Here is a 72,089-nt window from a genome sequence, read left to right on the forward strand (position 1 = left end):
TATCACAACAAGGTAAGGTAATTAATGTATTGTTATGTTTATTTATGCACTAACAGTTATGTGTTTATGGGAGTGTCATGTAGGGAGTTTCATGCGAAGAGAAGTTGCCATGAAATCTTACACAAGGCTCATGTTGAGATTCCTTGGGAACCATGGGGATTGAGTCACGTATCTATTGTTAGTCTTGTGCTTTTGGTCCTTGGTGATTTGTTGAGCCTGATTTTGGTTTTGTTCACGACTGGTGCAAGGCCTTGCCACTTTGTTTGTGGTGTCGTATTGTTATTGGTTTCCATGGTTTTATGTTTCTTGCTTCTTTGTATTGTCTTTTAGGTTTTGAGAGTCTTGGGAATTGGTTGGGAAAGAGAAAAGTTAATGGAGCTCATGGAGATATGTGTGGTACCCAATGGGTAACGTAAGACACGAATGAAGCTCAGTGCATGAGTAACTGCAATGGAAGGTAAGACAGCTCAGTGCATGAGTAACTGCAATGGAAGGTAAGACTATGAAAATTGGTTGGACTCGTTGGGTCCATTGTGTTAAATGGATGGTAGAAGTACATACATGAGAAAGGTAAAGTAAATGGATCTGAGGTGTCAGATGCCCTTGCTAAGTTGGGAACTGTGGTTCTCAATGTTGTGAAAGTTGTGCATAAATAAGGAAGTTCTCTTAACCTAGGCCTTATGGTATCTGGTAATTATGTTGTGATCGTAACTATGTTGATGTTTACATATGTATACATTCCTTATTTTTACTTTGTGAAGGGGCAGCAACTTCCATATGAATACTTTTCAATGTATATGTTTTTCAATATATTCCAAAACATACTCAAAATCCTTAGTCTACTCTATTTTTATTCCGTTTTGTTGGGGGTAAAATTTAAACTTTTAGCTTTGTTTGGTTGTGCAAGCCAAATGTGTGAATTAACCTCAGCCAATCTTGTCTCGAAGAAACCCGTGTCTCTTCTTTCACACAACACGATAAGGAAATAATTGTGAAGCCATGGAAAAAAAGTTGACTCCTCCGAGAAACACATGCACCATGAAAAAAATGATCAAGCGTGACCCATTGGCTCGGTTGTACATGTATTTCGACATGCACACCATGGTTTATCTCAAATGACCTGAGCAAACAACATTTTGGTTCTACAATCAAATTGCTCACGCAGATGACACTTGCGTGCACAAGACACAAGGCATTGGAGGGTGAGAAAAGAGTGGAGACAATGACAATAAATAAGATGAAAATGAATAATATAGGTGTCTTTATATCAACCTCAGGTGGATGTCCTGATGTACTAAGGTTGATTTTTTTAGGTCGACACCTACAATTGACTCTGAAGTGAATATGCTCTGTCTGAATCATTGATCCACGGTTATTGTGATTGGAGACCAAAGTGGTTGCTATGATGGGAGAGCCAACCAATGAATCCAATGGTTGAAATTTCAATTAAAAGAAAAAACGATTTTGAACGTGGGTGTTGTTGTTGGTAACATGGCATCATCATTCAATGAGTGGAAGGGGGAGAGCCACCGCTTCTTCTTCCACCAGTTATACACATCTGTTACAATTCATGCCTTATAGTTATACACGTGTTACAATTCATGCCTCTCGGTAACAATTATAGGGATAATAAAGCTTACACAGTTGATGCTTTATTTTTATTCGTGAATGCTTCCAATGCCTATGTGGTTGGTACGACGAATGTGGGTAGTGGAGACTGATGAAGAACAAAGTTACATCAGAGGGATCCTTATGGCCGTGCAATAAAACAATGAATAGAGCATTTCACGAGAATCGATGAGGTGCATTTTTTGTCTCGATGATTTTGAAAATGGGGAGCTTGTTGCATTTGTGTTGCCTTGTTTGCGTTATTTTAACACACAATGCATTGTTCACATGATTCTATGTCATTCCAATTTCCCTATCTGTACGAAGATCATATGGAGAGCGGTAGATGATAACTCAGGAGGAAGATAGGATGTAACTTGCAAGAACCCAAGTTTGAAAATTAGACTAATAATCAAATTACACTAATAATCGATTCTTGGCAGTTACCTCAACATTTACTTTCTAAATTTTAAGACATTTTGAATAGAAATCAAATGAATACTATGTGTTTGCGAAGGTGCAGAGGTCGATGTCAAAACTTTGGTGAAATAATCGGCTCCATGATTTTGGAGGAAAATAATTGAGAACCATTTCTTTGTCATTGCCTCTGATGCCATCTCATTTGATCCATCCTGGTTTCTCACAAGCCTAGCAGAATTAGTGTTCTGCATAACCCTGGCAATTACACTCCTATATTATGCACAGGCATCCCGGTTGGTCGAAATCCACAATCTTCCACAAATAGTTTATCAAGTTTGTAAAGCACTCGGCGATGGCCTCAAATCTGAAGGTTTTCAACCAAAAATATTCATTGAGTTGTAAGTAGATTAAAATATATGGTTTGAGAAAGAAAATTGAATAAATGAGTAATGATATTCAAATTAATGTGCAGAAAGGAGAAAAAGTCATGTAGTCCTTTTCATTATTAAATATCGAAGCAATTTTTAAATATAAATTGAATTATGGTGAAGAATTCTGTTGAAAAAAAATAAATCATTTGTATTATGCATAATTAAAGGGAAATCTATACAGAAAATTTACTCACCTGTGATTTGCTGCAATTACTGCAAGCCATAAGAACTTAGCTCCAATAACCCCTTCAGTTACACTGTAAAAAACGTGGGCGAGGATTACCAGGGGAGATTAGTATGCACCAATAGAACGCCAGCCAATATTCTCACCATAGTTGTATAGGGTCCAATACCTCCTCTACGAACAATAAGAGATTTACAATGAGATTATGCATGAATAGAAGAAAAAAAAAATTGACAGTAGGGCTCACTTCAAAGAAGGAGAGTGCATCAAAGAGGGAAAGTACATATGAGGTTCGTGAGGCTGCGTTGGGAAGGGAGGTTACAACAAGTGAAACGGAAAATCTCCTTACCGCCCGTCAATCCCTAACAAGAAAGGACGTCAATATTAGACACCTCATAAAACCTTAACTAGCAATTGTTCCTAAAGATGCAAAGTACAGTTAAGGAATAAAAGAGTTGGGAAGATCATCTAAACAACTTACTAGTGAACTAATGAATGTATATGACTGATTGGAATAACGAAATCCCTAAACTGTATCATACTTATGTGTTTTTTTTAGAAACAATAGGTAAATGGTATCAAATCTAGGTATCAAATCTATGTTAACCTGACGCTGTGAGATTGAGATATTTGTGTTTCTCTTTTCTTCTTCTTGCTCAAAATCTTATCCAGATCAAGTTGAACTTCCTACTGAACTTAAATGAGGTCTAATGGTTGATTGGTAAGAGTTATGAGTTTTCTTGTAATCATAGTAAAGCATGTTTATGTCTAAAATGAATTATGTCTTTGACCGTACCTTTGTTGAATATGTAATTTCAACGCAGCCGTACCAACGCCCAAACCGCGCAGCAAAACCACAAACCACCTTGAGGGATATCGGACCGCTTTTGCGTGAAGGCAGTTTCCGTATATTTGAGCCCGATACAATATAGTGCAGACGCGTGGCTCTCCCCATACGTAAGCAAGTCTGACTTCTCGGGTGCTATCGTTCAGTCAAGTAAGGCCTCCCGATATCTCCGTCCACCATCCGATCTGCTCCATCGATCTCCGTCATCGATTGTTCCAAGATGCACACGAGCCTGCATTAAAATCATGCGTGGATTAAAATTCAAGTTTTGGGTTGACCGCCGTTAAAATAATTTAACGAATTAAATGTTCCCGTAGAAGTTTTGGTAAGAAATTTAAATTTTAATGTTTTTATATATATCGGAGGTATGGGCATATGTACACTATGTAAGTTTTTTTTTAATGCGTATTGACCATTGTGTGAGAATGTATTAATTTTGCACAACAGTGCATAAGAAAAATATAGGGGGAGCGCAAAAGAAAATTGTATGTTTTTTGTTGACTGGTGGTGAAGCTCGCAACAGAGGAAAAACCAAGAGCATATGCACAGCAGTGCGGGGAGTATGAGTTTTTGGGAATTGCATATGTAATTTTTTTTTACAGCAGTATGTGTAAAACAGTTTTACATCAGTAAGTGAAAAATGGTTTTTACAGCAGTTTATGTAAGCTCTTTTACAACAGTAAATCCATGTAAATTTATTTTACAGCAGCGAATGAAGATTTTACACAGTAGTGTAAAAATCATTTTGTAAAAGAGGCAGAGTATTTTTGGGTGAATCCCTCTCAGCAAAGAGGATGAAGTTTGTATCAGACATTTTGTTTTAATGAATAGAAATGTTTTTATGGTGATGTAATACTCTGTTCTTCAGTCAATTTTTTTTAAGCTTCCCTGTGCACAAAAGATCCTGGAGTAAAGGAAACAGAGCATTGCCTCTGTGGAGTTTATTTTGTTTGTTTTTGGGATTTTGCCAGAAAAATCCCCAACAGTGGTATCAGAGCAGGCTTAGGCTCTTTGAAGGTGTTCAAGAAGCTGAAGGGAGGAGTCTTTTGTTGCAGCAGTAGATCTTCTCCAACAGAGTGAAGGCTCAATCAAGAAAATACTCAAGTATTTCACAAAGTTTTTTTTATGTGTTGCTGAAGAAGCAGTCTGTTGTTTTAAAATACACAGTCAAGAAATTGAAGCATAGCTAAGGATGCAAGGAATGGCCAGCACAAGCACTGGTATGGGTATGTTTAACACCCAGCTCCCACAGTTTAATGGGAAAAACTATGACTATTGGGCAATAACCATGACAGCCATGTTTGCCTCTCAAGATTTATGGGAAATAGTTGAAGATGGTTTTGAAGAACCAGCAGATGAAAATGAGTTTAATAGATTAACTCTAGCAGAGAAGGATCTGCTGAAGAGCAATAGGAAGAAGGATTCAAAAGCTCGTGTGTTGTTGTATCTAGCAGTAGACCAGAGTGTGTTTCCAAGGTTAGCAGCAGCTAAGACATCCAATGAAGCATGGCAAACCCTCAAGACAACCTATCAAGGCATGGAGAGAGTGAAGACAGCAAAACTACAGTTGCTGAGGAAAGATTTTGGGAATCTGTGCATGAAGGAGTCAGACAAGATTGACTCATTCTTCACACATGTAATTCGTCTGGTCACACAGATAAGGACTCATGGAGAAAATCTTGAAGAAAGGGGGATTGTGGAGAAAATATTGAGGGTCTTACCCTCAAAGTTTGATGCGATTGTCACCACCTTTGAAGAGACAAAGGATCTCTCAAACTTTTCAGTTGATGAGCTTCATGCATCACTGATAACACATGAGCAGAGGTTGAGTAGAAATGAAAACTCATCTCTAGAGCAAGCCTTCAAGACCCAGATGTCCTTTGGAAGAGGAAGAGGTCAAGGCAGAGGAAACAAGAGAGGAAGAGGCAGAAGCCAGAACAGAGGTGGAAGGAACAACCCAGCAAATGCACAAGGAAGAGGCAACAATCCAAATCAGAACCAAGGTCAAGTCAGCAGCCAACAAAGAGGACAACATCATGCTCAAGGACAAAGGTATGAAAAATCCAATGTCCAATGCTATTATTGTAAAAAATATGGGCATTATGCCAGTGAATGTAGGAAGAAGCAGCATGATATGAACAATAGATCAAATGCAAATGTCACTAGAGAAAACAGCAGTCAAGATAATGTGTTGCTAGCTTGTAACATGGCTGAAACAAACAGTGAAGACATATGATTTTTAGACTCAGGTTGCAGCAACCATATGACAGGAAACATAGCCCTCTTTTCTACTCTAGATCAGAATATGAAGTTAGAAGTCACACTAGGAACTGACAGTAAAATCTCTGTTATGGGAAAAGGAGAGGTAAAAATATTTACAAAGCAAGGAGAAAGGAAAACCATAGCAGATGTCTACTATGTCCCTGGAATGAGATGTAATCTCTTGAGTATTGGACAGCTTGTCCATAAGGGGTACAATGTTTTCTTTAAAAATGATGTATGCACCATCATGGATATAGCACTCAACAAAAGATGCATTGCTGAAGTAAAAATGACAAGGAACAGGATGTTCCCTCTTAGGATCAGGGCAGATTTGAAAAACAAAGGAGAAATTGCAGCAGTTACCCAAGAGGCTTTCCAAAGCGTGCCAAAGGATGAAAATTGGTTGTGGCACTTGAGATTTGGACATCTCAATTTTGGAGGTCTAAAATTGTTAAGCAGAAAAGGAATGGTGAAAGGATTACCATTGATAGAGAAACCGGATAGCCTATGTGAAGGTTGCATTTTGGGGAAACAACATAGAGAAAATTTTCCATCAGGTAAAAGCATAAGGGCAAAGGCACCCTTAGAGATCATCCACTCATATTTATGTGGACTGATGCAAGCTCCATCATTAGCAGGCAGCCAATATTTCCTAACATTCAATGATGACTTTACAAGAAAAACTTGGGTATATTTCCTTAAAAACAAAAGTGAAGTGTTTGAGAAATTCCAAAATTTCAAGGCATTTGTGGAAAACCAAAGCGGGCTGCATATTAAATTTTTGAGAACTGACAGAGGAGGTGAGTATATCTCCAAGGAATTCCTAAGATTTTGTAGAGAAAATGGAATTCATAAACAGTTTACAGCTAGGTACACCCCACAGCAAAATGGAGTTGCTGAAAGGAAGAACAGGACAATCATGGACATGGCGAGGAGCATGTTGAAGGCAAAGCATTTGCCAAATGATTATTGGGCTGAAGCTGTAAATTGTGCAGTTTATATTTTGAACAGGTGTCCTACAAAAGCAGTGTTGAACAAAGTGCCGAAAGAAGCATGGAGTGGGAGAAAGAATGGAGTCACCCACATGAGAGTTTTTGGATGTGTGGCCTATGCACACATTCCAGATTAGTTAAGGAGGAAGCTGGACAGCAAAGGGGAGAAATGTATCTTCATTGGATACAGTGAGGAATCTAAAGCCTACAGGTTGTATATCCCATCTACCAAGAAGTTTTTCATCAGCAGAGATGTTCAATTCATTGAAGAGGAAGCTTGGGATGGAAGCATAGAGAAAACGGTGAATGTTAAAAACTGTTTGTCTCATGATGAAGATGATGAGGAGGTGGCTGAAATGGATCCCCAAACAGCAGCACCAACACAAGGACAACAAGGGACACCATTGAGGATAAATGAGAGTGCTTCTCCAAGCACACCACAAGGAGGAAATTCAAGTGCATCTTCAAGCACTTGCACACCAAATGAAAGAGGTAAGAAGTTTAGAAATCTAAGTGACATTTATGATGAAGGAATAAATTCCTTATTTGCCTTGTATTGTCATGTTGATGAACCTATTCATTTCGAGGATGCAATTAAAGATAGGAAATGGATAGAAGCTATGGATGAAGAGATGAATGCCATAGAGAGAAACAAAACATGGGATTTGGTTGAGCTACCAAAAGGTAAAGAAGTCATTGGAGTAAAATGGGTTTACAAGACCAAGAGCAATGCTGAAGGTAAGATAGAAAGACACAAGGCAAGGCTGGCTGTCAAAGGGTACAAGCAGCAATATGGGAGAGATTACAAGGAGACTTTCGCACTGGTTGCAAGAATGGAAACCGTGAGAGCAGTGCTGTCCATAGCAGCTCAAAACAAATGGAAAGTCTACCAAATGAACGTGAAGTCAGCATTCCTAAACGGAGTGTTAAAGGAGGAGGTTTACATTGAACAGCCTCTAGGCTATGAGAAGAAAGGTGAAGAGCACAAAGTGTGCAAATTGAAGAAAGCTCTTTATGGGCTGAAGCAAGCGCCAAGAGCATGGTACAGCAGGATAGATTCCTATCTATTGGATAATGAATTTGACAAGTGTGAAGGAGAACCCACCGTCTACATCAAAGAAAAAGATGGTAAATTTTTAATTGTCGTCTTATATGTTGATGATGTTATTTTCACAGGTAATGATGATCAGCTCATTGAGAATTTTAAATGAGTCATGAAAGAGGAATTTGAAATGACTGACATGGGTTTCTTGAGATACTTCTTAGGCATAGAAGTAGATCAAAATGAAAAAGGAATTTTTATCTCACAAGCTAGATATGTAAATCAAATGTTGGGCAGATTTAACATGCAAGATTGCAAAGCAGAACTCACTCCCACAGTAATGGGATTAAAACTCAGCAGAGAGGACAACAGCAAGGATTTTGATCCTAGTTTGTACAAGAGTATTGTTGGTAGTCTTATGTATTTAACAACAACTAGGCGTGACATTATGTATGTTGTTAGTTTAATTTCCAGATTCATGGAGAAGCCAAAGGAGGCACATTAGCAGGCAACAAAAAGAATTTTAAGGTATGTCAAAGGTACCAAAATGTTTGGAATTTTATATAATGTCTCAGAACATTCAGATTTGGTTGGATACACTGATAGTGATTGGGCTGGAAGTGTATATGATCGGAAAATAACTTACAGTTATGTTTTTCATATGGGTTCAGGAGCCATTTCATGGGCTTCTAAGAAGCAGTCCATTGTAGCATTGTCTACAGCAGAGGCTAAATATGTGGCAGCTACAGCAACAGCATGTCAAGAAGTGTGGATGAGAAGAATGTTGAGAAGCTTAGGCCAAGAGCAGGCAAAAGCGACAGTGATTTTTTGTGACAATAGCTCAGCTATTGCATTGTTAAAGAATTCAATGTTTCATAAGAGAACGAAACACATTGATACAAGGTTTCACCACATCAGAGAATTGGTGAACAATGGAGAAATTGTCTTAGAACATTGCAGGACTCAGGAACAGGTAGCAGACATCTTGACAAAGCCATTAGATCAGAAAAGCTTTGAATTTTTGAGGAAGTGTCTGGGTATGACCGAATGCCCAACAGTTGAAATTAAAGGGGAGTGTTGAATATGTAATTTCAACGCAGCCGTACCAACGCCCAAACCGCGCAGCAAAACCACAAACCACCTTGAGGGATATCGGACCGCTTTTGCGTGAAGGCAGTATCCGTATATTTGAGCCCGATACAATATAGTGCAGACGCGTGGCTCTCCCCATACGTAAGCAAGTATGACTTCTCGGGTGTTATCGTTCAGTCAAGTAAGGCCTCCCGATATCTCTGTCCACCGTTCGATCTGCTCCATCGATCTCTGCCGTCAATTGTTCCAAGATGCACACGAGCCTGCATTAAAATCATGCGTGGAGTAAAATTCAAGTTTTGGGTTGACCGCCGTTAAAATAATTTAACGAATTAAATGTGCCCGTAGAAGTTTTGGTAAGAAATTTAAATTTTAATGTTTTTATATATATCGGAGGTATGGGCATATGTACACTATGTAAGTTTTTTTTTAATGCGTATTGACCATTTTGTGAGAATGTATTAATTTTGCACAGCAGTGCATAAGAAAAATATAGGGGGAGCGCAAAAGAAAATTGTATGTTTTTTGTTGACTGGTGGTGAAGCTCGCAGCAGAGGAAAAACCAAGAGCATATGCACAGCAGTGCGGGGAGTATGAGTTTTTTTTGGGAATTGCATATGCAATGTTTTTTTTACAGCAGTATGCGTAAAATAGTTTTACATCAGTAAGTGAAAAATGGTTTTTACAGCAGTTTATGTAAGCTCTTTTACAGCAGTAAATCCATGTAAATTTATTTTACAGCAGTGAATGAAGATTTTACACAGCAGTGTAAAAATCATTTTGTAAAAGAGGCAGAGTATTTTTGGGTGAATCCCTCTCAGCAAAGAGGATGACATTTTGTTTTAATGAATATAAATGTTTTTATGGTGATGTAATACTCTGTTCTTTAGTCAATTTTTTTTAAGCTTCCCTGTGCACAAAAGATCCTGTGGAGTAAAGGAAACAGAGCATTGCCTCTGTGGAGTTTTTTTGGTTTGTTTTTGGGATTTTGCCAGAAAAATCCCCAACAACCTTTAACTCAGTTTGCTGTTGTTCTTTGTTTTCTAAAAGGTTATGCTTCTAGTCTTATAGTTGTGGAAGCTGGGAATTGAAGCAAATTTCTTGTATAATTGGTCTTTTCAAAGCTCATAAAATGTTTGAAAGAAACACGAGAATGGAGATCAATAAATGGGTTGTAGATGAAACAAAAGGGAGAATATAGGAACCACTTCTAGTTGATTCTGTAAACAAACATACGAGATTGGTATTAACAAATGCCTTGTTCTTCAAGGGTACATGGAAAAAAGAATTTGATTCCTCAGCAACATAGGAAGGTACTTTTAATTTGCTTAATGGTGAAACTGGGAAAGCGTCCATGATGACTACAAAAAAGAAACAATTTATTAAGAGAGTTGGCAATTACAAAATTATATGTCTTCCCTATGTCCAAGGAAAGAAAAAGGTGTCATTTTGCATGTATTTCCTCTTGTGCAATAAGAAAAGCGACCTGCCTGATCTATAGAAAACTATTAATCTTAATTTTTGTGAGAATCATCTATCCCGAGGACATGAAGTTGAAGTCGGATTTTTTCAGCTACCTCCTTCAAGATTTCCTTTTCTTTTGGGGCACAAAAATTTCTGAAAACGTTGGGTTTTCCTTTTCTTTTGAGGCACAAAAATTTCTGAAAAAGTAGGGTTTTCCTTTCTTTTAAGGCACAAAAATTTATGAAAAAATTGGGTTTGGTGCTGCCTTTTTCTAATGTGGTAGACTTCACGGAAATGGTGTATTTCCAGGTCACTGCACATTTCAAATGTTTTTCACAAGTCGTTTCCAGAGGTTAATGAAAAGGGAACTGAAGCTGCGGCTGTTACTGTCAATGCTTCTTGTGTCAGACCTTGTACACGTTGCCCCCACTTCCATGGCCGAGAATATGAATTCGCTCCAAGTCTGCGATATCCGACACGTATCTGGACACAGATGCACTCTTCGGAAGCAAAGGAAATTGATAAAGCTGAGAGAATCTGAATTCGCTCCAAGTCTGCGAGATCCGACACGTGTCTGGACATAGATGCACTCTTCGGAGGCAGAGGAAATCGATAAAGCTGAGTCTGTTGGCGTGCAGGGATGGGGATATTCAGCTGCGGATTTCTGGGACCAACATTTGGTTTATTTCTTATGGTTGGATCGAACAAATTAGACTCTGAAAATCACAAGGCAAAAGGGCCCAAAGCAAAATTATCCCAGCTGGAGTTCGAGGAGAAAGGTTGAAATGGCAGAAGATGAAGTCGTGACTGTTGAAACAGCAGCAGAAGAGACGGGTGAAGTATTGGCAGGGTCAACAGATTTCCCGCCAGTGGCTTTCCACGTGTCAAATTTTGACAAGATGAAAGAAGACGAAAATCAAGCATAAGGATTCGCTGGAACGACGAAAATGGGGCACTATGATTGGGTGGCTGAATAGTGTTTGCCAAGCCCAACTCGGTAGAATAACACCTTCGGTATAATTAATGTTGACAGCTGCAAGGTACACGCTACGAAATCCAACGCTTAACAATTGGCACAGATCTAAATTCATATTTTTCAATATAAAACGATATGAACTCTTGAATTAGTTTGTACTTTCAATTTGATTGAAAAATATATTTATAAACATTGTTTTGTATGTTTTTGTAATTAGATATAGTCAGTCTTTTTTTATGGTAGGTATTTCAAAATTTCTGTAAATGTTTATAATATCTTAAAAAAACGTTCCGGATAACAGTTTAAAATAGATATTGGAACCCTTTTCAGTTGTATAGATGCAAAAAATTGTAAATGTGGGCCGCATAAAACTTTCAAATGAAAAGTAAAACACCATAGTATATTATATAAAGTTATTTGTTTATTTAAAAAAATAACTAACTATTTTCAAAATATTGGTATTTTTATAATATGATTGTGGATAGAACGTATTCATTCTCGCTGAAATGAATGAATAAAAGTTGAATATCGGCCTAAACGACACAATTTTTGTGAAAGTGCTCGGCGTGGTGGAGTGTTAATTTTTATGTTCGTTTTGCATTATTTGAGGGATTGAAAAGGTTTCTGGGGTCATGCCCTCCATGCTATTGTGTATGTAACTGGCTGCATTGAAATTATTTGCAAGCAAAAGTCGTTAGGATATGGACTGCCGATGTTCTTACATTAAGTCGGTTTGCATGAAATTGTTGGCATGGCAGAATTACAGGAGACATTTTAATCTTTTAGAGAAAAAGTATTTTAGTTTTCGAAAAACTTTCTACGTTACTTGAATTGTGGAATTATTGTTTTCGATAGCCTTATGAATTAAGGTATCTAACTAGATGAAGTTAAGTGCACAACTAACTTTCTTATATTATTTCATATTAAATTTTATTTGAAGGCTAGTAAGATTGAAGGCTAGTAAGAAGAAAAAATCGAATATAAAAAATCATTTTTTTAAATAAAATATAATTATTATATATATCTATATCATAAATTTAAAATTTATAAATATATAAATTTAAAAATATATATAATAAAAAATAAATTAAAAATTATAATTTGAATTAGAAATATAAATTAAAATATCTAAATAAATAAGTTTATTTTTATATTACCTTTTAATTTGATTATATTATGTTAAGATTTAAATGAAGCATTAAATGAATTTTAATATGAAAATCAAGCATAGTCAATGAGAGGTAATAACCATCATCACATTATGACAAAGATTGTCTCATAGTTTAACATCATATTGTGACAACCATGCTCATCCATGGTCCAACGTCACATTGTGACAAAATTCTCCGAATATGAAAATCGACTGTGGTCAACGATGGTCTAACATCACATCGTGACAAAGATTGTCTTAATATGAAAATCAACCATTGTCTACCATGGTCAATAATAGTCAACTACGACCAATAAACATAGTCATACTGTGACGATGATTGTCTCTTTGTCCAGCGTCACATTATGACAACTATGGTCATCCTTGGTTAACAATGGTCAACCATGGTCAAATGCTGCATCATGACAAAGATTGTCTCAATATGAAAATCAACCATGGTCCAAGGTTACATTGTGACAAAGATTATCTCAATATGAAAATCAATCATGGTCGACCATGGACCATGGTCCATTGTCACATTTTGAGAAAGATTGTGTCAATATGAAAATCAACCATGGTCAACAATAGTTAGCCATGTTTATTTTAGGGTTTCTAATATTTATCTTAGGGTTTATATATCTTGAGTTTTATAATCCTATGGGTTTTTAGTATTAATCCCTTATGTTTAATAGTCCCTTGGATTTATAATATCAATCCATTGGGTTTATTAATCTAAGGGTTCATATTCCTAGGGTATAATATTATTCATAGGGTTTATAATATTAATCCTAGGTTTTCATGTAAATCCCTTCAGTTTATAATTAGGGTCAACCATGGTCCAATGTCACATTGTGACAAAGATTGTTTGAAGATGAAAATCAACCATTTTCAACCATCATCTACCATGGTCATTCATGGTCAACCACGATCCAACATCACATTGTGACAAAGATTGTCTCAATATGAAAATCAACCATGTCCAATCATTGTAGACCATGGTCAACCATGTTCAATCATGGTAAACCATGGTCAACCATGTTCAAATGTTGCATTTCTCAAAGATTTTCTCAATATGAAAATTAATCATGGTCAGCCATGGTCAATCCTTGTCAATCATGGTCAACCATGGTCAACCATAGTTAATCATGGTCAATCTTTGTCAATCATGGTCAACCATGGTGAACCATGGTCAATCCTTGTCAATCATGGTCAACCATGGTCAATCATGGTCAACTATGGTCCAACATCACATTGTGACAAAGATTGTCTCAATATGAAATCAACCATGGTCAACCATCGTCAATCATGGTCAATATCAAAATCAACCATAGTCGAACATCTCAATGTGACAAAGGTTGTCTCAATATGAAAATGAGCCATGGTCAGCCATGGTCCAATGTGCATTGTGACAAAGATTGTCTCAATATGAAAATCAATCATGGTCAACTATGGCCAATAATGGCCAACGATCGTTAATAACCATGTTCACATTGTGTTAAAGATTGTTTCATGGTCCAACATTTTATTGTGACAACCCTGGTCCAACATTGCATTGTAACAAAAATTCTCTCAATATGAGTATCAATCATGGTCAACCATGGTCCAACGTCACATTGTGACAAATATTTTATGATTATGAAAATTAACCATGTCCAACCATGTTCAATACTCATGGTCACATTATGATGATGATTGTATCTCTCTCCAATGTCACATTATGACAACCATTATTAACCATGGTCAACAATGGTTAACCATTATCCAACGTAGCATTGTGACAAAGATTTGATCAATATGAAAATCAACAATGGTCAACCATCATCCAACATCACATTGTGACAAATATCTCAATATGAAAATCAATCATGGTCAATCATGGTTCATCACTGCATTTTGACCAAGATTGTGTCAATAGGAAAATCAACCATGGCCAACAATAGTCAATGATGTTTATTTTAGGGTCTGTAATATGTATCTTAGGGTTTATATACCTGAGGTTTATAACGTTAGACCATTGGTTTTAATATTATTAAATTGGGTTTATAATCCATTGGCTTTTTAGTATTAATCTCTTGTGTTTATTAGTCCCTTGGGATTATAATATCAATCCCTTGTGTTTATTAATCTAAAGGTTCATATTCCTAGGGTATAATATATTCATAGAGTTTATAATATTAATCCTAGGGTTTAATATAAATCTATTGAGTTTATAATCATGGTAAACCATGGTCCAACATCACATTATGACAAAGATTGTTTCAATATGAAATTCAATCATGTTCAACAATCCTCAACCATCATCAACCATGGTCAAATGTCACATTATGACACAGATTATCTCAATATGAAAATCAATCATGGTCATCCATGGTCAATCATGGTCAACCAAGGTCAATCATGGTTAATCGGTTTTAGTCATGGTCAACCATAGTCATTCATGGTGAATATACCATGGTCAATCATGATGAATATTAAAATCAGCCATGGTCAATCATGGTCAACCATAGTCCAACGTCACATTGTGACAAAGATTGTCTCAATATGAAAATCAATCATGGTTAGCCATGGTTAATCATTGATGACCATTGCCAACCATGCTCAACCATGGTCCATTGTCACAATGTTACATTACATTGTAATTTATTCAATGTCACATTGTTACATCACAAAACTTGGGTTTAATACAAAGTTTATAATATTAGGACTTTTTAATATTCAATTTATCATATGAAAGTTTAAGTTGGGTTTATAATTTGTAGTATTAGGGTTTATAATATTAATCTTAGGGTTTGATATTAATCCCTAAGGTCTATGTTCCCATGATTTAATATAAATCTTAGCCCTTTGTTTCTGATATTGGTCCCTTGGGTTTAATAATTACTTAGATTTATAATGTTGATCCTAAGGTTCATAATATTAATCTTAGGGTTCAATGTTTCTTTTAATGTTTATAATATTTACCTTAGAGTTTATATCCCTTGGGTTTATAATATTAATATGTTGTGTTTAATATTATTCCCATGAGTTTATAATCTCTTTAGTTTGTTATTTCCTTTCCTTTATTATATCAATCCCTAGAGTTTATTAGTCCCTTGGGTTTATAATATCAATCCCTTGGGTTTATTACTCTAAGGGTTCATATTCATACGGTATAATATTATTAATGTGATTTATAATATTAATCATAGGGTTTAATATAAATCTCTTGGGTTTATAATTATGGCCATCCATGGTTGAACATCATATTATACAAAAGATTGTCTCAAGTTTAAAATCAACCATGTTCAAACATTTTCAACCATGATCATTTATGGTTAAGTATGGTCCAACGTCACATTGTGACAATGATTGTCTTAATATGAAAATCAACCATGGTCAACCATGTTCAATCATATAATGGCATGGCCAAGCATGGTCAAATGTCGTGTTGTGAGATATTGTCTCAATATGAAAATCAATCATGGTCAATATCAAAATAAACCATGGTCCAATGTCACATTGCGACAAAGATTATAGCAATATGAAAATCAACCATGGTCAACCATGCTCCAACATCACATTGTGACAAATATTGTCTATATATGAATATCAATCTTCGTCAACTATGGCCAGTCATGGTAAATGATCATTAATAACCATGGTTGCATCATGACAAAGATTGTCTCATTATAAAAATCAACTATGGTCAAGCATGGTCCAACATTTCATCGTGACAAATATTGTCTCAATATGAAAATCAATCATGGTCAACCATGGACCATGGTCCATTGTTGCATTTTAACAAAGACTGTGTTGATATGAAAATCAAGCATGGTCAACAATAGTTAACCATGTTTATTTTAGGGCTTGTAATATTTATCTTAGGGTTTATATACCTTTTGTTTATAATATAAAACCCTTGGATTTAATATTATTCCCATGGGTTAATAATCCGTTGGGTTTTTAGTATTAATCCCTTGCATTTAATAGTCCCCTAGGTTTATAATATCAAATTATTGGGTTTATTAATGAAGGGTTCATATTCGTAGCATATAATATTATTCATACAAATTATAATATTAATCATAGGGTTTCATATAAATCCCTTTAGCTTAAAGTTATGTTCAACCATGATCCAATGTCACATCGTGACACAGATTGTCTAAAGATGAAAATAAACCATGTTCAACCATCATCAATCGTGGTCAACCATGTCCAATCATGTAAACCATCATCAACCATGGTCAAATGTTGCATTTGACAAATATTTTCTCAATATGAAAATCAATTGCAGTCAACCATGGTCAATCATGGTCAATATGAAAATCAACCATGGTCAATCATGGTCAACCATCAATCATGGTCAATATGAAAATCAACCATAGTCCAACATCTAATTATGTCAAAGATTGTCTCAATATGAAAATCAACCATGGTCAACCACAACTAACCATGGTCCAATGTCACATTGTGACAAAGATTGTCTCAATATGAAAATCAATCATGGTCAACTATGGTCAATAATGGGCAATGATTGTTAATAACGATGGTCACATTGTGTCAAATATTGTTTCATTTCCCAATGTCACATTGTGACAACCATGGTCAACCATGGTCCAATGTCAGATTGTGACAAATATTCTCCCAATATGAGTATTGATCATGGTCAACCATGGTGCAACGTTACATTGTGACAAAGACTATTTGAATATGAAAATAAACCATGGTCAATACTCATGGTCACATTGTGATGATGATTGTCTCTTTGTCCAACGTCACATTATGACAACCATTGTCATCCATGTTCAACAATGGTCAACCATGGTCCAACATCATATTGTGACAATTATCTTAATCTGAAAATCAATCATGGTCATTCACCATCCATTGTTGCATTGTGACAAAGATTGTGTCAATATGAAAATTAACCATGGTCAACAATAATCAACCATGTTTACTTTACGGGTTGTAATATGTATTTTAAAGCTTATATACCTTGGGTTTATAACGTTAAACCCTTAGGTTTAATATTATGCTCTTGGGTTTTTTGTATTAATTTGGTGTGTTTATTAGTCCTTTGGGTTTATAATATCAATCCCTTGGGTTTATTAATCTAAGGGTTCATATTCTTAGGGTATAATATATTCATAGGGTTTATAGTATTAAACCTAGGGTTTAATATAAATCCCTTGGGTTTATAATCTTATAGTTCAATGCTTATTTTAGGGATTATAATATTTACCATAGGTTTTATTTCCCTTGGGTTTATAATATTAGTTCTTTGTGGTTAATATTATTCCCATCAGTTTATAATCCATTGGGTTTATTAGTCTTTTTCATTAATGATATCAATCCCTTGGATTTATTAATATGCGGGTTCATATTCCTACAGTATAATATTATTCATAAGGTTTATAATATTAATCGGAGGGTTTAATTTAAATCTTTCAGGTTTATAATCCATTGGTTTATAATATTTATCCCTGTTCTTAACCATAACTATAATTATTATTAGTAATTATAAATTATCATTATTAATTATAAATTATAAAATTTAATAACTAATATAATCTTGATTTTTAGTATCAATCTATTTGGTTTGTTAAGAGTGATTACAATTTACTTTTACTATTAATATTAATATTAATATTAATATTATTTATTTATAAATATAAATATTTTATTATTTTTTATTATTATTCATAATTATTTTATTTAAATTATTTATTAATTGACTATTTAATAATAATAATAATAATAATAATAAGTAATTTATAAATAATAATAAAACTATTCATATTAATATTACTAAATAAATAATAATAAATGTATTGGATATAGGCCTATCAACTTATCTCAACTATATATATCAATGCGATTATGCTATGCTAGTATACTATTTGCAAATGGGAGAAAATGAGTAAAAAAAAACTACAAAAATATCCAATTCAACCTATTATCAAAACATCTCCTATAAAAATATTTTATTAATTTATAATAACTCTATAACTACTAATTCTTCTATTTTAATTTATAAATATAAATATTATACATTTTACCATTTTCATATTCAAGCAATTATAACATACATCCCACTTTCTCCAATATCTTATTTTTCATCAATAAACTATTTGAAACCCTAAATAACCTCGACATTCTTTATTCACGAGTCGTAACATGTTGCAGAACGTTTCCAAGACATTGGCTTACAAAAAAAACCCTCCACACATCTACAGAGATGAAAATTTGAAATTCATGAATCCAACTTGTTCAATGGAAAGACCAACCACTCTTATATTTTAATATGTCCGGTATGGTTAATTTTTTTCTCTATTAGAAAATTCATTCACAGTGATGTCCCTCCTCATTTCCCACGAAGTCATTTTAGTGAAACAATAATGCAATCATATGACGACTGCCAACAATAATTTAATCAAACGCTGACTTTTAGAACCATATTTGGTGATTTCCTTAAATCAAAAAAAATTCGTTGACCCTCCTAAGTTCTCTGGACGAACTTCCATTAGTTTATATGTTTTTTATATCAACCCCTTCACATTCCACTTTAACTGTCAACAATGTTATGAGTCCAAAGACATCGATTCCATAACAACCACAATTAATCTCAAACATCCTTAAATTATGAAAGCATTGAATTTCTACATAACAAGACAGACTGTATTGAAATCTTTCACTCAGCACTCGAAATAAATAGGATCAAAGTTTTGATAATCAGCATAGTTATATAAATAATTGTAAATGTCCATATGCATCAATCTATGGGTTTTAAGAACAAAAAAATTGATAGGGTATCATGTATTATAATAAATTTAAAATCATATTAAATAAATATAAATATTTATATATTATATTTAAAAATCTAAAAAAATTTAGTGAAAATTCCATTCATTGATTTATAAAAGTTTTATTATTTTTTTAACAGATCCAAATTTATAATTAGTTTAAAAGGGAAAAGAAGAACATGGAATAGAAAGAAATTTATACTAAATAAAAAGATTAATTTATTAACAATATTATCTCTGTGATTATATTTATGGGACTACTCTGATGGTGTTTATGGGATTCATTTAAGGTTTGCTAATTTATTTTTATGGGATTCATTTAAGGTTTGTTAATGTTTTATCTCTCTTATTCGTCTTTAGTGTCCAAAAAATGTAAAACATTGGAGCTAAAATTTTTAAATAAAATTAGTTTAGTTTAGTTAAATTTTATTCCAGTTATTTAATATTAATATCTCTTATAAAATTTGATTTAATTGATTGATAATATTAAGACAATCATTGTCATATTCAGCTTTATGTCATATGTCATATTCAGTTTTAAGGGTTGGCTCAGTTGATCAAAATCAGTACCTTGCTATTGAGAGGATCAAGATTTGGTAAACCACAGCCTAAAAAAGATAAAAATAATTCTATACTCCACAGTTTTCACTTTCTTCTCATTCAAAATCTAACAATTACTAGCCCAGCGACTGTGGGTTTGTTTACTGTAGATCGAGTTCATGAATCCAATCTACCTTTGATCCATCGAAGAAATCCTCCATTCCATCATCATCATCAGCGTCGGTTAAACTGTTATCGCCCTGCACATTTCCTTTATCACAACACAACTTCAATTTCATTCGTCTCTACCGCCAGTGTAGTTATATGACGGAGACGAGAGCAGATTACAGATTACACTGTACAGTCCTTTTTATGGTTGCAATACATATTTTTTTAGGGGAGCAGATCTTGACCACGTCTTCAGATTTTCCGTACTGTTGTATTGAGATTGGGTTATGGACAGCATCTTCTTGCTCACATGACTGTTGTAGTAGTTCTTGATTTCATTGTCGGTTCGCCCAGGCAGTCGCCCTGCGATCAGCGACCACCTGCATGCACGCAAAAAAATAACCTTCACAGAACATATTACTATGACATGGCCATTGATGAACTGTTATGTTAACCTAAGCCCATTTTAGATTTTAGAAATATTTTATTAACTCGATTGCAGATTACGAAAATATTTTAAAATCCGATAGACAGGATTAAAATTAATTGTTGTTTAACCTAGCTCTTGTCGGTTAAATTTCTAAATATTTTTGAAATCCACCTTCATCATAAGAATGGCCATGGTTGAATTCTGCCCAAGTGAATAAATGTTGAAGTCATTTCCACATACCGATTGCCAAGAAGACGATGAAGGCGAATAATGAGCTCCTCCTCGTCCGCGGAAATATTTCCTCGTTTAATGTCAGGACGAAGATACTTCACCCAACGTAGTCTGCAACCCTTTCCACGCCGGATGAGACCCGCAAAACAAATTATGTCCGCTTATTTATCTAACCTCTCACTACAAATTTAGTGTTTGAATTATGATTAAATATGGCCGATCATAAAATGGTGTATATAAGCATTATTAAAAAGTCGGAAATTCGTTGTTTCACATAGTTTTATAGGTTAAAACTATTAAAAATCGTTTCTTTCGGACGGTTAATATAAATATTTTAGAGTTTCATAGGTTAAGTTTTTAATTGTTTCTTTTATTAACATTGGTATATTAATCATTTCTTTTCTTTGGGTCAGGCATCTTCTACCTATGTTAGTTGATATGTGTTAATTATAATAAACAAATAAAAACGAATATTAAATATATATTTAGTTAATTTTAATCAAAGTATTATCAAAATTTAATAATTTCTTTTTATTATTTTTTTAATATTAGAAAACATATAAATATTTTATTTTTATTGTTAATTATAGATAAAATATTTAAATATTTATGTGAAATTAGATAACTTTATATTAAATACAAAATAAAATATTTATATATAAAAGAATTTGATATTTTCATTTTTAAATGACAAAAAATATATAAAATGTTAATCATAAATAATCTGAAAAAAAAATAATTTAAAAATGTGTACTTTATTTAAATTTTAATAAAAAGTTAATATATGACATTTAAAAAATATTTAAAATAATAAATAAAATATTTCAATATGATGTAAGCAATATAATGTATATGTAAAAATATATTAATAGTAAGAAGAAAATTTTAGTGTGAATAATATGATTTAAAATAAAATATTTTAATGATTATGTTAAATAAAATATTTCAATATCACTTATTCATTTAATATATATGGTTAAAAAAATATGATGTATATAGTATATAAAGAAATTGAAAATAAATAATTTTTTATGGTTAAAATGTTTCAAGTATTCTCATTATTTTATATTCTAGGTTTTTTAGTTAAATTTGTCTAAAATTTGACAAAGATTGGTTGGAATTGAAACTTTAAGTTATGTAGTTTACACAATCCAAGTGCCTAAAAAATTTTTAAAGGTGTTAAATCCACACACACATATATATTAACTAGTGATCTCTCAAGCATCAAATCTCTCAATATGGAAACTTTTTTTCAAGTTTTGCACTTGAAAATAAATTTGCAAATAAAGAGAATTGATTCGTGACGGAACTTGCTAGATCTATAATTAAAATGATTTATAGTGATTATATTTATAATTTTATAGATTAAATCCATGATTAAAATAAATTTATATGGGTTATAATTTTAATTTTATAATTAAAAATCTAAGATATTAATATATTTTGGTCTTTTCTTATCTTTATAACAAAAAAAATTCAATAATTTTTTTTTGGGTATTAAACCCATAATTATATTTTCACATTTGCTTTAATTAATTATAAATTTATTACACCACTTATTTGATTATAAATTTATTGCCACTTATCAAATTATAAAAATGAAGTGTCCAACTATCCCTATTTATATTTCTTATACTATTCAAGAGTTTGTGATTTGCTCCAACACCAGCAGATACCTATCCATGTTCAACAGCGAATTAACAGCTGTGCTAGTAGAGTTTTGAGTGTATTAAACGTCCTTTAAAACTTCCTCCTAAATATTTTTCTTCGCCGAATTTTAGGAAAAATAAAGTTTTTAAAACCACACCAAGTAAATGGCTTTCTTAAACACCCAGATACCTACAGAAAATTGGGTCGAATCCATTAAATCTACTTCGAATAAAGGATGCACGGCTCCAAATTATTGAGCTTCCACGGAGTTTCAAGTAGCAATCATAATGAATGTCCACGGTGAACAGTGTTTGGCCTGGCGTTTATGGAACATGCAACCACTAATGACAAGGGAACAATAGTTGCACAGTAGATACAAAAAGACACCGGGGTTCGCCATGATTGCGTTTTCGAATGATCAAGAAGTGGAAAAAAATGTATCATTGGTGTGAGAGAAAAAAAAAATGCAGGAAACATATCCATAATCTGGACGGCAAACTATCATGCTGAATACCGATAATTATAATATATGCTGAATATTACGCCATTCAATCAAAGGTGCGAGATCAAACAACAACGTATGCCTCGCAGCAAATTCGAGATATCACTGTTTCAAATGAAGAACATGGTACTCGACGCAATTGTTCGGTCAAGAACGTTCTCATGATCATTGAACAACTAACGTTCAAGAGACCGTTACGCACTTTGCTTTAAAGGTGTAAAAAGAAGTTAATAGAATTATTAAAATGTGGTAATTTTAATCACACGTATATATTTAAAAAAAAATATTTTTAAATTTTTAAATTTTAATATTTCAATATTGTTTGTTATTAAAAAAATACAATACCAACTAGTTAAAAAAAAAAAAATTTCAAACTGTGAGAATGCAACAGAATTTGTCAAAAACTACAATATCAATCCATTGATTGATTAATTTTATTGTGAAATTATATGAGAAGATAAAAATAGTACAGTCGCATTTACCCAATTGGATTAATGGAGAACTACAATTATGGATAAGCCAAACTACCTCATGGAAATGGAAAGCTAAAATAATGGATTAATGGAAAGTTAAACTACCCATTGTTAGATGTTTCATTTTAAAATATATTTGAATTAAATGATTTTATTTTATATAATTTAAAAATTAAATTATTATTCATTAATCTTAAAATTGGAGACTTTCATTCGACTCAGATCCTGGATTACGAGAACACACCCTTTTGTCGGCATTGCCATCTCACAGAGCACCAGAGCTCTTGTCCCTAGAGGCCTGCGCAAAAGAAGAAAGCCAATCCTAAGCCGAAATCAAAAAGCTGGAAACCTCATGATCCTCCCCCCATGGATGATTTTGATTCCAGCGCATGAAGAGGAAGGGGATGTGGAAGGAATGGCCGCAATGCAGACACGGGATCCGCCCTCGACTGGTCCTGAGGACTCTTCTGCTCCTCCCAAAGCACAGAAAAGAACTCATGAGTCCTCTCCCTTGGATTCAGACAAGGAGGCCTCTCCTTTAGCCTAGCTCAGTTTGCAAATCATACCAGCTCAGCGCAACAATCTTGGTTGGGTCAGAGTTGGTAAAAAGAAAGGAAAAAAATGCCGAATAGCTGATTCTACCCGTGTTGGGTAGAATCCTCTGTTCCGCTCTTGTTACTTTGTTCTTCTTGTCACTTCTTGTTCAGCGTTGCTCTCTTCTTGTTTTCTCTTTGGGGCCGAGGTGGATAGACTATCCTTTCCGGCTGCCTGTTTTCTTGCTTCTCTGAGTTGTAACTTCTTATTGTACCATATGTCCTCTTAATAGAATTAGTCTTTACTGAAGAAAAAAAAATAAAAATAAAATATTATTAAATTTAATTAATTGTAAAATAGTCTATAATAATATTATAATCACTATAAATTTTTAAAAAATATTTTTCAACTGATAAAATTATATATATATATATAAAATATATAATAATTAACCAAAATTTATATGAGCTAAACAATTATTAACGTCCATTGAAAATAGAGCTCAAACTTAGTTTTATTTCCTCGAAAACCTAGGTCAACCTTAAACATTCAACCACTTATTTTTTAAGTTACAATTTTAAAGTCTTTATTTTTATTTTTCTTAAAACTAACTTAATTTTTCTTAGAAATATGAGATTTCTCTAACCATCGATAAGTAGTAAATCAAGACAAAATACTAAATTTTTAGTTGTTCTACTTGATCCAAGGGTAATCACAATTTCCAATGAATTAAAAACAATGAGTAACCATAAAACAATGAGTAACCATTGATAAGTAGTAAACCAGACAAAATACTAGACTTTTAGCTGGTCTGCTTGATCCCAGGGAAATCACAATTTCCAATAAGTCAAGAACAATTAATAACAAACAATTTAATTCCAGCAACTTATTAATAATTTGGTTTTATTTTCTCACTGTTAAGTAAAAAGAAGGCGAATTGGAGAAATCACCACCGAGTTCCGGAAGTATAACTATATACTGATCACCACCACCGAGTTCCCCAAGCATAACCATCATTTTAACCTCAAGCGGTTATTTGCAACAATTTACTCAATATTTCATGTGCATGTTTCTTTTCAATACAATTCATACTTGCATTGTGATTATAAAAAGGAAATTATAGCATTTCCAAATTTGTTTTTCTCATGTAATATTAAAAAAAAAACAAAACACTTAAATGCATTCCCAAAAACAAGACACCAAGTAAAATCGATAAATATAAATATGAATTTAAACGAAACCAAAAAAAGAGAAAAACGATATCAACATCTCCTATAAATATAACGTTATCTGCAAAGTTACTTGCTGTAATTTAAATTTTACGTGTAGAATATTGTTAGAACACGGGAAATGATCAGACTTACAAGAATGTAAGGTCTCCAAAGAACATGAATTATATGGACACTGGAATTTACGCACCCAAAATATATTATCAAGACATTTTACATTATATTCATGGAGTCAATACAGTTAACTACACCAAATGAAAGTTTTGTGGACCTTAATAACATAAGGATGCATTATAAAAGTTCAAATTTACGAAGAATTTGAAAGAAATTGTGATCTAATTCAAAGATGGAAGCCTTTCTTTTGGTTAAAAAAAAAAATCATTGACAAACTAAAAAAATAAATTTATTGTATTGCAAAGAACTAGGAATGCAAAGAACTAGGAATAAAACAGTAACGAGAGAGACACCAAAATGTTGTCGTTTGGGAACATTTCAAAAAATTGATATATATTGAATTATTTCTCAAAATTATTGTTATTGTAGTAGTAGTTATTACAATTGATGACATGGTTTATGTTAAGTGTGAAGCCAAATTCACAGAAGATTCTAGATCAGATCTTTCTAGATCTCCAGGATTCTAGATCTTTCTACACTACCAGTAGTTTCTAGAATCACATGCAAGATTCTAGATCCTCCTACGCCAGTGGTTTTTAGATCATTCTAGATCTCTATCTGAATCACACACAAGATTCTAGATCCTTCTTCTACCTCTATAATTTCTCTGGCCAAGGAAAACAAGCCAAGGCCCAAGCCTGTTATGTAATGCAAAGTGATTTCTGTTCTCTAATGATTGTTTTATCTATTCCATTGTTTCTAATTAAGTAATCTTGTTGTTTCTCCATTTGTCTCTCTCTGTGAATTATTCTCTGCTATTGCCGTCTAAGTCTCTGAGTATAAATCCACTGTGTGTTATGTATGTTCTAGTCTAACAACTGGTATTGTGTGTGTTATGTATGTTCTGGTCTAAAAACTGGTATCAGAGCTAGGTTCAAATATCCACCGTGCAAGCCGCTTAGTGCCATCGCCTTGCTCTGGCAGCGTTCGTTAAAACTATGGTTGTTACCCCTAGCGCTGTTGAAGGATCTGTCCAGGAAATAGCTGAGGAACACTGGAACTGCTGCAAGAAAAACAAGGTCGTGGACCTATGTTGAAATGTGTTGCTGGAGTTTGAAAAGTTGAGATATGTGGAGACTGGAGTTGAAACGTGATGTTCGTAAGTTTTTTTTACATCAAGCTGGCACGTATACGTCAAGTTTTTTTTCTCAAACCAGTATATGTATGTGTGAAATGTGAAAAGGTTAAAACATTATATATGTTTTTATATTTATTATGAAACATATATAATTATATGTTGGAATTTTGAAAAGTACATTTTAAAAAGGAGCAAGAATTTTGAAAAGGGTATTTTAAAAGGAGGAAAATTATTATTAGTAAATTTTAAAGAGTAATAATTAAAGTTTTATTTTTAAGTGGAGTTTTTGTGTTTTGGGGCATGAATTAGATTGAAAATGGAGAAAACACTTACAGATATGGAGAACTTGAGCGGGGCTAATTTTGCCCTATGGAAATCACAGATGGAGGATATACTGATTTTAAAGGATCAATATTTGATGATTGAGGGCACAACAAAGAAACCCTCATCGATGACAAATGAAGAATGGAATAAGCTAGATAGAAAGGCGATTGCAACAATCTGCCAATATTTAGCAAAGAATGTTTATTTCAATGTGTCCGGAGAAAAGACAACTGAAGGATTATGGAAGAAGCTCCATGATCTATATGAGAAGAACACAGCATCAAACAAAGTGTTCTTGATGAAAAAACTTTATAATCTCAAAATGAAGGAGGGTGCTTCAGTTTCTGAGCACTTGAATATATTTAATATTATTACTAATCAACTTACCTCTATTAAAATCATTTTAGATTATGAAATTAGAGCAATTTTTCTAATGTGTTCTATGCCAGACAGCTGGGAAAATTTAATTGTAGCTATGAGAACTTCAAAAACTACAGGGACCCTAAAGTTTGATGATGTCAACAGCAGTTTAATGAATGAGGAGCTGCGGCGCACGTCAATTGTGGAAAACCAGGGAGGAGAGGCTCTAGCTCTAGGTGATCGTGGTAGGAGAATGGATCGAGGTCGACAAGGGCGATCAAGATCGAGAGGCCGATCAAAATCAAGGAGAGGAAGAATCATCTACTTCCATTGTGGCAAACCTGGGCACATGAAGAAAGAATGTTGATTTTGGAAGAAAGGACAAAAGGGTCAGAGACCGTCTAGTACAAATCACAAGTCATCTAGCACAAATGAAGGTGAGACTACTATTGTAACCACAGATGGTGATGTATTGTTTACTGTTTTAGTAGAGGATGCATGTGTATATACATCTAGTAGTAGCTTTGATTGTATCCTTGACTCTAGGGCATCTCACCATGTAACCCCATGCAAAGATAGTTTTGTTTCATATAATCTTGGTGATTATGGTAGAGTGCATTTAGGGAATAATCATTTTTTGCAGTATTTTTAGCGTGAGAGATGTCTAGATCAAGATGAAAGATGGACAAGGTATATTGTTGAAACATGTTAGGCATGTACCAGAAATGTGCATGAGTTTAATCTCTATGGGATGACTAGATGATGAAGGCTATTCGACAAGCTTTGGAAAAGGAGGCTAGAAAATTAGCAAAGGTGCATTGGTCATGGCCAAAGGACCCAAGATAGGAACATTATACACATTGAAGACACTGATAGGAAAATCAGATTTGGTTGCTGTCACAAAAGAAGGAAATTCAGCAGATCTGTGGCATAAGCGTTTGGGTCACATGAGCGAGAAGGGTTTAAAAATCCTTGTTGATAAAAATTTATTTTCATGTTTGAAATCCTACAGTCTTGATCTTTGTGAGCATTGTATATATGGTAGACAAAGAAGGGTTTCATTCCTTAGAGGTGGCCATGATAGAAAGAAAGATGTGTTAGAATTGGTACACTGAGATGTGTTTGGGCCTGTTAACATCAAATCTTTAGGGGGAGCATAATATTCTATAACATTTATAGATGATGCATCTAGGAAAGTTTGGGCATATCCTATGAAAAATAAAAGTGAAGTGTTTGGAACATTTCAAAAATTCCATGTTGCTGTTGAAAGAGAGACTAACAAATTGCTGAAGGTTTTAAAAACATATAATGGTGGAGAATACTACTCAAATGCATTTAAGGAATATTATAACAGGTTTGGCATAAAGCATGAGAAGACTGTGCCTAGTACTCCTCAATAGAATGGTGTCGCAGAAAGGATGAATTGTACTATTATGGAAAAGGTGCGAAGTATGTTGTCCAATTCCGGTTTGGAGAAGAATTTTTGGGCTGAAGCAGTCAGGATTGTTTGCTACCTCATAAACAGATCTCCAACTACAGCCTTGGATTGCAGTATCCCTGAAGAAGTTTGGACTGGTAATAATTTGAATTATTTTCACTTGAAAATCTTTGGATGTGAAGCATTCGTACATATTCCCAAAGAAAATAGAACTAAGCTAGATGATAAATCTATGAAATGCATTTTTTGGGGATATGTGGATGAATATTTTGGTTATCGTCTATGGGATCCAGTCAAAAATAAAATTATTAGAAGCAGGGGTGTTATATTTAATGAGTCAGAAATGTTCAAGAGGATTATAGGTGAGTTGGAGGTCAAGAAGGTTATTGACAGGTTTGAAGAGCAGCAGGAAAACATACCACCAATACAAGAAAATGAACAACAAATTCAGGAGCATTAAGAACAACAAGTGGAAAATAATGAACAACGAGGAGGAATCTTGCAGGAACCTTTATAGGAGATTCAACCTGATAATGCACCACCATAGTTGGTTCACAGATCTTCTAGGCCTCATAAGCCTTCACAAAGGTATCTTCCTTCAAACTATATTTTGTTGACTGATGAAGGTGAACCTAATTGTTTTCAAGAAGCTTGTAAAGTCAAGCACAGTAAAGAATGGAAGAAAGCAATGGAAGAAGAAATGAACTCTTTGTAGGAAAATAAAACTTGGGAGTTGGTAAACCTCCTAAAAGGTAGAAAGGCTCTACAAAACAAATGGGTGTATAGGGTTAAGCAAGAAGGTGACGAAAAGAAGAAGAGGCATAAAGCAAAGCTGGTGGTGAAAGTTTTTGCCCAAAAAGAAGGTATTGACTTCACTGAAATTTTCTCACCTGTTGTTAAAATGTCATCCATTAGAGTCATTCTTGGTCTAGTTGCTGCTTTAGACCTGGAATGTGAATAGCTAGATGTAAAAACTGCTTTCCTTCATGGTGAATTGGAGGAATAAATTTATATGGAGTAGCCAGAAGCCTTCATAGAAAAAGGCAAAGAAGGCCTTGTTTGTAGGTTGAAGAAGAGTCTCTATGGGTTGAAACAAGCACCTCAAAAATGGTACAAGAAATTTGATTTATTCATGTTGGAACATGGTTTTCAGAGGTTGGAAGTTGACCATTGTGTCTATATCAAGAGGTATGATCAAGGAAAGTATATCATATTATTGTTATATGTGGATGACATGCTGATTGTTGGGCATGATAAGAATAAGATCAATAGGTTGAAGAAAGATTTGGGTAACAAATTTGCAATGAAGGATTTGGGACTAGCACAACAGATATTGGGCATGCGCATTATGCGTGACAGGAAAAACTAAAAGTTGTGGCTGTCATAAGAAAAATATATCAAGAAGGTGCTTGACAAGTTTAATATGAAGGATGCCAAGCCAGTTGGTACACCCCTTGCAGCCCACTTCAAGCTGAGTACTGAATTATGTCCTTTTAATGAAAAAGAGAAAGAAGAGATGAGAAGAATTCCTAATGCTTCAGCAGTTGGCAGCTCAATGTATGCCATGGTATGAACATGACCAGACATTGCATATTGAGTAGGAGTAGTGAGCAGGTTCCTTACCAATCCAGGGAAACAACATTGACAAGCAATAAAATGGATTTTAAGGTATCTGAAGGGTACTAGTAATTATTGTTTATGTTTTGGTCATGATGAGACTGTGCTTGAAGGATTTATAGATGCGGATATGTCTGGAGATATGGATACCAGAAAGTCCACTACAAGTTATTTGTATACTTTTGCAGGTGCAACAGTATTTTGGGTGTCAAGGCTACAAAGAATAGTAGCCCTCTCTACAACAGAAGCAGAGTACATAACTGCAACAAAAGCTTGTAAAGAGATGTTGTGGATACAACGATTCCTAGGAGAGATAGGAATAAAGCAGGACAAATATGTGTTATATTGTGATAGTCAGAGTGCCATTCGCTTGGTGAAAAACCCAGAATTTCATTCAAAAACCAAGCACATTGACTTAAGGTACCATTGGATCCGGCATGTGTTGGAGGAAGAACAGTTATCCTTGGAAAAGATCCATACAAATAGGAACCCTGCCAATATGCTCACTAAGATTATACCACGAAATAAACATGAGTTATGTAGAGGCATGATAGAACTCGGTGTGACTTGATGACTCTTATTTGGCTTCAAGTGGGAGAATCTTAAGTGTGAAGCCAAATTCACAGAAGATTCTATATCAGATCTCTCTAGATCTCCAGGATTCTAGATCTTTCTACACTGCCAGTAGTTTCTAGAATTACATGCAAGATTCTAGATCCTCCTACATTGCCAGTGGTTTCTAGATCATTCCAGATCTCTATCTAAATCACACACAGGATTCTAGATCCTTCTTCTACCTCTATAAATTTATAATTTCTATGGCTAAGGAAAGCAAGCCAAGACCCAAGCCTATTATGTAATGCAAAGTGATTTCTATTCTCCAGTGATTGTTTTATCTATTCTGTTGTTTCTAATTAAGTAATCTTGTTGTTTCTCCATTTGTCTATCTCTGTGAATTATTCTCCTGCTATTTCCATCTAAGTCTCTGAGTATAAATTTGTTGCGTAAAATTCCAACCTTAGCTTTAACTTCCACACGTTTCCAAATTAGATTAAATTAGTTGTATTTAACTTCCTTAAACTTTCACCTAATAATACTATTACTAATACTTTCACCTTTCTTTAGAGGGTAATGCTCCAATGGAAAAAAAAATTAATAGCTATTATGCAGGGATTCCATTCTAGAGAGTACACAACTTTAGGTTTAACAGTGAAAATATGGCAGTTGGTTACTATAGAGGATGGACTTTTCCAGTAAGAATTTACCAGTTAAATTTTTCCGGTAGGAATTTACTAGTGTATAAATTGTTGTATTCGTGAATAAAAAAAAAAGGTTGTTGTGTTGAACTTATGCTCCATTTGCCGATTAACAACCTATTATGAGAGCTTGGTCAAGCATAACTACCCAAACACCTATTATGAGAACTTGGTCAAGCATAACTACGCAAACAGATTCAATATTCACTAGAAAAATGCTACTAATGCTACTACTGATTGTATAAAATTTTGAAAATAAATGTAAAAGAACATGAAAATATTGTTACAAGAACATCCATACACTCTCATAATTGACAAGGTCGACAAAATTGACACTTGCATCAATTTTTGAAGATGATGACATCGACAAATTATGTCGAAAAGCCTTGAAAAGCACGCTTCACAATTTCTTTGTCTCCAATATTTTCCACAATTAATGCCCGTTTTCCTGCTGCAATTAAATCCCAAACTCAGCGAGATGTGCAAGAACAAGAGTAAGGACATATTTATAACCGTGTCTAAGTTTCCATGGCAGTGAAGAAGCTTTTACCTCAACCAGCGAATTATATCATCTATGCATAAAAACGTTCATGTGAAGAGCTTCCTAACGAAAAGGAGAATTCTCTCCTACAAATGTCGAAGTCTTACACCAAAGCTTCTTCAATCCCTTAGAAAGGTCATGTCTCCTGCCAGCACAGAAGACCACAAACTCTGAAACCGATAGTAAAACCCCTATGACGATGTTGGTCGCATTGGACACATCTCATTTTAAGCTGTAAAATTTAATATAATTCCACGATTTATATCGTCTAGTCTTCAGAACATAGATACATACAACCATGTAATTGGTAGCCAGATAACTTTCTTTAATTGAAGCCCTTAATTCTTTATCGGGATAAATATCAATTCAATAGATACAAATAAGACCTTTCCCTTTGATTATTTTACATAGAGAACTATGTACAAATTGAAGGATTTCCAAAATTACTTCCTGAAAATGTTTCAAGACGTCTGGGCATTAATTACAAAATTCGAGCCATGATTCATGGTTTCACATTGTTGTGAATTTTTACATAGTAAGTAATAAACAAATGGTTGTTACCAACATTGTTGAGAAGCCTTTGAATGGATTTTTGTCTCCTCCAAACTTTATGCCCACGATTATGTCAACAACAACCTCTGAAAAGATAGGATAATATTATTATTGATGAACCAAACAGTAAACAACCCATGAAAAAAGGAATACAATCTTTCCATAATATGCTACGAAGACTTTTATGAACTAGACAATGTAATGCGAATAAAGGGGTATTTTTTCAAGTGCAGAGAGTTATTTTGATTCGAGAAAGGGTTTGGAATATAGAACTCTAGAAAAAAGGTTCGCATGTCCTTGTTGCACACGGAAAGGCATATGAACTTGGAGTGACTATAAAATATCTCATTACAAGTTGTTTAGTGGATGTGGTTACAACTCTTTTCGCCTACATTTTCGAAAATTCCTTTTAATAAGTATATGAACTTCTTTGTTGAATAAAGGAAATCAAGAAGACAATTGAAGCATGCATGCTCCAGTTTTGTTCTCACGTTGTCAGCGGATGCAACGAAGAAGTCAGGATTTTGATTCAACTCTGAAAATGTAAGTGGAATAGGACACAAAAGCACTCAAGCACAGATAGCTACCATGGTTGCAGCCAACCCAAGAAAAAAGAAAGCATAATATCTGGAGCTTTGTTTCTTTGGTGTAAAAATAAGGGACTAATGCAAGTCCCACAGTTCAAAACTTTTTTTGAACTAAAAATCAATGAGAAATCATCAAGTACGTTTCGCTCCTAGATTTGAAGAACACGAAACCTCTCAAAGCAAGCAAAGTGCACATGTCGACAGTACCATAACCTCCCTCTCCTATCTTGAGTGACTCATTGAATAAATCTGTGGCAGGTTGAATTTCTTTGATTGAGATTTTTCTATATCCTTGATGGGTGGATTCAAGTGCTTTATGTGCTTTCTTTCTACAACAAATATGCCCAGAACATGTTCTTTTGCTCAAGCTTCAAGCTTTCTACTTCGATCTTTATGTTGTATTGGCCCTGTAAAAAATGAATATGATTGCAAGATAATCAAAACAAAGTTTCAAAATGAATTTTGGATGTGAACTTCTATTAATTTTTAATGAAATTATTCATGAATAACATAAGCAGAAGAAATATATCGTTTACTAGTTTAAAATTTGGCATTCAGAATAATGAGTAAATGTTAAGAATGTGAGGAGACCATATGTGGCGAATATTTGGAGTCAACATTAAAGTGAAAAGTCGGATAGTACCAGATTTTAAATATCCGTATATTCAGTATCTCTATAAATATAATATAATGTGTGAGACCTTATTGTCGTATAATTTCGAGAGTTTTCATCAATTCTCAGTTTCAAAACCTCACATAGAGAATTTGAGGATGCAAGTCTTTTGGAAACTTAAATTATCCAGGAACATTCAAATTGTCCCAAATTCATGCCGTTGGCAGAAACCCCAAATTCATGGAATTCGCATAGTCCCTCACAGGGAGAGGTCATGGAGTTCGCATAGTCCCTCATAGGAAGAGGCTGAGAGGTTGAAGATGGAAATTTTTTGGAAAATAAAATTAGGGAAAGACATTCAATTTCATGGAGCTTTACATTCGTGCTTAGAATATTTCTCTATCTAACATTAAAACTAATACTTAAATGAAAAACATTAAAACTAATCCCTAAATGAAAAATATTAAAACTAACCCCTAAACGAAAAGAAAAATAATGAATCTAAACACAAAATCATTCTCTAATCATCAATGTAATTAAACTTAAAAATGTGAAATCACAGAATGGTGTAGATGTAACTTTTGAATTTTATTACATATTCCTAGTTATGTAATTATGAATCTCCAAACCTTCTTGCCGAATCCGAACACACTCACTATAGTTACCACATTAGGCATCGAATCTTCAGCCTCGTCTGTGTAAAAACCTTCACAGCCTCATCCCAACATCCATTATGGCTATAATTTGCAATCATAGACTTCAAAAAGGCGACACCTTATAGAGACAATTTGTCAAACAGATGGTGTGCATCTTTTACACCCACAATTACATAAATATCTAGGAGAGCATTAACCACAAAAGCATGAGACTCAAACCCTATTACCATGTATTTTCACGTACCTCCCTACTATGCTAAGGAGCATATAGACCAACGCAAGCCTTAAGACTATTTCCACGTACCTCCCTACTATGCTAAGGAGCTACTGTCATATAATTTCCACATTTTTTTCATCAAGGTCAGATGTAACATCGCCCTAGGAACATCCTAATTTATTTTTTAATTATTTGACATCACATATACTTGTCATAATTTGATTGTTTTCTTCTTTTTTTTAAGTTAAAAGTTATTAATCCCCCTTAAGCCCAGACCAATTTTTCAACCCTTCCTTTACGATCGTTCATATTACCAACCGTTCATACAAATCTAAATTTCCCTTGTCCCGCGTGGAAGGAAATAACTTTATGTAGGCTATATTGCTGATGGCAATCCATACTACTGTGTATTGCGGTGTTCATATTGGAGTATTCAAAGTCACAGTAAAATATATATTGCAATGTCACAATTTTTCTAAAATCTTGTCAGCATTGAGATAATTTACACAAAATTTTGAGAAATTGAGTTGTCACGCATCAGGATTTCGCCCAAATCGAGATGTGTCCCATCCACAGGTATGACATGTCATTCAACCCATCACATATCTAGATCAGGATCGCAATCGACCGTGGGAAATGGTTTGGGTTAGTTGAGGTAACTAACCTTCATCGGTGACACCCAGTGTAAGTGCATTCTACTCCTCTCTTACCCTAGCGGAGCTCTGCAACTCTCCTACACAAATTAGATGATTTCCTACTGTTAACTGGACTGATTTATGATGGATGGTTTTTGCTTTTCCCTTAATTTATTATTGTGGGAAGGAAGGGCTCCTATTCATTCATTTGTTGCCTTTTATGGATATTCTGCGCCTATAAAGCTAGATAGCCACCTACCTCCTGTATTGATTGATGTATACTCATTTTCATTCAAGTCTACACGTAAGAGCTCTTTCCTTTTCCCTTGTGGGTTATTGGCTTTGTCAGCATAGTTATCGGATTTTAGAGAAGCGTTCTACCTATAAAACAATGTTCTCTTCTACTCAAGCACCAACAGTTTGATGACATAGGTAACTTGTTCAACCGTTCTTATTTGTCTTAGGTTAATTTATTAAGTATAACGGTACACTGATTGTTTATTTTAAAGTTTATGACTTTTTTTCAGCTATCAGACTCTTTGTCACTTGCCATCTGTGTTTTTGGGCATTTGAGAGGTCGCAAGCCTAGTTTGGTTATCGGTCTTGCCAAGGTGAGGATATATTTTTGTTCAGTCATTTTTATTTGTTTTCCTTATGATTTCTCTCATATATTACTTCTAATCTCTATTCTCATGGACATGAATATGTGGTGAAGCACTTTCAGTTCTCTCAGGTTAGATGTGATTCTTCACTTCTCTATCGATTATCTGAATGTATTTCAGAATTATTTACCTAATGCTCTTATGTGTTTTACTTGCCTCTACCCATTTGCAAGTGACACTTACCGTTGCGGTTTTTCCATAATTAATTCAAGGGTCAATGGTCGTTCCATTATGACATTATCTCCTTTATGTGTTTTACTTGCCTCTACCCATTTGCAAGTGACACTTAGCGTTGCGGTTTTTCCATAATTAATTCAAGGGTCAATGGTCGTTCCATTATGACATTATCTCCTTTATTTTCCTGCAAGTGTTGCAAGGATTTCACTTCGCTGGGGTTAGTCTACTAGGATTTAAAATGGGTAACTATTTTTGAGATAAATTTTAATATTGATTTGTAATTATTACTAAAAATATTTTAGAACATTTCGTATACGTGACATTTATACCATCCATCTAATACTTATTCATAATGAAATTAAAATTTTAGAAACATTATCTCAAAATAAAAACTCTATTTAAATAATTATAAAAGATTGTAACTATTTAAAGACATAATTATTTTAGATGACTTTATGAAAACTTATTAAGAACAATCAAAATATATATATAGAAACTATGTTTTATTACAAAGATGTATAACTACTTAAAATCACAATTCATGTGAATCATTATATAAAAATTTACCTCTCGGACAATAAAAGATATATATAATTACAAAGAGATAATTATGAAGACATGAATAACCAACACTTGTATGTCACGTGTAATAATTTCTTTTCTTGAAGCGAAGAATTTTGCATTAGTCAATGGAAGATTACATAGACAAAAAAAAATCTTCTAGTGATCTATTCGTAAGGAAACTAGATCATTAATATGAGTTCAGAATCTTGAGGAAACCAGACCATTAATATGAGTTCGGAATCTTGATGCTTTCGAGACTTTGTTTAACTGTAACATATTGTAAATAGAAACTTATAAAAATAGGCTAGTTATGCGATATCTTCATATACATTGAAATGAGAAGACAAAAAAAATTACTAGTGCTCCAAGTGAAAAACCAACAAGTCATAACAATTATTGGGAAGAATATTCAAGAATTTGAGGATGGTCACTACCCTCATCCAAGGAAAAGGATATGTTGGTTGATCTCCTAGCTAGAATGGTCAGCTTGCGATTTGTACTGTCAATTGTTTCCTCCGTCTTTATCAATGATAGAATTCTCTTGTTGAGTCCTCATGTACCTCCCTATGTGTCATTGAATATTCAAATGTTTTTTAACCTCGTGCTAGCTTCGTGCCATGATCGATGAAGTGATGGGAGTGTATGCAATGCACCAAGTATAGTGGGAGTCACAACCCCTTTTCGTGAAAGTTGATATCACATAAAGGCGAGGGGCAGGAGGGGGCAACACTTGCTCTTGCGCACCCTCCTTGGGGGATAAGGTCCTTTGTAGCTAGGCATTGATAGTGAGTTCAAATGGACTATGGAATGTCCTCACTCCAATCCAAGTGAAGGGAGCGAGTTGTCATGTTGAGACGAAAATTTGCTAGTTTGTCAGCTAATTTATTGCCTTTCCTGCAAACATGGGAGATGACAAGAGATGTGAATTTTGCCAAGAGTTTTGTAGTATTACATAATCAATCTTCCAACCTCGATATCTTAGAGAATTTAGAAGGATTTGATCCGCATTTTATTTTGCAAAAGATATTGATAATGGTCTTGGAATCTCCTTCAATATTGAGCTTGTGAATTTTTTTGCAGATAGTGATTGAGAGACCCTTCTATAGAGCTTCGTTTTAGCATTAATATTAGTGTTTAGGCCTATGGAACCTACATAAATATGTATAATCTTCCCGTTAGGGTTATGAAAGACTCTACCATAACTGCCTTGGCATGGATTTCCTTTCGAGGCCTTGTGAAAGTTAATTTTGATGAATTCCTCTGGTGGGGTGGGGGGGCAGACAAAAGGAAAGGATGGAAGGGAAGAAATTAGGGATAAATGGAGTCTTCCATAAGGAATAGGTGGAGAGACCCATTTTTGTTAGAATGAATTTTTTAGGTTGATTGTATTCCCAATCATTCGAGAACTAAGGAAGAGAAGAAATGATTTCCATTATTTTATTTAGGATAGGTTTCCAAATAAAGTCCATGGAGGCCCTGATATTCTTAAATGTTTATTTCTTATACTCCTTCCAAATCTCCCATATCATGAATATTGGGTTGAGTTTCCATGCTCTGTTGAAAATGGGATTAGTAAAAGGAGAGTCACACTATAATTGTAAAGTGGACATGAAATAATTTTGTATTTTGTCAATCTATTGAAAGAGAATAACAATGTCGTCCTAGATAGAAGCAAATAAGTTGAAGTTGTTGAGAACATTCTTGGCATTTTTTTAACTAGAGAAACAAACAAGAAATATTGAGGGGTCTTGAAAACCATAACTTTGAAGATTGTCCCATGTTAAAGTTATATTCCATAATAGAAGCTACAAAAAAGAGTGATTTTGGGCCAGTGCTTGAGACTCCATATTTTATGTCATTTTACTTGATTATCCTCATTGTCATTTCTTGTGAGAAGAATACAAGATTCAATGATTTTAAAATTTCCTAAAGGACGATAACCCCAACAAAGAATATTGTCTCCCTTTTGAACCACAATATTTTATTTGCTAATTCTTACTTGATAATTATGCTTTCGTTTTGGAGGGAGTCTTAATCTATTCCATGCATGAATTCCAATTGTAACATCGGGAATTGCAGCGGGATGACTCCCAGTAATTTGAAACTAATATTTGGTCCTTGGGGATGAGCACGAGAAATGGGAGTCCCTGATTAGGTGGGGTTTCTCATTTTGAGCTAATTTTGGTCACTGATTCCATGAGTCATCCCAAAACAATATATTGTTCCCATTTTCATTTTTCCAAAAACTATGCTCCTAGAAAAGATTTTTTTGCTCAAAGCAACATTTTAGATATGATACCCACTGATGTTTCTTGTCATTCTAATGAGATGAGATTCACGGATATTGGAGGCATAATTATGTTTCCATATTTCTGTCCATAAAGCCTCCCAACTTTTTATCCATCTCCACTAGGTTTGAACACTTATGGTTCTCTTGAATATATCTAGATCATGGAGACCAAGGCCTCCATTTTTTGGATGATATATTTTGTCCCATGCAACTAGAGCCCATTTTCAGTCTCTTTTAGCACTCCCCTAGAGGAAGTTGTGATGAATATTTATGATCTTGTTTAGGATGGATTTGGGGGCTTCCATTGCTAAGAGAAGATATATGGTGATAGATTAAAGGATAGATTTGAGAAAAGTCAGAGACTAGCTAGATTAAGTGATCTGAAATTCCAACGAGAAAGTTTGGCTCCAAATTTAAGAAGAATATTTTACCATACTTTTTTTTTGAAAGGTTTTCCAGTTAAAGGGGCTCCCAGGTATTTAGATGGAATATAGCTCCTTTGGAAACTAAGAAAATGATATATGTGAATTTGGATAGCTGGCGAGGTATTTAAAAAGATGATTTGAGTATTTTCCATGTAAATGGAGATTATTGAAGCATCATAGGAGACTTGAAGGATGATTTTAAGGGTAGTGGAATATTTGATAGTGGGGATTCCCAAGAGAAGAGTATCATCCACAAACTGTTAGTGCAAGGAAGAGAGGTCATGGGAACCAAGAGGAAGACCTTTTAGCTGACCAAGTCATAGGGATGAGTTGATATATTTACCCATCCCTTACACTTTGAGGAGAAATATGTAAGGGGAAATGGGATCTCCCTTCCTAATACACCTTGGGGGGACAAAAGTGGGAGTGGGAGACCCATTAAATAGGATGGAGAAGATTTTATTGGAAATGAGGGCAAGAACCTAGTGAATCTATCTTTCTATAAGCCCAAAAGTAGTGAGCATGTGAAAAGTAAATTGCAACTCAATTTGTCAAATGCTTTTGACATATCAATTTTGATGAGCATACCCAGAGACTTATTAGATTTAAACGAGTGAATGTGTTTGAGGAATAGTGTTATGATGTCCATAATTTGTCTTCCTTCTACGCTACTAGTTTTCTCATGAGAGATAAGTGAGGGGAGAATTGGTTTTAGTCAGTTTGCGATAAATTTGGAGCTGATTTTATAAATAAAATTAGATAAAGAAATAGGCTTCAATTTTGAAGCAGAATCATCATAGGAATATTTTAGGAATAAGTGATATAAAGGTAGCATCAAAGGATGTTAAGATAGAGGATCAGTGTGGAGAGTCTTCTACTACTTACAAAACATCATACTTATAATTTTCTAGCAAGCCTGGAAGAAGTAGGTGCTAAAGTCATCGAGATATGGGTACTTGCATTTATACATTTTCATAATAGTTATTTGCACTTTGTGCATGGTGATTTCATTCAAAAGGAGATCATTATGTTCCTTTATTACAAGTTTGGGAATGTACTTTGTTATTTTCTTGATAGAAATCCTTATGTTCGGAATTGTTTTCATGAGTGTGGCTTGGAAATGATTCATGATTTTTTAGGTTATTGCATCATGGCTTGCCACTTTTTGGTGATTGGGTGTTTTGATGCTTGAAATTATATTACTTTTCCTATGGTTGATCATGGATTTGTGGAATAATTTAGTGTTTTTTTCCCTCCTTAATCCATTGTACTTAGGATTTTTGTCTCCAAAATATTTCTTTTGCTTCAATCTTTCCTCTAGCTAGGTGTGAGTGATTTCTTCTTGATGTTCCAATTCTTCAGATCTTCCATTTGATATTATTTCTTGTTCGATGGTGGTCATCTCTTGTTCTATATTTATTTTTACTTTGTGGATGTTACTAAAATCTTCAATATTTTAGTTCTTGATTTTCATTTTGAGATATTTTACTAGCTACTGAAATTGATACATAAGGGTCCTAGTAAAATAATCTAATTCTTTCTACCATTTTTCTACATTAGAGATAAAATCAAGATGTTGTAGCCAAAAATCTATGAATTTGAAGGGATTGTTCCTATGACTACCAATCAAGACCATAGAGAGTTCTATGGGCCAGTGATTTGAATCATGGCAAGGGGGATTAGAATCCTCAAAATTGATGTCTAAAATATAGAGAGACTTTCTATGAGGTATCTATAAAGTCTTGAAGCTTTTTGAGATGTGCCTCCTTGCTTATTGTTCTAGGTGTATTCAAATTTATAAGTTTGGAGTTATTGATAAATTCCACAAAGAGGGGGATTTCTTCATCGAGTCCCCGAATCCCACCTCTCGTTTCATTTACATATGCTATCATGTTAAAATCCCCACCTATATGTCATAATCTTTCCCCCATAAACATTGAGTACATTTGGAGGTTCTGAAGGAAGACGTTTTTTCAAATGAAAATATTATGCCCATAAACACTGATTATTAAACTCAAACTAGTTAAACCATTAGGCTTAAAGTTATCTCTCATGATTCTGGGCAGAGAAAAGGAATCTTGAGGAGTAACTAACGTATATTTCCATGTGATAGAAATACCTCCTAATTCTCCTTGTGCATCCTAGGCTAGATAATCATAGTTTCTCCAAACTTTCTTTAAAATCTTATTAAGAGATTCAAAAGAGCATTATGTTTCCTAAATCATCAAAATTTTAAGGCGTTTTTGGCAGATTTTGTTTTTTAGGAGTCTTTCCTTGGATTTTCCATTAAGACCCTTAACATTCCAAAATATGACTTTCATTGATGATATTATGAGGAGCGTTTAAAGATGGCATCCATTGGTGACACTCTGCCAGTATTCACCAAGTAATACCCTAGGTTATGCAGTAATTTACTATTGCTTTTTTGATATTTTCTCCTTGGTTATTTCACAATACTCAATTGATTTGTGGGAGAACTTCTTTTGATTCCATGATAGGAAAAAGAAGAGATGTGGTTAGGGGTATTACTTTTTTTTTGTTCTTGATGGAGACTTAGATATTGATTTCAAATGTATGCATGTGATAGAAATACCTCCTAATTCTCCTTGTGCATCCTAGGCTAGATAATCATAGTTTCTCCAAACTTTCTTTAAAATCTTATTAAGAGATTCAAAAGAGCATTATGTTTCCTAAATCATCAAAATGTTAAGGTGTTTTTGGCAGATTTTGTTTTTTAGGAGTCTTTCCTTGGATTTTCCATTAAGACCCTTACCATTCCAAAATATGACTTTCATTGATGATATTATGAGGAGCGTTTAAAGATGGCATCCATTGGTGACACTCTGCCAGTATTCACCAAGTAATGCCCTAGGTTATGCAGTAATTTACTATTGCTTTTTTGATATTTTCTCCTTGGTTATTTCACAATACTCAATTGATTTGTGGGAGAACTTATTTTGATTCCATGATAGGAAAAAGAAGAGATGTGGTTAGGGGTATTACTTTTTTTTTGTTCTTGATGGAGACTTAGATATTGATTTCAAATGTATGCTCTTGTGATGATTTCAACTTGCTTCTAAGGAATGGTTGTTGGGTCTTTGTTTCTCCATTCCTCTACCAGATATTGCAGATCAATTTTTTGCAGGTCTATTTCCTTGATATATTTTGCATCGGAGAAATATTGTGTGTTATCCTCCATTTCTACATCCTCCTATTAATATTTCCCAGTCGGTTGTGCATGCACATCTTTTGTTAGATAGGGTGGTTGTTGACTAGTTTTTCCAAGCTCTTTTATTTTGGACTTTCCTTCTTTGGTATTTGTCTCATTTTCTTTTAGATGTTGGAATATTGTGTGTGATTTATGGCCCATTTCACTTTTAGAGGTTGGATTCTCTGTTCCTTTTTTGGTTTCCTTCCTTTTATCGGTGACCCTGGTGAACCCATATTGATTCAAGGATATATTTACATGTGCATTTTGTTGGACTTGGTTTTTTTGGCATTCTTAGAATAGATGGTCATAATCGTGGTTTTTTTTAGATCATGTAAATGGGATTTTCTCATAATCTATTGGTTGTTCCTGTATTTCATCTTCACAACTCAACTGAATTCATACTGGGAGGGGCTTGGACATGTTTATATAAGAACAATGGTGGGCATAAGATGTATAGCAACCTTGTTTTATGATATTAAAGATCATAACAAAATTCAAAATTCATTATGGCATTACTAATGCTTTCTAATAATTCAGGGTCCCAAAACTCCCGAGGGAGAGATTAACGATGAATCCATGATGCAGCTGCAATAAAGTCTTCTTTTTTGAGGTGGAATCTCTGAACCCATGGATTTATGAATAAGCCAACTAAATTCATGGAATATCCCCCCTTGAAATATGTGGTCTCGATCTTCTACATTGTTGAATATGGTTGTGAAGAAACCCATGGACCCGAACTTGAGGTTGAGATCCCCTTTGAGTGTCTAGTTCTTTTGGATCCAACTGAGCAGGATTTTTTCGAGGGCCTAAGATCTACAAATTTTCATATTACCACATGCTCTCTCATATATTCATCTTTTCCCCATATTTTCGTGATGCAATTTCTAGGAGGGGAGATTTGATTGTCTAAGGAAGGAAGGAACTATTAGCTTTTGGATTGTTCATTGATGGAGTCATTGAGGTAGGAGCTGCAACTTCATTATAGGTCGTATTAGATGGATTCACCTCTAGTTGTGGTTTTTGAGATGGGGAATCATTTAATTTATGTGAGGTAGCTTGATTCTCTTTGGAAGGAACTACATTTTTGTAGGAGGGGCCTCCTCCACCCCCCCATGGGGGTGCTATTGGAAGGCAAAACATTGACAGCTGAGGTAAAAACTCTAGAAGCAGAGGTTACAGAGTTGAAAAACATTTCCTTCTATGGTTGAGTTAATTCACAAGTGTGTTATTTCATTTGATCGTCCTATTTGTAAATTATTAAATAACATGTATTAAATGAAATTGATAATTAAATGCAAAATTAAGGTTTACAAAGTGGAAAATTTGGTTTCAAATATGGCAACATTGGAATCCAATATTCATTTCAAAAGTCAAAAATCAAATTTAAAAAATGACAATATCTATTTTCAAAACTGCAAAATATAATTAGGAAAGTGTGAAATGAATTCAAAATGTGCAAAATCTAGTTCCAAAAATGCCACTATGAAATCTAAAAGGGTCATTTTGAGTTTAATATTGGCACCTTTCAAATTAGATTTTTCACTTTTAAAGCTCCAATTTTTAAGACAAATTTTGGCATGTTTTTGACGTAATATCATTTTAAGTGAATTGCCAATTGGTATTGAATCTTATTGTGTAATCTAATCAAAATATAACTAGTGCAACCATATAAATTAAATGGTTGATAAACCTCGATAGACATCAAAACACTTACCTCATAATACATCTCACATTACCAAAATTAAAAAATAAAAAAATTTAACTAAATTAAAACTTTTCTATTAATAATAATTATAAAAATAATTAATATATGAGCTAAACCCAGATATATATATATATATATATATATATATATATATATATATATATATATATATATATATAATTGTATCAAATTCTATTTACAAATTAAGAATCATCCTCCCATTATCATGGAGATTCTTAAGTTGTAAATAGAATTTGATACAATACTATGAGTGGATACTCTGGATTACTAATACCACATGCTCAAAAAATCATAACTCATGTTTATATAATATTTTTAATCAATCCATTTTATTAAAATAACAATATAGGTATAACTATTTTTGAGATAAATCTCAATATTTGATTTGCACTATTACTCACAATATCCTAAAATATTCTAGAAATAAATATCAAGAAATAAACAATAATAATATATATATATATATATATATATAAGTTTACAAAGTGTAAAATTTGATTTTAGATATTGCAACATTAGAATTTAATGTTAATTTTATTTTAAAAATATTAAATATTATGTATTAAATGAGATTGATAAATAAATATAAAATTAAGGTTTACAAGGTGTAAAATTCGATTTTAGATATGGAAACAATCGAATCTAATATTGATTTTAAAAAGGTGAAAAATCAAATTCTGAAAATGATAATATCTATTTTCAAAAATGCAAAAATATTTATGAAAGTGTCACTATTAAGTTTAAAAATATGTAAATTTTAATTCAAAAATGCCAATGTCAAATCCAAAATTTTAATTTTAAAATTTAATATTTGTTTTGAAATTATATTTTTCACTTTTAAAATTCTAATTATAAATTTTAGAAAGAATATTTTATCCCATTTTTGAAATAATGTCATTTTAAGTAAACCAGGAAAATTGGTATAAAAACATATTATAATAAAATTCAGAAAACTTTTTGTTATTAGGAATGTGATATGTGGGGCAGATAAGACTAGTTCAAAATAAATTATTTATTTAAATTGTAAGGAGAACCACCAAAACATATAATTGCTAGTGCCAAGATATATAAGTTTTAAATATAATTGTGGAAATGGTCATCTCCGTGAAGGATAATAAAATGTGAAATGAGGGTTGCAACATCACAATTGATTTTTTTAAGCAGAAAGATTCTCAGTTTTTCGGAAGAATTAAACGATTATTATTTAAAATAAAGTTTATTATAAACCAATATAAATTTATTTAATTTTTCAGTAAAAAAAATTATTAATTTTAAATAAATTTTATTATAGAGTAAATATAAATTTATTTAATTTAGGTTTTAATTTTTAATAAAAAGATAAGAAAAAAATAGAGTAATTTAGAAGGATCTGGAGAAAAGAAAAATTCAAAATTTTCATCTTTAAATAGAATAGTAGTTAAGATGATTTTATTTTGGTTTACATATTTTATTTTTGAAGAACAAATTTTTCTTAGTGGAAACAAAGTGACTGCTGATACCAAAGGATAAAATATGGACGTATTAACTATTAGATTCACATGCCATTACTAAATCTCAAGAACTCATCTAAATATATAACCCACCATCCATAAGACCACTTGTGACCGCAAAGGACATGATCAAAATGGATAAATTGATAGTTATAGAGGCCACTACTATCCCTTAAAGACTTGATGGTAGTGGCTCTACAATCCCTTAAAGAATTGATGGGAATGGATCAATTATAATCTACAGAAGCCACTCATAACACCTAAGGGTTTGATGGGAATAGATCAATTGTTGTATAATGGTCATTACTATCTCCAAAGAATTGTACTCGAATGGATCAAATACCAAATGGAGGTTGTTGTTAACACTTAAGGACTTGATAGGAATGCATTAACCATTGACTATAGAGATCAATTGTAAGTTACTTGAATGGACCTAATGGAAATGGATGAATTTCCAGCCACAGGCCACTGCTAGCCCCTAAGGATTCAATGGGATGGGATTAACTACCAAGTGCACATGCCACTCACGCCCCTAATGAGATTAATGGGAATAGATTATTGTTAGACATAGAGTTAAATATTATTTAAGGAATCAATGGTGATAGATTAATTACCAACAAAAAAACATTAGGCATAACTCCAAAGGATTTGATAATAATGGATCAATCATCAACCGAAAAAGCCAAAAAACTTGGTGAAATTAAATTAATTGCTAGTAATAAAAGTCACATGTAACACCAAAAAGTTGATCCAAATACATCAAAACACTTAATGTGGAACTTGACGAAATTAAATTAATTGCTAGTAATAAAGGCCACATGTAACACCAAAAAGTTGATCCAAATACATCAAAACACTTAATGTGGATGGATCAACTATCAACGTTACATACTACTACTATCCCCAAAGGACTGAATAAGATTGGATGAATTACTAGCATTGGATGACACTAAATGGTTAAATTATAAATAATCTTGAAAAAAACCATATATAATGAAAATAACTTTCACTATCTATCTCACTTTTTTTTTTTTTTTTCAACATAACAAGTACTCATTTTATTTATAATAACTGATTTTCCACAACATTATTTCCTTGGTATTTTTTAATATTTTATATTAAAAATTTAATGAATGACATATTTTCTTTTTTTAACAAATAACTAAATTATTTTACATTTAATTACTTTTTCTTTTGGAACATTGAAATATTTTTCTAAGAAAAATATTAACACACACATAATATATATATATATATATATATATATAAACACACTCTCTGTTTAATATTGATATTCAAATAGTTTATTCATGTTCTATATTAAGATATTTATAAGAGAAATATATATATATATATATATATATATATATATATATATATAATGAAAGTGAAATATCAACACATTCAATCAATTATTGTGTTAATAAATTTTTAAATTAATTATTGTATCAATAAATTTTTAATTATTTATTTACATAATTATTTAATATTTATTTTTCCTGTTTGGCAAATATTAATGCCTAACTATTCTATTGTCCCCCCTATTTATATTTCTTATACTATTCAACCGTCTGTGATTTGCTCAACCAACAACGGATACCTATACATGTTCAACAGCGAATTAACAGCTGTGCTGTGACAGTTTTGAGTGTCTTAAACGTCATTTAAAACTTCGTCCTACATATTTTGCTTCGCCGAATTTCAGGAAAAATAAAATTTCCCAACCACATTAAATAAATGGCTTTCTTAAACACCCAGTTACCAACAGAAAACTGGGCCGAATCAATTGAATCTGGTTTGAAGAAACGATGCATGGATCCAAGTTCTTGAGTTTCCACCGAGTTTCAAGCAGCAATCATAATGAACCTACATGGTGAACAGTGTTTGGCCTGGCGTGTACGGTACATGCAAGAACTACGGACAGTTCATATAAAACGACACCGGGGTCCATTGTTGCGTTTTCAAATCAAAGAAAAAATGAATTCAATGGAAGATACATATCATTGGCGCCATATCCACAATTTTGGACGGCAAACTATCATGCAGCATAGCAATGATTATAATATAAGCTGAATATTACACCATTCAATCAAAGTTGCCAGATCAAACAACCACGTATATCTCGCAGCAAATTTGATATATCATTAATTCAAACGAAGAACATGGTACTTCACCAAAACGTTCTCGTGATCATTGAACAACTAACGTTCAAGAGACTCTTAGGCACTTGTTTTAATATTTGTTTGCTCAAGAACGTTCCAATGATCTTTGAACAACAAAAGTTCAATATACGATTAGGCACGTGATAAGTTTTGTTTAAAAAAATTACAAATTAGTTAAATCTATTTTTACTATAAATAGATGATAGAAACACTTCGACATTGTGAATTTTTGAATTTTTTATTTATCCGATTATAATAAAAAAATATATCTGGGAGGCCAATTTGTGGCTTCTCTAGACAACGCCTTACATATCTAGTTTCACCTCTTTCCGTATCTACTTTCACCTATTTCTATGAGAGAAGAAAAATTTAGGCATCGCTCATACATGTTTTGACACAATAAACTTTACATTATGTAGTACAATTGCATTAAAAATATTAATGTGGTTGATATAGCCAAAGGTTAATGTAGTTAATTTGTATCTACTATTAATAAATATAGAACAAAAAAAATTATTGCAACAAAAATATTATTATTACCTCTTGCAACCAAAATATATATTATTATTAATTTTGATTTTACTTAACCCTTAGTAATCTCAACCATTAGTAAAAAACACAAGTGTTGAAGAGTTTCTATCCTTTATATATAAGGCAGTTTTTCTAAAATTAGGTATGCTTTGAAAATCCCTAAAAAATTGTTGGCATTCCACATCAAATTGTTTAAATCTATTAAAAGTCAATGCAACCTAACAAATTCTCTAACACACTATAGGTGTTAGTAAGCATTCACACAAAGCATATGCTCAACATATTCCCTTGAGAATCAATCTAGCGGGTCAATTAAAAAAATAAAAATAAAAGTCAACAGATCCTCATCCACCTTAAGTTGAAATAGAAAGTCTTTGGCAGAACGACCATCATCCAATCAACCAACAGTGATTCGTCAAACTTGGTGTAGACCTAAACCTCATATATAGTATCACGCATATCAAACTAAGTTGTCTACCAATGCCACAAATTAGCCTCGACAATAGATTTTTTGTGGGAATCTAGTAATTTGTTTTCTTCAAAAAATCAGAATGGAGTGTTTGGATCATTTTTTTATGGCGCAAATGGATTCAGCACCATGAAGAACCCCTAGGCACCCAAAATCCTAAAGTTTGAAAACTATAGCTTAGATTTCAAAATTTTCTGCGGAATGCGGAATTCTGTCATAATCTTACTTAAATTTCCATTATTTTCTCGGCAAATTTTTTTAGACTATGGTGATATATAGTATTAAAAATATTGTCAAATTTTTAATATATAATAGAAAGAGGAAAAAAAATGTATTGGTATTTTTTTATGTTTAATATAAGGAAGATGTGTAATTCATTCCATACTCAATATGAAGTTACATATAATATATATTAATTCACTTATTACACTGATAATAGTGATTTATATTGGAATTGGGATTGAAGAATTTTTATTTTTTATTAAATAGGTGGTTAAGATTTCAATACTAATGAATATTCTTAGTTTTATATAGGTTTAGATGGATAAAACTTTATGTTGATTGATATGTTTTATGTGATGCTAAAATGAAAGACAATGCATATATTGTTGCACTTAGAAAGAAAGAGGAGGAATGATTGATGTCAATATCGTTTTAAGGGTATTTGTCTTGATTTGAGCTTAGTGTTTACGCATGTGTTCAGAAAAAGTTGATTAGTTCTTTGTAGCTGTTGTTGTTTCTTGCAATTATTTGTATGTACCTTGATAGGTTCTTTGGTTTGCTTGTTTCTGATTTCAATAGATTTGTTGATTGGTGAAATAAGTAAATTGACCGTTTGGAAGTAATTGCGTGTGTACATTTTTTTTTGTGGTGTTGTTTCATTGGTTGAATTGTACATGTTTCTGCTTTTTTTCCTCCTTATTTTCAATCCTTTTAGATTTATGTCTAATAAAAAAATTTGTGTACTTAATACAAAAGAACCAAAAACAGATATCAACATTTTCGTTTGTGTTTAATTTTTTTGTCTTCATGTACAGATTTCAATCGTATTTTTTTGTTAATTAAATGCAGATATGGAGAACAACCATGGTCTTTATTACATTTCAACGATTAAAGCTATTGCAGAAACCATTAGTTTTGTTGTCTATATTATCACAAGGTTCGGTAAATGACATGGCTTCCATCTAGATTTTGTCAATGAGCATATTCATGTTTTGAATGGAATGAGATCAGATGTTGAAACTTTATATCATTTGCACCAAAGAGAATTAGGAAGGAAAACGAGAATGGGCTAGCTTGAAAGCCTGATATATCGTGATCATTATCCTATTGATTTGAAATGGTATTGCTTATGTCACCACTTTGGGTGTGTTTTGGAAGAGGCTGACATAAAATAATCTTGTTCTGGTCGAGCATTGAAAGTTGGGCTTCGTTGTGGAATTTGTTTTTTTTGTTAGGACTAAAATATATCTCATTAAAAATATATTTTTATTTCTTTCAATGTCAGTAAATTCCATGTTGTCGTCATTGCTCTTGTAAAGTTTAAAATTCGTTATCATTTTTTGTCACATTGTGACAAAGGTGGTCGATCATGCATAAATTTATTTTCTTTTCAATACCTTTACTTTTTATTCTAAATATATTTTTCCTATAATTATACTCAAATGGGAATTTTTAATATTTATATTGTTCTTTAAATTTATCTGTGATTAATATTATTATATTTATTAAATATTGAAAATATAATATTAATACTTTTATATAATTATATTAATAATAATATTTATAATATTAACAAATAGTAATACTAATTATTATTTTTTTTCTTGGCAAAGACTAATATCTATTAACTTAAAATAAAAATATTTTTACATGTAAGGGAGGCCTCAGAAGAATCATGAGGCCTCTGTACACAGCAAGTTCGCCTCAGAATGGAAGGATTCTGAGCATAGGTGCTACAAAAAACTTCATAACAGAAAAGCATTTCAGACAAGGACCAAAAGATAAGAGAGATTGTGCACGAGAGCATAGAAGTGAGTAGCCATTGCAAGAATGTCTATAAAACATTGCTTTTGCCCTGGAACTGAGCAAAAACTTCAAGTTGATGGAATTGAGCCATGTGTGTCATCAATGAAACCTGGAAATAGTCGTCTGCTTGACAGACAAAAAGCAAAAATAACTAGAACAGTGTTGCATGGCCTTAGTCTTCCTTGCACCCGCCAGAGGTCTTCTCTTCTGCTGGACGGTCAATAGCCACACACAGAACTTCATTGCCAACCTTATCGTCCTCAGGGATTGAAATTGGGCGATTGGAGTCATTCAGAGCTTCACCCCCTCAGCAGGGAAAATATCTACATGGGGCAGAGTAATTTTCGGGCTATCAATATTGCCTGTCTGTTCCACCAGAGCTTTCTCCGGGCTACCCATGGTCAACTGTTGCTCGCTCCTCTGAGAGAGTTCCAGAGCGATGCAGGCCAGAGGATGAATCTGGTTTTCTTCTTCAGAGATAATTAAGGTGATGTGGGCAGAGATCAGAGGTCTATTGAGGTTGCTTTGGAATTTAAAATGGGTGGTCTGAAAAGCTTTGTTTGGGATAGGCTGTCAAACAGAGCTAGAGGGCTGCACATTCACTTGAGATGGAGGGAGATTAGCAGGTGAGTGATCAGGGTTATCAGAGCTACTGGCAGAAAGCCGACAGCCATCATCGAGAGTTCCTCTGGGTCTCTTCCTACCCCCTTGTCGAACCATATTGAAGAGCAAAAGAAGGGCTACGGAAACAACAAAAACAGCAGAGAGCGCAATTGAAAAACAAAATGCATGAGCCAGAGAAGGATGAGTGAGCTGCTTACCCTTGAAACGTGCCTGAAGCCTGCAAGGCGTGCCACTCAGAAGGAGGACCCTCTTGCTTCCCGGAGTTTTCACGGACCAGAACTCAGAGCCAGAATAATTGAAACAAACCATGAGAGGGAAGAGCTGGGTGGTAATGAATATAACCATCCTTGCCATGCTTCGAACCAAGTAAACCATAAATGCGCAGACACCACCGTTTCTGTCGAACTGTTGATCATCCATTTTACTTAAGGTGAAGGTCTGGGGAGCCCCGCTGCTCTGCAGCATGCAGTACGCGGTATTAACAGTTGGCATCAGAGCCATTTATGACAGCAGTAACACCCGCATCCGGGGAGTAATACTAATTATTATTGATAATAATAATATTTATTATTAATTACAGACACTTCACTTAATATTTTTTTATTATTATTAATAAAAAAATAATATTAATAATATACTTTATTAATTAATTTCTATTTACATATTCGATGATTATTAATGTGCATTATTTATTATTATTATAATTTTTTCATTATTATTATGGTTAATTAATTTTTATTTATTTAATAATATTTAAATAATTATAATTATAATTTATATTATTAATTAGTTTATGTTTATATTATTTGTTTATGATTATTAATATCTATTATTATGGTTAAAATAATAATTATTTTTTTAATAATATTTAAATAATTATTAATTTTAATTTATATTATTAATTAATTTCTATTTATATCATTAGTTTATGATTATTAATATTTATTATTTAGATTATTAATTATTATTAATATTTTTTATAATGAATTAAAGTTTCAATGATCTATATTAAGTTTTTGAGGATAATCACATTAAAATTTATTGTACATGCATTTTGAATCAGCAAGTGTGGTTTATCATCAGGACAAGATGAAAAACAAGATGAAGGCAACAAGTTAACTAGAGAGACCAATCATTCAAACAACTAGAGATAAACAACTATTATTGACCAAAGAAAACAACTAGAAAGAAACAACTATTATTAACCAAAAGAAACAACTACAATTGACTAGGCAACAATAATATTTGATTGGACCAAGAGTTAAAGAAAATTTATCTAATTAATTAATTAATTTGTTAGATCTATTTAATTATATTTATATCCATTTGTAACTAGATATATCTACTTATAATTAAAAATTTCAAACTAAAAACTATTAAAGTTTATATATATATATATATTTATAATTGAAAACTCAATCAACCTAATTTATTATTATTATTAATTAAGTAGTTAATTAGTAAAATAATTAGTTAATTTAATTACTAAGTCTAATTTATATGTAATCAAATATGAATTATTTCTTTTAAAACCAAATAAAAATATAAAAATTAATATAAGGTATCATGGGATAAAATTATATATAAATGTTTATTAATAGTAAATTAATTAGTGAATTTGTTTATTACATTTTTTTATTTCGTTTAAATGAAAGAAAAATATTATGGGATAAATAAGGATTAAAATTAAATGTTTATCAATTAATCAATTAAAGGATTAAATTACAAAATATAATTAGGAAAATGTCAAATGATAAATTCAAAATGTGCAAAATCTAGTTCCAAAAATGGCACTATGAAATCCAAAAGGGCCATTTTGACTTTGATATTGGCACTTTTCAAATTAGATTTTTCACTTTTAAAGCTCCAATTTTTAACTTAAGAAGACCAATTTTGACATGTTTTTGATGTAATATCATTTTATGTGAATTGCCACAATTGGTATTGAAACTTCTTGTGTAATGTAATCAAAAAATAACTAGTGCAACATATAAATTAAATGGTGGATAAACCTCGATAGACATCAAAACACTTACCTCATGATACATCTCACATTACCAAATTTTAGAAATAAAAATAAATTTAACTAAATTAGAACATTTTATTAATAATAATTATAATTATACATACATACATACATATACATATACATATATATAACAAGACTCATCCCCGCATTATCATAGAGATTCTTAATTTGTAAATAGAATTTGATACAATAGTATGAGTGGATAGTTGGGATTACGCTCAAAAAATCATAACTCATGTATGATATTTTTTTAATCAATCAATTTTATTAAAATGACAATATAGATATAACTATTTTTGAGATAAATTTCAATACTTGATTTATACTATTATTCAGAATATTATAAAATATTCTAGAAATAATTATGAAAAAATCAATAATAAACATTTATAAATCATACATAACTTATCTTAAAAATATTGAATAACTTGTATTAAATGAGATTGATAAATATATATAAATTTAAGGTTTACAAAGTGTAAAATTTGATTTTAGATATATTTACTCATAATATTTTAAAATATTCTATAAATAATTACGAAGAAATAAATAATAAACATTTCTAAATCATACCTAAGTTACCTAAGTTATCTGAAAAATATTGAATAACATGTATTCAATGAGATTGATAAATATATATAAAATTAAGGTTTACAAAGTGTGAAATTTGATTTTAGATATGGCAACCGTGGAATTTAATATTGATTTTATTTTAAAAATATTAAATAACATGGGTTAAATGAGATTGATAAATAAATATTAAATTAAGATTTACAAGGTGTAAAATTTGATTTTAGATATGACAACACTGGCATCTCATATTAATTTTAAAAGTGAAAAGTCAAATTCCGAAAATGCTAATATTTACTTTTAAAAATGCAAAAATATTTATGAAAGTGTTAATGTTAAGTTTAAAATATATAAATTACAATATCAAATCCAAATTTTTCATTTTAAAATTTAATATTGGTTTTGAAATTATATTTTTCACTTTTAAAAGTTTATAAAGACTATTTTATCCATTTTTGAAGTAATATCATTTTAAGTAAACTAGAAAAATTGGTATTGAAACATATTATAATAAAAGTCAGAAAACTTTTCGTTATAATCAAAAACATATTTAAATTGTATGGAGAACCACCGAGACATATAATCGCTAAATATAATTGTGCCAATATATATAAGTTTTAAATATAATTGTGGAAATGGTCATCTCTGAACGATAATAAAATGTGAAATGAGGGTTGCAACATCACAATAAATCACTATTTTAAGGGTGAATTTTTAAGTACAAAGACTCTCAGTTTTCGGAAGAATTAAAAGACTATTTTTTTAAATAAGTTTATTATAAAACAAATATAAATTTATGTAATTTAGGTAAATTTTTTAAGTAAAAAAATTATTAACTTAAAAAAATTATTATTTTAAATAAAGTTTATTATAAAGCAAATATAAATTTATTTAATTTGAGTTTTAATTTTTTAATAAAAATATAAGGAAAAAATAGAGTAATTTAGAAGGATTTGGAGAGAAGAAAATTTCAAAACTGTCATTCTTAAATAGAATAGTAGTTACGATGATTTTATTTTGGTTTATATATTCTATTTTTGAAGAACAAATTTTCCTTGGTGGAAACATAGCGACTACTAAAACAAAGGATGAAATAGGGATGTGTTAACAATTAGACTCATAGGGGATTACTAAACTTGAAGAACTCATATAAATAGATAACCCACCATCCTTAAAGACCACTTGTGACCCCAAAGGACATGATAAAAAATGGATAGATTGATAGTTATAAAGGCCACTAGTATCCCTTAAAGACTTAACGGTAGTGGCTCTACTATCCCTTAAAGAATTGATGAGAATGGATCAATTATGAGCTACAGAAGCCACTCATAACACCTAAGGGTTTGATGGGAATAGATCAATTGTTGTATAATGGTCATTACTATCTCAAAAGAATTGTATGGGAATGGATCAAATACCAAAAATGGAGGCCATTGTTAACACCTAAGGACTTGATGGGAATGCATTAACCATTGACTATAGAGATGGATTGTAACCTGAATGGACTTAATGGAAATGGATGAATTTCTAGCCACAAAGGCCGCTGCTAGCCCATAAGGACTCACTTGGAATGGATTAGCTACCAAGTGAACATGTCACTCATGCCCCTAATGAGCTTAATGGGAATAAATTATTGTTAGACATAGAGTTAAATATTATTTAAGGAATCAATGGTGATGGATCAATTACCAACAAAAAACATCACGCATAACCCCTAAGGACTTGATAATAATGGATCAATCATCAGCCAAAAAATCCACTACTCACCCAAAGAACTTGATGAAATTAAATTAATTGCTAGTAATAAAGGCCACATGTAACACTAAAAAGTTGATCCAAATACACCAAAAGACTTAATGTGGATGGATCAACTATCAACCTTACATACTACTTACTATCCCCAAAGGACTGAATAAGATTGGATGAATTACTAGCATTGGATGGCACTAAATGGTTAAATTATAAATAATATTGAAAAAACCATATATAATGAAAATAACTTTCACTATCTATCCCAATTTTTTTTCTTTTTTTTCAACATAACAAGTACTCATTTTATTTGTAATAACTAATTTTCATGGTCAATACCATTTACACTCCACTGTAACATTAGATGCCTCAAAGTTCCAATACACCCATGACATTATTTCCTTAGTACCCTGGGCCTTTTGATCTATTACGTTACATTGAAATATCTTGTATATTCTACAAAATTTACCCAAAAGTAGTTCATAATTGAAGCACATAAAACAAAATTTGATTTTCCCCAAAGGGGCCTAGGTCCAAATTACGACCATGCATCTCCTACTTTACATGACTTGGTCTACCCTCTTCCAGTGTTTTCTGAATTTCCACTTCCCGCAAACTCATAACTGAAATCGTGACACCCTAAGCCTTTGCTTCTTCGTCTTCTTCCCCAGAGTCACAAACCCAAACCTTCAGAAGCAACAATTTGATTTCCATGTCAATTGGTCTCCTTTATATGCGGGCGTGCATCCACACTAATTTGTGATCAACCATTTTTTCTATGCCATCTTGTTCTTTCTACATGAATTCCAATCATTGATTCACCATCTCATTCATTCACATCAGTATTTTGAATAACTTCTCTGCCGAATTTTTCCAGCGAGCAAGGTCATTTACTGAGTCCATGCCCTCCATGCAGGTAGAATTCCAATCTCTTTTCTGTTCACTCAAGCCCACTGAAGCTAAGGCAAGCCCAACATTGCTACCTCCCAATGTATATAGCAGAGCCATAGCCCCCCTGTGTAATCACTCCGTTAAAATGAGCATTAGCTTTGGACTCAAAAGTTGCATTGAGATAAATTCATCTATCATCCTGTTAGTCCTCCTGTAGAGCTTACAATTCACTTGCATGTAGAGCGTAACAGTTATTGTTTGTCCAAGACCTAAGTGTCCTTTGTCATCCCTCATCCATCCTTGATGAAGATTCACTTGGATTTTCTCAATAAATTCTTTTGAAATTCAAGCCCACCTATTCGATCTGATCGAGCTTGTAGATCCTGTAATTTATTATTCTTGTGGTCACGGGATTGGGGCCTGGATCTTCCCCCCATTTGCAAATTCAATTATACCTTGCCACAACTTGGAGCCCACATTAGCAAGTTTGTTCGCATCAGCGTTCAAATGGTGGAGAATATGGAGACAGGATATTTCAGAAAATTGTGAGGATAAGAGAGTTATCTCAGACACAATTGGAGGAATCCTTGAGCATTCTCGAGCTAGCGAAATTTGCTTATCACCACCATGGAATCTCCGTGGACTATTAATTCTTTTAAGGTGTTATACCTCGCTACATCCAAACCTTTCCACAAGACTAATATTCTTCTTGGTTATTTCTCATGATTCCTAATCCCAAACATAACTGACTAATATCCTTCTTGGTTGTTTCTCATGATTCCTAATCCGAAACATAACTATCTTCCTTTCGTTCATAAAAGCTATAAATCACAACCCCTTTATCTCACTTTACACAAAAATATATTACTAATTTATAATCATTTTATAACTATTCTTATCTTTTTATATTTTAATTTATAAATATTAATATTATATATTTTATCATTTTAATATTTTACTAGCAGGAAAGACTAAGTTCCACTTTAAAAAAATGTAAATTATTCGAAACCCTGAAGCTCCTCCACATTCTTTATTCATGAGTAGCAGCTGCACAATATTTTCAGAATATTGACTTTAGAGAGAAAACCCTGCCTACATTTCCATAGATGAAAATTTAAAATTCATGAATCCAACCTGTTCAATGGAAAGACCAACCACTCTTCTATTTTAATATGACCGATTCCAATCTGCCTAATCGTAACAGAAAACACTGATTATTTTTTTCACGATTCAAAAGTTCATTGAACATCTACACGTACAGAATGATGTCATTTAATTTCTCACAAAGTCATTTCAGTGAGATAATAAAGCAATCATACGGCGACTGCAAACATTAATTTTATCAAACGGTGACTTTTTGCAACAATACGGTGATTTTCTTCCAATTAAAATTTTGGTGGACCCTCGTAGGATTCCCCGGACGGTGCTTTCATAATTTGATATGTTTTTGATATCAACCCCTTGACATCCCACATTATGGCTGCCAACAATGTTCTGAGTCAAAAGACATCGATTCCCTACTAGGGACAATAAAGATCGAGGATCTTTAAATTATGAGAGCACTAAATTTCTAATTTGATCCTAACATAACAAGACAGACAATATTGAAATCCACTCAGTCATGCAGTTTTAATTTGCAATCTAAATTAACGTAGTCAAAGTTTTGTGAACTAGAATAGTTCTGTTTCATTTATGGGTTGAATATATTTATATACTTTAGAGTTATATTTCAATTTTATTATTCATTAATTTTAATGGGTGATTTTGAAATTATATTAAATAAAGGTAAATATTTAAATATTGGTTTAATAATATAAGAAAGTAATTATTTATTTTTTTTTTTAATAAAAAAATGTTAATAATAAAAACCCTATTTAGAATATAGTATAGCTATATTAAGATTTTAAATGCTTCAAAAAAATTGATGATATTAAATCCATTTCCATTAACAAAATTCAAATAGTCAAACAACTCCACAAAATTATATTACCATTTTTATATAAAATTAAAATTTATAATTAACAAAATATTTATTTAATATTCTCAATATCTCCGGTATTATGCTTCTTATAGGATCTATCTACTGTCTTCGATCCCAGATTTGCTAATATTTCATCCCTCCCACTCCTCTTCAGATTCCAAGAGTAACAAGCCCAGCGACCGTGGGCTTGTTTTCTGTAAATCAAAATCAAGTTCTTGAAGCCAATCTACCTGGAGTGCGTTATCGAATAAATCCTCCACTCCATTATCGTCAGCATCGGTTAAACTGTTAACACCCTGCACATTTCTTTTATCAGAACACATAACCTCGATTTCATTCGTCTGTACCGCCAATGTAGCTGGTTCCCTGCAGAACACATCGGATCTACAATCTGACGGGGACGAGAGCAGATTACAGATTACCGCAGTTTTTACTCTCATGGGTGTGGGTTTTAATACATAATTTTTAAGGGAAGCAGATTTGGACCTCGTTTTCAGATTTTTGGTGCCATTGTGTTGAGATTGAGATTGGGTGATGGACAGCATCTTCTTGCTCAGATGACTGTTCCAGTAGTTCTTGATTTCGTTATCTGTTCGCCCAGGCAGTCGTCCTGCTATCAGCGACCACCTGCATGCATAAAATTGACATAAATGATGAAACGCTGAGTTGCATGCATAAAATTGACATAAATGATGAAACGCTGAGTTTAATTTTAACATAGAACATATTAGTATGGCATTGATTATTCTTAATATTATAAACTGTTAAACTTAAGTTCTTCAATTTAATTTCATTTCAGGTTTTCGAAATATTTTGAAACCTAATTTCATTTCAGGTTTTGGAAATATTTTGAAACCTAGTTCCGATCTATAAAAATTTTAAATATTTTTAAAATCCACCTGCCATGGGTGAACTCTGCCAAGTGAATCAATGTTGAAGTCATTTCCACATACCGATTGCCAAGAAGACGGTGAAGGCGAATAATGAGCTCCTCCTCCTCGGGGGAAATATTTCCACGTTTAATGTCGGGACGAAGATAGTTCACCCAACGTAGTCTACAACTCTTTCCACACCGCATGAGACCTGCAAAACAAAATCTCTCCGCTAATTTACCTAACTGCTCAGTACAAGTTTACATCTGCATTGATAAATCAGTACTATTTGAGATTTTCTGACCTGCTTTTTGGGGGAGATTTGTCCAGCCACCATCGCCATGAATTCGAATGTAGTCCGAAAGAATCATATCCTCCTTGGCGGTCCACATCCCGCGGTTGAGCCCTTCTTTTGAGCAGCAACGAGACCTACCCATCCTGGATGCTCTTCCTCACTAACTGACCAGCTGATGATCTCCTTTGCAAGGCCATTGTGTGTCTATATATAAATCTTAGTTTCCCCTACCCGAAATCTTTACTGCAGCAAATCTTTGGCTACTGATGTAAAAAACGTGACCTTATGATTATTGTAGCAGAATTTCAATGGTCAGAATCTAAGGCCTACCAAAATGTGTCTCACTATGCTTCTAATAGCTGTCCATGGATTGCAGAGGTTGTCAGAATCATGAATAGGGGAGTTGAATTTTAAAACTAGTGCTCATTCCAGAGGTTGTCAGAATCATGAATAGGGGAGTTGAATGTTAAAACCAGTGCTCAATTAGCGCATGTATGGTTGATTCCGCTTTTTCGGGCATCAATCATTGAGTGTTTGAATGATGATTGAAGACGGCCAATCATAAAATGGTGTATATACAAATTATTAGAGGTCGTTTCCTTCAAAGGTTTAATAGAAATATTTTAGAAATTAGATGTTTAACATAGTTTTATAGGTTAAAGTTATTAAATATCGTTTTCTTCGCAGGGTTAATATAAATATTTTAGAAATTCGATGTTTAACCGAGTTTTATATTTTAAGTTTTTAATTGTTTCTTTTATTAGAGTGTGTATATTAATTTTTTTTTTTTTTACAAAATGTGTGATTAGTTACACATCTGGTTGACATGTATTTTTCAAAGTAAAATTAAAATATTAGATAAAAAATAATTTCTAACCATAATAAACATTTTTAATTAAAAACATTATAATATTTTAAAAGTCTTACTTTTATTGTGATCTTTGAATAATATGGAGATGCAAATATATTTCATTCTTATTATCAACACTAAATAAAATATTTAGATATTTATGTGAAATAACTTAATTTTATATCAAATGTAAAGATAAAGTAATTATATGTCAAAAAATTTGATATTTCACTTTTGAATAACAGGAAGATGCATAAAATGTTAACCATAAGTAATTGAAAGTAAAATAATTCAATTAGTTTAGGAAAAAGTGTACTTCATAAAATTATTAATATATAGTATTTAAAAAATATTAATAATAATTAAAAAAAAGTCAGGTGAGAAATAAATAAATATTTCAATACAATATTAAGTAATACTAAGCTGTATGTAAGAGTATATTAATAATGAAAAAAAAAATTGTGTGAATAATATGATTCATAAATATAACATGTTAATGACTATGATAAATAAAATATTTCAATGTCACTTATTCGTATTATATAAAGAGATTGAAAAAAAATCCAGTGTTCTCATTATTTACATTTTCTTTTTTTCTTCAGTGAAATTTGTTTAAAATTGAACAAAGATTTGCTGGAATTGGAAGTTTAAGTTATATAGTTTACACAATCCAATCTTATATTATATAGTTTACACAATCCAAATAACTAAAGAGATTTTAAATTTTATACAATCAAGCCTTAAGAGTGATCAAATCTCAAGGTGCAAACATTTTTCAAGTTTTACATTCTAAAAAAAATTACAACTAAAAAAATCTGATCTTGAGAGCTTATTAAAATCATGATTAAGATGGATCTATACTAGTTATGATTTTGCTTTTATAATTAAAAATCTAAAATATTAATATCTTTTCATCTCCTCTCTATTAATAAATAATAGAAATTTCACTCTCACCTTCTTTGTATTTTTAAATTTATATTAATTCATTGCGACTTATTAATATCCCCTTATCAGATTACTTAAAAATGAAGTGCCAAACTATTCTATTGTCCTCCCCTATTTATAGTTCTTATACTATTCAACAGTCTGTGATTTGCTCAACCAACAACGGATATCTATAGGATATCTATACATGTTCAACAACAAATTAACAGTTGTGCTGTGAGAGTTTTGAGTGTCTTAAATGTAATCTAAAACTTCCTCCTACATATTTTGCTACACCTAATTTCAGGAAAAATAAAGTTTCCAAAACCACATTAAATAAATGGCTTTCTTAAATACCCGGTTACCTACAAAAAACTGGCTGAATCAATTGAATCCGGTTTGAAGAAACGATGCAGGGATCCAAGTTCTTGAGTTTCCACCGAGTTTCAAGCAGCAATCATAATGAAAGTCCATGGTGAACAATGTTTGGCCTGGCCTGTATTGTACATACAAGCGCTAGGGACAATGAAGCTGTAACATCCCTAAAATAACTCATGGTAAAATAAAAAAAAAGAGTTACGAATCAATTATGAAAACTAATTCTAAATAAAGATGAAATCAAGAAAGGAAGAACAAACTGTCCGGTAGAATTGCGGGATGCTGAAGAGGTGGCAAATGTATTTTCAGCTGTGAACTTGTGGATGGATGTCACGCCGTTATGGGTTTTCTGAGAAATCTTTTAAGCTTGAGGCGGAGGGGTTTTTAGTTCTTGGTGTTATGCACGTATTCCTGGTCGAGATGGATGCGGGTGAATTAATAGCGAAAGAGCAAATATGAAGGTACGGGAAGATGGCGAGTGCGCGAGATATTGCAGTGGCGGGAGTGGCAAATCTCTTGACTGCCACTGCGTTTTCTGTTGGCATTTGCGTTTTCTGAGGTGGCAGCCGATGAATGAGAGAGTCTACTTTCCGAAATTGTATCGGAACCAGAAGAGTATCAACCGTGTGTAAGTTGAGAACTTGGACTACAGAGCGTACATACATTTTCTCAATTGGATGCGGGAGGCTCTCACAAGGAACCAGAAGAGTATCAACCGTGTGTAAGTTGAGAACTTGGACTACAGAGCGTACATACATTTTCTCAGTTGGATGCGGGAGGCTCTCACAATGCGGAAGTCGGACCTCATTGATCATGCTGGTCTCGACTTTGTTGTTCTCCATCGGATCTACATTGTGGGTTTTTGGAAATATAGATCTGTCCGCAGTTTGGATAGCTTTTTGGTGGTACAATTTAAAAGATAAGTATTTGTGGCAAATCCTGGAAAATGTAGGAGTTAATGATTATTTTATATGTTTTTTTGGTAAAGAAAATATGTTAGTGCATGCAGTAAAAGATTGAATATTTAATATGTTTTCTTGATAAAGAAAGAGTTTTTAATGCATGTAGTTAAAGATTGATTATTTTTTATGTTTTCTTGGTAAAGAAAATAGGTAGTTCCTCTTAGAAAGACTACATGTGAGTCTTGTGTGTGGAATGCTTCTCTCTTTTCATTTTCTTGGAATAAAATCCTTGTTAAATATAGCCAAAATATCTTCTTGAGAAAAGAAGGTGAGGGGTATAAACGGCTCGAGGACATAGCGTGAAAAGTGGCCAAGTTTTCTTGAATTAAAATATGTATTTTTATAAAAGTTTCTTGAAAAAGGATATATGCTAATTGCATTGTGATACTTACTAATTTCTATGTTTCTTGTGAAATAATGATACATTACATGCATGATAGAATTAGCTAATGATGTGCTTCTAGGCACATAGGTAATCATACTAACTTTCTTCAAGAAAGAGTATGTTTTATATACACATAATTATAGTTTCTTTTTAGGAAAATAGTTCATTCTTCATGTATGAAAATAATGAATTTATGGGAGATCTCTTGAAAACAAAAATAGAGATTATTTCCTTTGAAGAGACATATGAATAGTGTTCATAAAAGAACCAGGATCCATACTTGTTTCATGAAAACATTATGTGCATTGAAGTAAAAGTAATTTTGTTAGGAAAAACCCAAGTTGCATGCACATTAGGGTGGCTAATGTGACTTTGGAAATATGATTTTGAGTATATGTAGAGAAAGTGATTATGTTAACTTTCTTGAAAATAGTAATCTCTTGTAAAGATTGTCTTGTTAGATGAGTTGTGTCGGTTCCTGATTTTAGTGAATAAAAGGTTAAGTTAACCATGTTATTGTTTCCCGATTTTTTATGTATATAGATGATATCTATAATAATTTCTTGAAAGGGAGGCATGAGGAACCTACCTATGGAAAGATAGAGAATTGAGAGTATAATGACTTCCTTTAAGAAAGAAGTAAGTAATTTGTTACATGAAATGATGGTAGTATTCTAGAGAAGAGAATATGAGTTGCATACATTTAAGAAGGGCTATTATTATAAGTTATTTTATGCACAAAGAATAGTCATTGTGATATAGAGATAAGTTCTTTGTATGATAGAGAAACTATGTTGAGTTCTCGAAAAATAACTATGTGAAAAGAACACATGTGCATAAGCATAGGAACAACAGTTTATAACAGGTATGGAGATATCACGATTGTGTTATACAATTTAGTAGAACTAATGGGTTAGATCTCTTAAAAAGAATTATGCATTAGTGTGAGTAAACATTGTGGAAGTAAAACAAGTATTTACTTGAACATATGTACTAATTAATTAGTATGTTATGCTTGCTCATGCACATGAGTAGATGTTAAAAGATCACTTTTAGAGGTTGCTTATTGATTGATTAATATTGTATCCAATCTTATTTCCAAAGCTTGTTGATGACAACATTGACAGGAAATGATGGCGGTTGGTGCCAAAGAAAAGTGATGTTTAACATTGTGGCAGGAAAAGGATTAATGATTCATGCAAATGAGTACGAGTTGCAGAATCGTACATTGCTGGAACGATCATGCCACAAGGATGTTGCATGAGGAGATATGTAGGTAAATATTTTCATGGAAAATGTAATAGCTTTTAGCTAGTTATCGAACATTTTGATGATATTTCATTGTAATAATTTATAGAAATGGATAAGGGATGTTATCCCTTATAAGCCATTGAGTGAGGGGTGAAAACCCTCATGAGCGTTTAATAATAAGATTAAACATTTGCTAGTTTTCAGCCTACGGGGTTTCCAGGGTATATCGGTGTTCAATGGTGTGATTGCATTTTGTGTGAGTTTGATGATGTTGAATCCTTGACGATGATGTTTCTTTATTTGATGGGATAATCATAATGTCCAAGTATGTGATTAATTAATATGGTTAAGGAAATTATGAAATGGATGCAAGGATTCATGAGACAATTTATGTTATTACACTACCACAGTGGTGGTTAATTGTTATGCAACTTACTGTCTTTTATTGCAATTTACTTGATGTACTAATGTACATTATATCTAATGGTTAATGAGGAATTGTTGAGTTGTGAATTGGATAATTACTTGTGGGTAATTTGTATAAAAAAATTCTAACTCCCTGCTTTTACATGTGAGGTTACTAGGGTACGTTAGAAGTGGTATCAGAGCTAAAGGTTGCAGCACTGGCGCCTTTGGGAATTGGTAAGTAGAAAGGAAATTGAGGTACGCCATTAGTGGGCATTAACTCAGGTATGAGTTTAACCATTCACATATTGATTTACGTAGTACACTACTTTCAGCATGATATGTGTGATTTATGTTTATAACTGCTTCGAGTAGTAAGTAATAAAGTTTGCTGCATAACTATGTTAATGACATTGGATTCCTGATGAGGATAAAAGACAATAAAACTTTTGTCGTACTTAAGAACAATATTGAACACTGATTACACTTATGAACAATATTGAACACTTATTGAGGAATGTGACAATCAACTACCAACTTTTGATTTGCAAATATGGCCATAACAATGATGCATTTATTGAACAAGATTGAAGTAACAATGAATGAAATTTAATGAGTCAATGCATGAATATAAATTATGGGAAACATCCTTGAATAGGATGACAAATTGTTTTAAAAGGATATTAGAAGAACCCCTTTAGATATTGAAAATATGCACTGAGTCAAGTAGCAAGACTTGATTGTAATAACTAATTTTGGATTAAGTTTTGCCATGATGATTGGTAGTTGTAATTGGTTAGTGTTGTATGACTAACTAATAGCACTTATGTGTGTGAATTGAATTTGATTTAAGCTTATCACAATTCACAAACAAGTGATTATGGTAGTTACTTCATGTATCGGTATGTTGATGGCAATATATTGTGGGAAATTGAAAATGTTTAGATTGTTACCTCAACCATCATTGGTATTTACATAGTAATGAATATTTTCATATACTTTTATGCATGATTGTATTGTGCCTCAAACTAAAATGATTTGGGAAGTGAATATTTGTTAAATGATGCATATGTATAACTAACATTGCTGATGGGATTAAGTAGTGGTAGCTTAATGGCAACAAGAAAACTCATCACGTAAAATGTTGCAATGAGAATTGCAATCATAAATGAGAAAGAATAATGTTATATGATATGCATGATTGTGTTATTTCGAAAATCAAAATGCATACAACATGTATGTTAGTTATGTTTCCTATCAATCTAGATGTTGTGGACCCATGTTGAAGGTTAAGTGTAAATGCATGGTGTACATGCATGTTTATTTTGTTAATGACAATGTGCATATGGCTCATTATGTAAATTACTTTGGGAAAGAGTGATAAAAGAGAAATTTAACGTGCTAGACAGTTGCAGATAGTTGTGAAAGGCTAGAATACCTTGGGTTGATGGTAGTTACTTGCCCAGAGGGGTTGATGGTACTTGTCTGCCCGGATTTGGGTAGATGGCAGTTACCTGCCTAGAGGGGTTGATGGTACATGTCTGCCTGGATTTGGGTTGATAGCAGTTACTGCCCGGAGGGGTTGATGGTACTTGTCTGCCTGGATTTCCCCTCCTTAGAGATAAATGATCTCAGTAAGGGAAAAATTTCATGTTAGACCTGGTAAGCTCCCTATCCAAGAAACTGTCTGGATGTGAAAATGACTCGATTGGTTTGTGGAAACTAGTTCCCATGGGTTGGGAATTCTTTAGCCTATTGTGGTTCTCATAGCTAAAGAAATTAACTAATCAGCCATATGTTATGTTAAAAATTCTATATATAGTTGTGTAAAATATGTTATGCACATTTAACAGGAAATGAGCTTAGTGCTCAATAAGGAGTTATTGGAAATTTTAATTCCTTTATCATATTATTAATCTTGTGAACGTCTTAGTAGGGGCTAAGACAATTTTTACTTGCTGCAATGATTGACTGTTTTGATGATTAGAGAGTTAGGTGCTCTTTTGGTACTTTTAGAAGTACTCTGTCGATGTCTTTAGTGAGAGTTAATTCACTATGTATGCAGAGCAGTGATGAGCTCTTAAGTACTTGTAAAAGTACTGTGAATTAAATATCATCTAACATTGCACGATTGATGGATAGTTAAAAGTATTTCATTTGACTCAAAATATTGTGACTAATGCGATTGAATTTGTTTGTCAAACATTACAGGATTACTTACCATGGAGGGTTGATGGGTTGTTCAACCACTATTAAAATGCTTATGTGAAAGTGCTCATGATTTTCCAGAGTAGATGGTAAGTAATGGTAAGTTCATATAGAGTTTGGTTTTTGAATTTGAATAAGGGCCAAGTGGTGGCAATTAGAACTTGCATATTTTCGTAGTAATGAATGCTTATGGCTATCGATTTTTCTTATGTTATAACATCACTATTTTGTTTATTGTCATTTCTTGGAATGAAATCTTTGATTTTAAAGAGAAACGATCACTTTTTGTGTGGTTAGATGGTTATATCATGAGTAAAATATAAGGTTCCAATGAGAGATGAACATCGAGGACGGTGTTCCTGTTAAGGGGGGAGTATGTAACATCCCTAAAATAACTCATGGTAAAATAAAAAAAAGTTACGAATCACTTATGAAAACTAATTCTAAATAAGGATGAAATCAAGAAAGGAGGAACACACTATTCGGTAGAATTGTGGGATGTTGAAGAGGTGGAAAATGTATTTTCAGTTGTGAACTTGTGGATGGATGTCACACCATTAAGGGTTTTATGAGAAATATTTTAAGCTCGAGGCGGAGGGGTTTCTAGTTCTTGGAATTATGCACATATTCCTGGTGGAGATGGATGGGGGTGAATTAATAGTGAAAGAGTAAATGTGAAGGTAGGGGAAGATGACGAGTGTGCGAGATATTGCAGTGGCGGGAGTGGAAAATCTCTTGACTGCCACTGCGTTTTCTGTTGCCATTTGTGTTTTCTGAGGATGTAGCCGATGAATGAGAGAGTCTACTTTCCAAAATTGTATTAGAACCAGAGGAGTATCAACTGTGTGTAAGTTGAGAACTTGGACTACATAGTGTACATATGTTTTCTCAGTTGGATGCGGGAGGCTCGTTTTCTCAGTTGGATGGGGGAGGCTCTCACAATGCCGAAGTCAGACCTCATTGATCATGCCGGTCTCGACTTTGTTGTTTTCCATCGGATCTACATTGTGGGTTTTTGGAGATATAGATCTGTCCGCAGTTTGAATAGCTTCTTGGTGGTACAACTGAAAAGATAAGTATCTATGACAAATCCTCGAAAATATAGGAGTTTGTGTTAGTATTGGAAATGAATATTTTATATGTTTTCTTGGTAGAGAAAGTATTTTAATGCATGCAGTAAAAGAATGATTATTTTATATGTTTTCTTGGTAAAGAAAATATGTTAGTGCACACAGTAAAAGATTGAATATTTAATATGTTTTCTTGGTAAAGAAAGAATTTTAATGCATGCAGTAAAAGATTGATTATTTTATAGGTTTTCTTGGTAAAGAAAATATGTTAATGCATGTAGTTAAAGATTGATTATTTTATATGTTTTCTTGGTAAAGAAAATAGGTAGTTCCTCTTACAAAGACTACATGTGAGTCTTGTTTGTGAAATGCTTGTCTCTTTTCATTTTCTTGGAATAAAATCCTTGCTAAATATAGCCAAAATATCTTCTTGAGAAAAGAAGGTGAAGCATATAAACGTCCCGAGGACATAGCGTGAAAAGTGGTCAAGTTTTCTTGAATTAAAATATGTATTTTTATAAAAGTTTCTTGAAAAAGGATATATGCTAATTGCATTGTGATACTAGCTAATTTCTAAGTTTCCTGTGAAATAATGATGTATTACATGCATGATAGAATTAGCTAATGATGTGCTTCTAGGCACATAGGTAATCATACTAACTTTCTTGAAGAAAGAGTATGTTTTATATACACATAATTATAGTTTCTTTTTAGGAAAAGAGTGCATTCTTCATGCATGAAAATAATGACTTTATGGGAGATCTCTTGAAAACAAAAATAGAGATCATTTCTTTAGAAGAGACATATGAATAGTGTTCATAAAAGAACTAGGATCCATACTTGTTTCATGAAAAGATTATGTGCATTGAAGTAAAAGTAATTGTGTTAGGAAAAACACAAGTTGCATGCACATAAGGGTAGCTATTGTGACTTTAGAAATATGATTTTGTGTATACATAGAGAAAGTGATTATGTTAACTTTCTTGAAAATACTAATCTCTTGTTAAGATTTTCTTGTTAGATGAGTCGTGTCGGTTACTTGATTTTAGTGTATAAAAGGTTAAGTTAACCATGTTATTGTTTCCCAAATTTTTATGCATAAAGATGGTATCTATAACAATTTCTTGAAAGGGAAGCATGAGGAACCTGCCTATGGGAAGATAGAGAATTGAGGGTATAATGACTTCCTTTAAGAAAGAAGTAAGTAATTTGTTACATGAAATGATGGTATTATTCTAGAGAAGAGAATATGAGTTGCATACATTTAAGAAGGGCTATTATGATAAGCTATTGTATGCACAAAGAATAGTCATTGTGATATAGAGATAAGTTCTTTGTATGATGGAGAAACTATGTTGAGTTCTCTAAAAATAACTATGTGAAAAGAACACATGTGCATAAGCATAGGAACAACAATTTATTACATGTATGAAGATATCATGATTGTGTTATACATTTTAGTAGAACTAATGGGTTAGATCTCTTAAAGAGAATTATGCATTAGTGTGAATAAACATTGTGGAAGTAAAACAAGTATTTACTTGAACATATGTACTAATTAATTAGTATGTTATGCTTGCTCATGCACATGAGTAGATGTTAAAAGATCACTTTTAGAGGTTGCTTATTGATTGATTAATATTGTATCTAATCTTGTTTCCAAAGCTTGTTGATGACAACATTGATAGGAAATGATGGCAGTTGGTGCTAAAGAAAAGTGATGTTCAACATTGTGGCAAGAAAATGATTAATGGTCCATGCAGATGAGTACGAGTTGTGGAATCGTACATTGCTGGAACAATCATGCCACAAGGATGTTGCATGAGGCGATATGTAGGTAAAGATTTTCATCGAAAATGTAACAGCTTTTAGCTAGTTATGAGACATTTTGATAGTATTTCATTGTAATAATTTATAGCAATGGATAAGGGATGGAATCCCTTATAAGCCATTGAGTGAGGGGTGAGAACCCTCACGAGCGTTTAATAATAAGATTAAACGTTTGCTGGTTTTTACCCTACGGGGTTTCCAGGGTATATCGGTGTTCAATGGTGTGATTGCCTTTTGTGTCAGTTTGATGATGTTGAATCCTTGATGATGATGGTTCTTTATTTGATGGGATAATCATAATGTCCAAGTATGTGATTAATTAATATGGTTAAGGAAATCATGAAATGGATGCAAGGATTCATGAGACAGTTTATGTTATTACACTACCACAGTGGTGGTTAATTGTTATGCAACTTACTGTCTTTTATTGCAATTTACTTGATGTACTAATGTACATTATATCTAATGGTTAATGAGGAATTGTGGAGTTGTGAATTGGATAATTACTTGTGGGTAATTTGTATAAAAAAATTCTAACTCCCTACTCTTACATGCGAGGTTAATGGGGTACGTTACAGAAGAAATGGTTGCAGGTCCATATAAAATGACACCGGGGTCCATTATTGCAGTTTCAAATAATCGAAGAAAAAATGAATTCAATGGAAGAGAGATATCATTGGCGCCATAAAAAGATTTGTAGAAACCATATCCATAATTTGGACGGCAAACTATCATGCAGCATAGCAATGATTGTAATATATGTTGAATATTACACCATTCAATCAAAGTTGCCTGATCAAACAACGACGTGTATCTCGCAGAAAAATCAAGATATGATTAATTCAAACGAAGAGCATGGTACTTCACCAAATTGTTCGCTAAAAAACCTTCTCGTGATCATTGAACAACTAACGTTCAAGAGACTGTTAGGCACTTGTTTTAATGTTTGAGCGATACGATTAGACATGTGTTTTGATAAATTTTGTCTAAAAAACTTACAAATTAGCTAAATCTATTATTTTTATTGGATTCCAACCAAAACAAATTTGTCCAAGCAAATTTGATGGGTTTGTAGACAAATTTTTACATATTTACTTTCACCTATTTTTATGAGAGATAAAAAAATTAATGGGAAACATGCTTTGACACAATAAGTTTCACGGTAATTCATAAATTAAAAATATTAATGTGGTTGATATAGCAAAAAATTAATATAGTTAATTTGTATCTACCATTGATAAATATAAATATAGAACAAAAAATATTATTGCAACAAAAATATGATTATTAATTGTTGTAACAAAAATATATATTATTATTAATTTTGATTTTACTTAACCTTTAATAATCTCAAGTCTTAGTAAAAAGAATGTTGAAGTGCTTCTATCTTTTACAACCAAGATAAAGGTAGTTTTTTAAAAATTCGGTATGCTTTGAAAATCTCTAAGAAATTGTTGGGCATTCCACATCAAATTTTAGGGGTATTTGTCTTGATTTGAGCTTAGTGTTTTGGCATGTCTTTCACAAAAATATGATTAGTTTTTTGTAGCTATTTCTGTTTCTTGCAATTATTTGTATGCACCTTGATAGGTTCTTTGTTTTTCTTGTTGTTGATTTCAATAGATTTGTTGATTGGTGAAGTAAATTGACCATTTGGAAGTAATTGCTTGTGTAAATAATATATTTTTTTGTGGTGTTGTTTGATTGAATGAATTGTACGTTTCTGCTTTTTTTCCTCCTTATTTTGAATCCTTTTAGATTTATGTCTGATAAAAAAAAATTGGGTACTTAATACAATAGAACCAAAAACAAATATCAACATTTTTGTTTTGTGTTTATTTTTTTTTGTACAATGATGGTCTTTATTACATTTCAACAATTAAAGCTATGGCATAAACCATTAGTTTTGTTGTCTATATTTGCACAAGGTTTGATAGAAGACATGGATTCCATCCAGATTTTGTCGATGAGAGTTTTGAATGGAATGAGATCAAATGTTGAAACTTTATATCATTTGCACCAAAG

General features: G+C 32.6%; 1 protein-coding gene and 2 pseudogenes across 1 annotated transcript; 1 reads left to right on the forward strand and 2 right to left on the reverse strand.

Moving 5' to 3' along the window:
• The first annotated feature begins 10,031 nt into the window (after window positions 1-10,031).
• LOC149265299 (serpin-ZXA pseudogene) lies at window positions 10,032-10,883 on the forward strand (annotated as a pseudogene).
• A 9,068-nt stretch (window positions 10,884-19,951) lies between these two features.
• Window positions 19,952-51,189, reverse strand: LOC149265300 (transcription factor MYB1-like). The gene is made up of 4 exons (XM_089402806.1): window positions 51,153-51,189; window positions 20,629-20,779; window positions 20,176-20,338; window positions 19,952-20,050 (listed from the first exon to the last, which is right to left on the reverse strand). Exons 1-4 carry the CDS (start codon window positions 51,187-51,189, stop codon window positions 19,952-19,954), a joined length of 450 nt encoding a protein of 149 aa, XP_089258932.1.
• Window positions 51,190-58,765: 7,576 nt separating this feature from the next.
• On the reverse strand, window positions 58,766-59,943 carry LOC149265301 (transcription factor MYB123 pseudogene; annotated as a pseudogene).
• Between the last annotated feature and the right edge of the window lie 12,146 nt (window positions 59,944-72,089).

This window comes from Pinus tabuliformis, chromosome 6 (assembly GCF_031772625.1).
Source record: "Pinus tabuliformis cultivar Carrire ecotype Pingquan chromosome 6, CPIR1, whole genome shotgun sequence".
NCBI classification, from domain to species: domain Eukaryota; kingdom Viridiplantae; phylum Streptophyta; class Pinopsida; order Pinales; family Pinaceae; genus Pinus; species Pinus tabuliformis.

Bases quoted from the DNA above. Each gene is read 5' to 3' on its own strand.
- LOC149265300 (XM_089402806.1), bottom strand. From the start codon at position 51,189: ATGGGTAGCCCGGAGAAAGCTCTGGTGGAACAGACAG. The intron at 20,339-20,628 runs GTATGTGGAAAT...GCGTGCATGCAG, and splicing joins CATCGTCTTCTTGGCAATCG to GTGGTCGCTGATCGCAGGGC. The intron at 20,051-20,175 runs GTATTGCAACCA...GGAAATGTGCAG, and splicing joins CTGCTCCCCTAAAAAAATAT to GGCGATAACAGTTTAACCGA.